At 38.7% G+C, this 62,419-nt stretch overlaps 6 protein-coding genes and 2 pseudogenes across 8 annotated transcripts in view; 2 read left to right on the forward strand and 6 right to left on the reverse strand.

The window, feature by feature from the left end:
- Window positions 1-3,921: 3,921 nt before the first annotated feature.
- On the reverse strand, window positions 3,922-6,336 carry LOC102722573 (annotated as a pseudogene).
- Window positions 6,337-12,610: 6,274 nt separating this feature from the next.
- Window positions 12,611-13,566, reverse strand: LOC121054309 (protein PYRICULARIA ORYZAE RESISTANCE 21-like). Its single transcript, XM_040523758.1, has 3 exons — window positions 13,415-13,566; window positions 12,849-13,305; window positions 12,611-12,791 (listed from the first exon to the last, which is right to left on the reverse strand). The coding sequence occupies exons 1-3, from the start codon at window positions 13,494-13,496 to the stop codon at window positions 12,611-12,613; spliced, it is 720 nt and encodes a 239-aa protein (XP_040379692.1). The 5' UTR covers window positions 13,497-13,566.
- Window positions 13,567-14,837: 1,271 nt separating this feature from the next.
- LOC121054308 lies at window positions 14,838-15,981 on the reverse strand (annotated as a pseudogene).
- Window positions 15,982-21,006: 5,025 nt separating this feature from the next.
- Window positions 21,007-22,518, reverse strand: LOC102699305 (protein PYRICULARIA ORYZAE RESISTANCE 21-like). Of its 2 annotated transcripts, XM_040523713.1 has the most exons (3): window positions 22,481-22,518; window positions 22,012-22,098; window positions 21,007-21,868 (listed from the first exon to the last, which is right to left on the reverse strand). In XM_040523713.1, exons 2-3 carry the CDS (start codon window positions 22,091-22,093, stop codon window positions 21,171-21,173), a joined length of 780 nt encoding a protein of 259 aa, XP_040379647.1. In that variant the 5' UTR covers window positions 22,094-22,098; window positions 22,481-22,518; the 3' UTR covers window positions 21,007-21,170. The 2 variants fall into 2 exon arrangements, with proteins under 2 accessions (XP_040379647.1, XP_015691435.2); XM_015835949.2 differs by lacking the exon at window positions 22,481-22,518 and having other exon boundaries at window positions 22,012-22,182.
- A 5,918-nt stretch (window positions 22,519-28,436) lies between these two features.
- LOC102699584 (protein PYRICULARIA ORYZAE RESISTANCE 21-like) lies at window positions 28,437-30,206 on the reverse strand. Its single transcript, XM_040523341.1, has 3 exons — window positions 30,107-30,206; window positions 29,631-29,712; window positions 28,437-29,534 (listed from the first exon to the last, which is right to left on the reverse strand). Exons 2-3 carry the CDS (start codon window positions 29,710-29,712, stop codon window positions 28,762-28,764), a joined length of 855 nt encoding a protein of 284 aa, XP_040379275.1. The 5' UTR covers window positions 30,107-30,206; the 3' UTR covers window positions 28,437-28,761.
- Window positions 30,207-33,179: 2,973 nt separating this feature from the next.
- Window positions 33,180-35,445, reverse strand: LOC102699861 (protein PYRICULARIA ORYZAE RESISTANCE 21-like). The gene is made up of 3 exons (XM_040523574.1): window positions 35,194-35,445; window positions 34,091-34,172; window positions 33,180-33,983 (listed from the first exon to the last, which is right to left on the reverse strand). Exons 2-3 carry the CDS (start codon window positions 34,170-34,172, stop codon window positions 33,487-33,489), a joined length of 579 nt encoding a protein of 192 aa, XP_040379508.1. The 5' UTR covers window positions 35,194-35,445; the 3' UTR covers window positions 33,180-33,486.
- Window positions 35,446-40,102: 4,657 nt separating this feature from the next.
- Window positions 40,103-41,086, forward strand: LOC102700140 (pentatricopeptide repeat-containing protein At5g61800). The gene has a single exon (XM_015835951.1). The coding sequence runs from the start codon at window positions 40,103-40,105 to the stop codon at window positions 41,084-41,086; it is 984 nt and encodes a 327-aa protein (XP_015691437.1).
- Window positions 41,087-60,142: 19,056 nt separating this feature from the next.
- The window catches only part of LOC102717789 (potassium transporter 1), a 5,274-nt gene continuing 2,997 nt past the window's right edge, over window positions 60,143-62,419 (forward strand). The window contains exons 1-2 of one of the 2 annotated variants that reach the window (XM_040523171.1): window positions 60,143-60,340; window positions 61,973-62,378. In XM_040523171.1, coding sequence (XP_040379105.1) covers window positions 62,021-62,378 — 358 coding nt within the window. In that variant the 5' untranslated portion in view covers window positions 60,143-60,340; window positions 61,973-62,020. Of the gene's footprint in view, window positions 60,341-61,727; window positions 62,379-62,419 lie in introns of those variants that run through there. The other variant, XM_040523172.1, reaches the window with a different exon arrangement.

Here is a 62,419-nt window from a genome sequence, read left to right on the forward strand (position 1 = left end):
TGGTGTTATCTAATAAAATACAATACAAAGGGAGTATATGATTTAGATTGGAAGGGTTGTTGAGGATAAACACAATTACAATTTCGGATGATTGATGTAATAAGTTATCGTCTAATAAAGATAGGACTACAGCATATGAGGCCATAGGTTTCAGCCAATACCAAGGTGTGCACGAGACTATATCGATGAAAATGAGACATGGATTTTTATAATGGGTTAGACCCCCTAATTGATTGGTATTAATCCTACTCTAGTTAACTAAAGTTGGTTTCACTTTTATATGAACTCAGTGAGAAGTACATAGTTACAAGATTAAAAACTATCGAATCAGCTATACTACCTTATAGATGGATGTCAACGCAGACAAAATTGGATTGGGTCGCTACTGGTAAGATTGCTCCTGTAGTATTGATCTCGTGTAGTATGTTTTGTGACTTCATCCCTTCTCTTCTAGGATATTTATACCAAAGAATACCTCCTTCTTCAAGTAGCACTTGACAACCTTTCAAAGGAAGACTAGATAAAAGAAATTGTACCTGGATCGGAATATTTATTCTGCCTTATCCAACTAAAACTCTTTTGAGCATATCTCTTCTAGAGTATGATGATACCCATCCAGTCACTGGGATATGCATATTCTTGAGATACGTTAGCGATGGAGTATAGGGTATACCATATCTATAACTAGCAAAAGTATGCTTTGAAGTGACAATTTAAGGAAAAAGTTAAATCGCAAACCAATACTCTCTTCATCCAAATGTTGATACCTATGTTGAATTTGACTCATCGTACGACTATGAATCTGGATTTTCTCCCTAGATAGCAATATTTTAGGATGAAGTAGCTATTTTAGAAATAGAGGAAGTACACATATCACCAGGTACATATGTATTGTAAACACATACACAGATAACCGTGATGAACCACCTTCATCACCTCAGCATATATATAAGCTAAAATACACTATCAATATCAGTATATAATTGAGCGTACGTGGCATTATTTCTCGTCTACTAGCTACCTCTTGTGTAAAAATTGAATGGAAACACACATCATAATACGTCCGGGCATCGTCAATATAGATCGGATCATCATATCCTTGAGCTCCGCCCTATATAACACACACGCAAAGTACAACTTTGTTAGTCCGGGAGCTATGTTTCTTCATTCTGATCACCTAGTCTGTCACCAATCATTTATCGTTACTGTCTACTCCATCTGTTCTCAGATAACTTTATTTCTTAGTATTTTGTATATATCATACAAATAAAAAAGACTAAAATATTTTGGACTTCATCAATTCTCAAAACAACTGTATATCCTCCACGCCATCTACTTGCAATGTATTTATTTACTATTTTCACAAACCCCCGATTCAATGATTATCTAAAAGTAAACTTATTTACTATTTTCATAAACTTCAAAATGATTACCTTAAAAAATAAACCTATTTTAGAATAAACAACATAGAGAAAAAAAATAATCGGGGGGAAGATTACTCGAGGAGGTTGACTACAAAGAAACGAAATGTTCGAGGAGGATATATTCGTTGCTACAACCTGCAGAGATAAGACAGGCAGAAGTAAACATTCAGGCACAGACAAGAACGTCAGCTGCCACCGTACAAAATTCGACGGCGATCCAATTGCTAGTTAGCTAGCCGGCCGGCAAGGTTGCATCGCCGGAGTGGGTGGTGAGTCCAGATCGGCCGGATTGAAAGTAACCACACTACAATTCAGTGAAACTAGTCAGCAACACGTGCCTATTAATTCGTGGGTCTATTTGTGTCACCTTTTGCTGCAAGGATACAGTAATTTATATTGGCATTTAAAATTTATACTAAAATATAGTAGTGTCTTCGACTACACTAACTTTTCAACCAATTACAATATTGCTTTGTTTATTTTCTTCATCAACTTTCTATCCTTAACCAATCACAAGTTAAGATTCCTATGTTTAATTTCACGTACCTTCTTAGTAACTGTGCCTAAGACACAACTCCCTCTCTCTTTTTTTGCCAGAGGTGGTACTAGCTTTCTACTTTATAACCTATGCATGCATACCTATATGTTATTTTGTAGTACTATATATATATGAACCTAAGTTCCATACGTTGAAAGTCATAAAATAAACTTTTCTAAAAGTACTCAAGAACAAAATGGTTAATTAGTAAAACCAAGTTGTATCTCCATGCCTTTTGCAATCTCCTTCTAATAACTATAATTGGGGCCTACTCAAGGAAAAACAAATGATTTGGATTACTAACGATTAATTTCTATGAAAGCCAATGGTTTACATGAATGAAGTATAGGAAAAACAAAGAAAAAGTTTCTTTCCCGCAAGCTATAGAGAGAAAAGGTAGAAAATTTTCCATCCACTCAAACCTCTTGAATTTTTTTAATAAAACAATGTGTACTTGCATTTCTATTCCTACTCATTCTTTTTCTATGATTTCAAATTCTTCGGAACCAAATAAACCCTTATAAGGTGGCGAACAATGTGGGTCCGGTGCATGCATTGGAATTTATACAATATCATGTACACAACCATATAATAATCAGCATACATTTCTCTTTTCTCTAGTTAATTTGGTAATTCCCAGGGCTCTAAAGTGAATACGATGGCTTCTTATTTTTATCTTCTCTTAATTATACAGTACATAGATAGACATTCATGACTTTGGTTGTAAACATATATGATGTGGTAAAGCTGATTTTTTTTCAACAGAGTCAAGAGCCTGAATGGCCATTGATACGTACACTGTGTTATTTTTGTTAATAAAAGATAAAAAATCATCTGATTTTTATGGTTATTTAATAAGTACAAACGATGAGATTAACTATTATAAATTAAAAATATACTTAGAAAGGTAAGATATTAAGCTTCTATATAAATTTTATTTTTACAAAATATATCATTAGCAGTTTAGAAAGCTTGTGTACAAAGACTGAGGAAAAACAGAGAATAATATGGCCAAAATAATGCGTCGACACATTCTTTTAAGATAATAGTGATTAATTTCATTCAGTAAATGAACAACACTTTCTGCAAAAGAGTGAATACAGCCAAAGCACAGCAACACGTGCCAAAAGAAAGTAGTAATCCATGTAATAGGTGCAATATTTCTCGGTTCAAGCAAAAAAAAAAAAAATTACACGCACAAACTACCATCGATCGTAATGCAACATCATTATTCTTTGTAACTGGGATCAGAGTAAAAAACAAATTAGGCCAACAGTTGAACTGGGAAAAACTGGAGCCGACGACCTTGGCAGCTTGATTCTGCTCAAAGAATATCAATGCAATCAAATATGTGAATCGGCCTTTTCTTATGAACCGGCTAAATTTTTGAAATCTCACCGGTCTTTAATTTGTCCTGTGACAATATTGCATTATAAATTTATTAGGTAACAGTACTACTCCCCTGTCCCCAAATAAGTTTATTTTTTAGATTTTGATACAATCTTTGACTCTTTGTCTTATTTGAAAATTTTTTTACGATTAATGTTTTTATTTTTATTAGATGATAAAACATTAATAATACTTTACGAGTGACTATTTTTAAATTTTTTAATAAAAATTTTAGATAAGAGGAATGGTCAAACGCTAGACATAGAAGTCAGAAAATAAAGTTTTCCTAGAAGGAAGGTAGTACAATTTATTAAGTAATAATATATATATATCGGTTTATCTTTATATATTTTACCAACTCTTCGTATATTAAAAATAATACAAATCAAATATAATATGAAAAAGAACCAACAGTTTGACCAAACGGCTATAGTCGATCAACATTTGGTTCAGGATTTGGGACTACTGAATTTTACAACCACATTACGAGGTACGTACGGCGACTTCCGAGGCACGTACGGCGGGCGAGAAAGCACACCGTCGTCGACGTCAAAAGCAACGGCTTTTGTATCACACGATGGCGCACGCGTCGGAGTAGTTGTCCTCGCAGACGAACTTGTAGCCCCCACACGGCGGCGGGTAGAAGCTAGGCTGCGGCGGCCAGAACCCCGGCGGTGGCCACGTCGTCGCCGGCGGCGGCGGCAGCAGACTGGCGGCTTGCAGACGCCGCATGCGCCGCCGCCGTCGACGCAGCTCGAACAGGCGCCGCCGCACGGCGGGACGACGACTGCAGGTTTGCAGCCGCCGTGGCATTTGCTGCACTCGCACGTCGTCTTCGGCGGCGGCGGCGGCTTGGGGCAGCAGTAGCACTGCCACTGATGGGTAGTCGGGCAGCTCCACGCCGGCGAGCCCTGGCTGCTGCGCGCCGGCGCCGGCGATGGGTACGGCACCAGCTTGCATTTGCATGCCGGTTTGGGCTTCTCGTCTTGCTTCTTCGTCTCCGGCTTCTTCGGCGGCCAGGCGTCGACGATCTTGATCTCCTTGACGACCTTGCCGCCCTTGCACCACACCTTGCTGAGAGCTTGCCGGCGTCGAAGTCGCCGCGCACGATCACCTTGTCCTCCTTGTCATCGAACTCCGTCTTCTCGATGCCCTCCACTGCATTACACACATGGATTAATTTTGAGAGAATTCAGACAACAAAAGCGCCAATTTCAAAACTTCATTTATTCAGATAACGGTTCATTACATATGCTCGATGAAAAACAAGCAAATGAAAAGGTCTAAGTTCAGTGATTGTTTGGTCAAGGCGGGCGTCACACTTTACTGCTCCCTCCATATTTTTTTTATATGACGCCGTTGACTTTTGAATCTATGTTTGATTATTCGTCTAATTCAAAATTTATATCTAAATATGCAAAATTATAAAGCATACTTAAAGTTCCTATAATAATAAATTATTAAAACAAAGTAATTAGTAATTATATATTTTTTTGAATAAGACGAAAAGTCAAACGTGGATCCAGAAGTCAGCGACGTCATATATATAAAAATATGAAGGGAGTACAATTTTAAGTGAGTATCTCATAAAAGTACAACAATAGCAAAATGGCTTCTATAAAAGAGTAAAGTGCATGACCTATCGCTAAAATTGTTTAACTGTATCATTATCCGTGTACTCTTAAAATGCATACATGTGTCTCACAACTTGTTAAAGTGTGTTATTCTAATCCCAAACTATCATGAGCCCTATAGAATCCCACATGGCATGCCACCTCGACCTCACATACCATTGACGTGGCGCTAGCAAGCATTCTTATAGAAGAATAGAAAAGGAAAACAAAATAGAAAGAAATAAAGCTAAAACGACAGAAGGAGAAGTGAAAAAAAGAAAAGAAAAATTCCATAGTAGGTCCCAATTGTCAACTATTGTACAGCAAGTGACGATGCCACTTCAGGTCTGTTTGGCATGCTACACCAGTGCTAGGGTGGGTAAAAAAGATCAAATAGTGAGATCAAACAAAAATACCGAGACCGAGACTGAGAAATTCCATATTAATTTGGTCCTAGCAGTGAAAGACCGAATTTTATTCAATCGATTCAGTTAGTCTCATTGGTTAACCAAAAGATTGAAAAAAAGTTAAGTTAAGAAAAAAAATGTTCAACTGCACCCTACTATCCATTAAGTTCAATAGGATTAAACTCTAAGCTTTACTTCCCTACTCCTTATAGGCATGTAACCCAATAAGTGTCTTTATTCGGATATGCTTGCTAATGATTTTTGTATTGTAAATTTATATGATTTTTTACATATATGAAGCAGTTGTTGAATTTCGGTTTTGATCAAGACCGAGACCAAATCGTTCGGCCCTCTTTTTTTTCTTCTCAAGATCGATAGGTCCTGAGTTTCTAGTGAACGAAGTTTAGTTGAAGAACGAAGACCGAGACTAAAATAACCGAACGCACGCCCACCCTTAATCGGTGCCACGGGGTATTATAAAGAGCTCGTGGCAGTTTGAGACCAAAATAACACATTTTAACAAGATATAGGATTTAGATATGTATTTTAAGAGTGTGAAGATCTAGATTACATATATAAACAAGTTTAGCGATTGGTCATGCACTTTACTCTTTATCAAATAACTGCAATGTTATACCTCGTTATGTGTATGACCTACGGGTCCAAAACTTATAACAATATGAGTATGACAATAGGGCATGAATTTGTTGATAAATAAGTTGCATGCGCAACTTTGAGAAAAATGATACATTAATATCGCAGTTATTTGAAATACCCAAGTAAAATTGTAGTAACGTGATGGATCTAACAAAATAGTCGCTGTCTTATGGAATTTACTCAACGAAAACTTATGCTGGTTCATGCAGAAACTTTATACCTTTGAGGCAGTGATGGACCTTGATGATCTTCGCTTTGCAGCGGCAGCATTTCAGGTCTACCGTGATGACCAGTATAGACGCCCCCATCTGCAAACACACATCGCATGTACAACATTCAGAATTCAATTTTTAAATATACTTCCTCTCCATTATATAAAAAAAGTTCATCTTTCTAGTTTAAATTTAATCTTGAAATATACATTTTTCTAGGATCGATGGAGGGAGTAGACAACATGCAACAAAGTTGACAAATATTTCCTGGTTTTGCAGGAATTAACTTTACAACAAGAAAGACCATGTCTTTTTCACAAAATCCAAGAAATTAATGGATCATGTATTCATGCTAAGATCGATAGAAATTTATATATATGTGCCGATCATGCATGGAATTCTAAACTTAAATATTGTAGATATGTTGATCAGGTGAACAAAAGGATTACTTATGTATTTCCTCCATTTCAGGTTATAAGACTTTCTATCTTTACCTAAATTCATTCATGTCTTAATATATATTTTTCTGTATCTATATTCATTAGCACACATATGAATTTAGGCAAGAACAGAAAATCTTATAACCTGAAACGGAGGGAATACCAAGTACTATGACAACTATTAATAAGTTATAAACGAAAACTCTGGGACTTGCGTTAATATCACCTTTCAATATTATGCTGAAACGGCAGGAAGATGAATGGGGTCGAAAGGGGATTCAAGGGAGAGAAAATGGAGGATGAAGCAGAAGAGCTGTAAGCTTGGCACTACTTAGGCTGCGTTCGGCTAGGTGAGGATAAGTTAATTTATCCCTGTTACGAAAAACGTAGTAATAAATTAGTACATGATTAATTAATAATTATTAAAAAATATAAAATAGATTAATATGATTTTTTAAAACAACTTTCCTATAAAAAACTTTTGCAAAAAATACGCCGTTTAACAGTTCGGGAAGTATGCGCGTGAAAAACGAGTGGGCATAAGTTATCTAACCAGGATGACGAACGCGGCTTTATTATGTTTGCAGACACTGAAAACATTTGATGCAGAGTTTCGTTGGACAGCTATAGCTAAGAGGTTGAAAAGGATTGTTTCTGTAGATGATAGCCTTTTGTCTTCCTCGTATCCTCTTGTCATCGGTTGATTGATTTTTGTACTTGATCATCTTAATTATTTTTTTTAGTTTTCTATGTGGATTTCTTTTAAGAAACTCGTATACAATAGGCTTTAACTTAATTTCTCAGTGGAAAAAAAACGTAAAAACGACCTTCCCCAAATGTGTACTGCCTCCATTCCAAAATATAAATAAGCCAAGGTCGTTTAGTAAGGAATAAGGTTGAGTAAATTAAAAAGACTATATACCTCTTAGTAAAATATGAAATGAATGGATGTTCGACGTTAAGTGCAGATATTTTGAGTGGAAAGTGATTAGTGAGACATGTGAATAGTGCTAGAAAAAACTTATATTGTAAAACCAAATTAAAATCTTAGAAATATTTATATTTCGGAACGGATGAAGTACTAAGTTTTTGACTTTTTAGAAACATGTCTTTTGACTTTTTATATTAAATTTTAGTTGCAATCCTTTATTGGTAAATGAAAAATCCAACGAGAAATTCGAAAGACCCTACCAAAAATTCCAGGAAAAGAACACACACAAAAAAAATCACTTCTCGAAGTTGCTAAATTTTTACTTCCGTTAAAAAAAAAAAGAGGCTTCACCTTCTCAATGTGGGCCGGCAGTGAGGCTCCGGGCTGTGGCTCATACTAATACACAGCCCATGTTTACTCAGCCCAAAGCAGGTGCTGAAATGCCATAGATGGCAATGCACTTATGGGCCGAATTGAAATAATAGATTATATTGTGGCAAAATTTACTACGGGGTTGTTTCTGTCTAAAATTTTTGTTAAAATTACGTGGACTTTCTATAGCTAAATTGCTAAAGCATCCTTGTGAGCATTATATAAGTTTAGTCAGATGAGACCCGTTGTCATCTTATATTACCTTGCTCACAATCGACACATTTTGATATAATCACTAGGCCTAATGGGGTAAAATGAGACAAACATAGGCACGACTGACAGTTAGCCCCGTCATATGTGTGGCAAACATCGAAAGATGTTGACCAACAAGTACCCAGCGACTTGCTTAGTTCATCTTATTTGTACTCATATTTGTGAATGATTAGCCCAAGAAATCTGAACCATTCATGTTCATCTTAGCAAATAATATCATAACACCAAGTTGGAGAGCCCTTAGAGCCAGCATACCTACTTGCAATCCTCCTCCTTAGTACTATCTCCGTTTCTGCTTCTCTATCTATCTATCTATCTTGAATTTTTAATTTTATTTATTAAATAATTTATAAATGTAATTTTGCGCTTTAAAAAATCACAAAACTAATTAACATCCTACCGCCCTCTAGGAGGACGGAAAGGTGACGTGGCAAACGGCCACTCGGTCGCAGGAACAGCTGGAAACGGCAGCACGACAAATTTTGCATTTAGGTCCTTGCCGGGGTCTTAAATGCAAAATTTTCCGTGTCGTCTGAAATTTTACGTTTTAACCGTACTTTGATATATATATGTATAATATATGAAATTGTTTAGTCAATAGTTAGCTCAGTGGTGATTGTCCCCTTCTTCTATCTAGACGACCGGAGGTCAAACCCTTGCAAAATCATATTTTCTTCCTATGACGGTGACTACTGAGCTAAGATAGTATTTTTGATTAAATAATTTTACACACACACACACACACATATATATATATATATATATATATATATATATATATATATATATATATATATATATATATATATATATATATATATATATATATATATATATATATATATATATATATATATATATATATATAACCATGGTTCAATCGAAAATTTCTCGCTTCAATCACAAAATTCCTGGGCAGCACGACGAATTTTGCATTTAGGCCCCTTCGCCCTCTGGTGGCAATGGCCTAAATGCAAAAATCGATGTGCTGCCGTTTCCGGCCGTTCCTCGCGATCGAGTGCCGTTTGCCACTTTACATTTCTGCCCTCCTAAAGGCGGTAGAAAGTTAGTTTTGTGATTTTGTTGAAATACAAAATTAAATTTATAAATTATTTAATAAATAAAATTCAAAATTCAAAAAATTCTCTATCTTTCTAAGACAGAGGAGGGCACAATGGTGGGCCGCCGGCCGGCAGGAGGAACGGCGGCGAGTGATCGGTTTCCGTGATGAATCAAGTCGAGTCTCCTCGTTTAAACCGTGCAAACTTACCAGCAACGGTTCGTCGTCTGCGCCCAGTCTAGTGTCGGTTGGGGAACTAACACTGAAGACATTTTCTATAGTACTGAATATGTCTATAGTAGCTTAGAATTTAATTTTCTGGTAATGTTTCGGGTGCACTCGACACACACACATACATACATACATACATACATATACATATATATATATATATATATATATATATATATATATATATATATATATATATATATATATATATATATATATATATATATATATATACCTCCAAGATGATTAATTATGTTAATACATCAACCTAGCTGCTTTTCTAATGCCTGTAACCAGTGTAACACTAACCTGTTGCACGTGGAATAATGCTGTGGACAACTCTTCGGTACATTTTACTGGTAGTATTATACTGTCAGTATTATACTGTCAGTAGAAAAATAATATTTTTTACTTTGTTAATTACTTAATTAGCAAAATTTTGTAATTTCATTTTTTGCAATAAAGATCACAATAAAAAGAACGATATTACCCATTTAAATTTCTACTATACCTAATATTGTTGGCAGTATAATTTTATTATAGTCGTCCAATAAAAATAAATCAATTGTATGAATTAAATTCTACTACCAGTAAAATGTACCCGAGTCAGCCTATAATGCTATTTGTCTGAGATTGTTCACATATGCTGAGCTAATAATAAACCTTAATGTAACATCACCCACTTGATCGAACAACATACGTAGGTATACCTAATCGTCCCTGTCAGCGTTGCACCTTTTAGTTAGAGAAAGACCGGATAACTGATCTCCAAAATGTAATGGTTTTAACGCAAGCATCACACCACAACAGTCATCCTAATCATCTACGAATATTATTAGTGCCCTAGTAGTGTTAGTGCTAGCATGATTGAAGGCATGCAAGCATGTCCTTCTCCAAAGTTTTATTTATGTATTCCCCTCGAAAAGGTGACAACATTCTAATAGTAAGTGTTTGGTTTGATCCCCAGCCAGCCAAGGCAACAGACAAGAGGCAAAAAGGACGATGGTCTCCTACTAGCTACTGACCTAGCTATCCAACTACCTAATCCATCATTGATCACAGATTATTAATTGTTTCTAATTGACTGCAATGACCCATGAGTCATAATTTAGTCTGGATAGGTTTCAACGAAAAGATAACACTGGTTTTGGCTTAACAATTGGCTAGCTATGGTATGTAAACCATTTCTTGTTTCAGGATCGATCGCCTCTTTCTAATTAACGACGCCCCTGGTTTATTCATGTCTATGTGAGGCTATCAGCAGCACTATGCATCCCTTAATTGTTGTTAGGTAAAAATGGATGTAATATATAAGTTGTGGAGATAGTGTACGTGTAGGCTCTATACGGCTATAGCTAAACCTCTTTTAGTTGTAAATAAGAATGGGGAAAAAGTTCATTCATTTAATGGGTTGGATGAGTTTCACTTGCTCTCCTGATACAATTACTCATTATCTTTGAGTTGAAATTTGAGTAAATTTTTTAAAAAATATATTTCAAATTGGATTTGGTTAATTTGACTTTATTTTTCATCATAGTTTTTTTTTATCCATGAAGTATTTTTTTGGTTCCTGCCATTTTATGGCTTATCAGTTGTATACCAAATGAGATCAGGCTATTCCACATGCATGATTTTTAAGAAAAACAAACAAAAGGCCTCAACCTTAATTTTTTTTCTAGTTTCTTATATCTTGATGGAAGCACAGTAACAATTGAGAGTATGCCAGCCCAATTGCAAAAATTTCTACCCTCAAATTCACACAAGATAGTAGAAATGAAGACACTAATACGAAAGAAATAGATAAATTAAATATCATAACTTGAGAATAAATCCTAGATAGAATATGAAAAGAATTGATGGTTGGATATACATCATATTAAACATGAAATAATTTAAGGAAAAGTAACACTTAGATTAGAGGGGAGTGGTTTGAAAAAATAAAAGATATAGATTACACCTTGATTGTAATGCTTTGGAATCATTAATTGTAAACAATGTCCAGCTGTGGAGCAGGAGTGGGAGGTGAGTAGAGGCCTGGTCTCTACACCCTGATTTGAGGATTTTCGTTGTGCTTATTGTAGGATGACTGCATGAGTAAATGAGTATAGTACTTAAGTAAATACATTATTAGCACTGTTGCCGGCACCGTTAATTAGGCCGGCCTGTTTAGATTGGAGTAATTTCAAAGTATTTAGTTCCTAAACGAAAAATCACGGTAGGGCCGTTTGGAGTGAAGGAATTGGAGCCAATGGAGTATACATGAAAGTTTTCCTTTTCCTCCATTCGTTAGTCAAAGAGCAAGAAAACAAAGAGACAACAACATCTCAGGTTTTCTCTTCCTCTGAGCTGAGCAAATGAAGCATGGTTTAATGTAAACGAAGGTTCTTAGAATTCTCTTGTTTCAAACTTTTGCACCTCTATAATTTCGTGTTTTTCTATGCTCTATATATTTCCTATCGTTTTCTTTCCTGCGTTTTATTCCTATTTTTTATTTACATGTGTTAAAATAAGTCATCAGCAAGTATATATTCTGCTCTCTAGTTTCATATTATAACACGTTTCAGATATGACTAGGTTCATCTATTGATCTATGTATATGGTTTGAATATTTATACATATGTCGAGATTTATTAACATACATGTGAATCTGGATAATGTTACGAACTCTTATATGGTGAAATCGAAGGTACGTAAGTAGTTTTCTAGGCTTAGCTTCCAAATTATACCCATACTATGTAATAGTTGCTCGCATATGCATGTACAAATGCAGAGACAAGTTGCATGTATATACATTCATGGCGCCAAATATACATACAAACAACAAATTATTACATGTGTAGTAATACATATAGGCAATTAAATAAATTACATGATTTAAGCACAAATATTCCTGTACGTATATATATACGCAGTTGGCTGTGACAGTACAATTGTGTAACCATCTTTGCAGGCAGCACACCACATGCACACAAGCAAACGCCGGCCGGATTAAACGTGTCGGCGTCGTGGTTAATTATTCCGATTTCCGAGGCGCCGCCGCACACCGGCAGACTGCTCGGTCACTCACATCACCGTGCAGCCGGGGTCTTCCGGCTGACAGACCACGTAGCCGCCGCCGCCGCCCCATGGGCACGGCGGTGGCGGCGGCGGGCACCGCGGCGGCGAGCAGCAGACGGTCGTCTTGCAGCAGGAGCCGCCCCCACCGCATTCCCCGTGGCCCCGGCCCGAGCAGCCGCCGCCGCACCTGCACGGCGGGGGAGGCGGCGGGCCCTTGCAGTCGCGGATGTGGCAGTCGTCGTGCTTGCAGTCGCCGCACTTGCACGGCGGCGGAGGCGGCGGGCCCGTGCAGTCGCGGACGCGGCAGCCGCCGTGGCAGTCGTCGCGCTTGCACTCGCCGCACTGCTTACGGCGGCGCTGGCACGGTACCGGGTAGGGCACCGGGTACGGGTACGGCACCAGCTTGCACTCCGGCTGCTTCTTGCAGTGCTGCTCCTTCTCCTTGCAGATGATAGCTTCGACGGTGGCCCTAGCCGCCGCCTCCGCCGCCGCCTTCGCGGTGGCGGTGACCTCAGTCTTCACATCGACCTTGACCTCCACCGTCTGCGGCGGCGGCGGCCACACCTCGACGATGATGATGTTGACGACGATCTTGCAGCCGGCCTTGCGCCATATGCACTCGCGGAGCTCCTCCGCGCAGAAGCCGCCCCTCACGATCACCTTCTCGCCCTCGTACTCGATCTTCTCGATGCAATACTTGCCTGCATCGATCACACACACAAACTTACTACAAAATTAACCCCGGCCAGTTCTTGCTAGATCTTAGCTGGAAAAGAAATCAAAGTTAGGTTAATTAGATGTGTATGATACATCTCAGGCAGTTGAGGATCTTGTCAATCTTCTCCTTGCAGCGGCAGCATTGCATGTTCACCGTGATGACAAGTATAGCCATGGTTTGTTCGAGGAGGAAGAAGCCGAGGGAGGAAGAAGCCGGATCCGGAGAAATTAATGGAGGAGGCAATGGGAGCAGCGGAGCTACACTCCACTGAGTGTTATTTATGTGCGTGGTTTTCGGGTTAATTACATGCATACACATGAGATGATGAGAATTAACATTTGGTCTGTTCGATCGAGCTAGGCAGCTAGCCCTATACGGTGCCGACAGCAAAAGGACTGCAGTTGGTATATTGGACAGCTTGGTCCTTGTCACCCACCCCCCTTGTCTTCTTTCCATTTCTTTAAATCCTAGTTGGCTAATGACCTTCTTATATATATATTTACGTAGTTTTTTTATTCGGATACGAATTTCTTTTGAGAACTTTGTTTGGTACAAAATCATGCATGCAAGATAACTAGCTTTTCACTGTTGAGAACATGAAATGGACCTTCCCAAATATGTAACTACGTATATCGGCTTGCGTAATCGGTTTACATGATCAGGAATGGAACTCACGGAATATTTAATGATGGGCATGTTATTGGCTATTACGAATTTGCGGATAAAAAAGGGTGTTTCTTTATGACTAGGCAATATCCTTTTATTATTACTAGGAATACTAGCATATTGCCCCTGCATTGCAGCGACATCTTATTGAAAAATATCACTAGCATGTTATTAAGTATAGTTAACAAAAATAGTTTGATATATATGTCTCAGTTATTTTTCTTTCAAAAAATAGGAAGGAGTAGGTGGTGAGGTAGGTGGCAGATTTAACACTGTCCACCAGCACCACTACTCCTATAGGAGTATACATATTTGTTATATGAGATTTGCTCCTGTCTAACAAAAAGTATCTCGATGTATTGTTATCTCACCAAATTGTTTATGATTGTTGGATCTAACAATGCATATTCTATTTAGCTAGATTCAATGATGAGAAACGATTTAATACCGTGGGGGTACCGGTACCTCAGTGGTATTTTTTGTTGGACAAGAGCAAATATCTTGTTATATACATTTTCTTTTCTTAAGCATCAGACATTTTTTGATAGGTTGGATTTATCTAATTGAGTTTCATGTGATTTCATAGACTCTAACCATACCCTAGCCCTCCCACTACTATCGCCGCTGCAGGCCTCCACCTCCAAATATATAATCACCACTGATTCCATCGCACAGTTGCATACCCTGATTTCTCGATTCTATATGGTTTTTTAGCATGGGTAAAATTGAAGTAAACTAGCATATATTGTTGGCCCCTTAGCAAATATAGGTAAATTTTATTGCTTTGTTCAAGCTATCAACATGCAGCGTGGAGTAGTTGTACGTTCTCTTGCCTCTTATTGATGCACGTTGAAACTTATTATTATTCATAATTCATCACATTAATCGGAGAAAATACATGTCAAATTAATATAGACAACAAATTGCATGTATATATAATTAATATACACAAGAAATTACATGATTTAAGCACAAATATTCTTCAACACAGTTTTGGCTGGCGCAGGCACCACCGGAACGTCCAACGAACAAGCTAACCAACGGCGCCGCGTTTATTCCGATTTCCGAGGCACGGCAGCAGTAACAAGCTGACGGCCGGTTCGACTGTTCGAATCGATCTCCATCACATGATGGAGCACGGCCCGACCTCTTGCTCACAGACCATGACGTTGACGTTGCAGCTGCAGCTGCCCCACGGCGACTGGCAGTGCCGCTGCGGGCAGCACGGCGGCGGGCAGGGCGGCCGGGGGCACCGCGGCGGCGAGCACGGCGGCTTCGGGCACCGCGGCGGTGAGCACGGCGGCTTCGGGCACCGCGGCGGCGAGCGGCAGGGCGTCTTGCCGCCGCCGCCGCCGCCGCACTTGCACGGCACTGGATAATGCACCGGGTACGGGCACGGCACCAGCTTGCATCCTCCCGCCGGCTTGCAGCACCTCTCCTTCATGAGAACTTCAATGGCAGCCGTAGCGGCGGCCTCCGCCGCAGCGGTGGCGGAAGCAGTGACGTCGGCCTTAACGTCGACCTTGACATCTACCTTCGGCTTCGGCGGCGGCGGCGGCGGCCACACCTCGACGATGATGATGTTGACGACGATCTTGCAGCCGGCCTTGCGCCATATGCACTTGCGGAGCTCCTCCGCGCAGAAGCCGCCCCTCACGATCACCTTCTCCCCCTCGTACTCGATCTTCTCGATGCAATACTTGCCTGCATCATATCGATCATACACACAAACTTACTACAAAATTAACCCCAGTTCTTGCTAGCTAGATCTTAGTCAGTCTAAAGAGAATCAAAGTTAGGTTAGGAGTGTATGATACATCTCAGGCAGTTGAGGATCTTGTCTATCTTCTCCTTGCAGCGGCAGCACTGCATGTTCACCGTGATGACAAGTATGGCCATCTCTGTCTCTCACTTTTTCTCACTGACAGGGAGCAGGAGCAGGAGATCGAGGAAGAGATAGAAAGGTGGTCAGAATTATGGAGGCGAGAGAGAGAGAGAGAGAGAGATCAGAGAGAGAGAATAGAGCAGCAAGCAGAGCTGAACCCTCCTGCTTTACTTATGCGTTTTTGATCAGGTAGGTAATGGGGCAATATACCTTCTGAAATCACGTTTCGTTTTCGTTCGTCCGATCACCGTGTCGACAGCATACCAGATGGAAAAGGGGATGCATGCAGTTTGGTACATAGGACAGTTTGGTCCTTGTCATCCCTTGTTCTATGTATCTTTATGTTCTTAATTTCCTAGTTGGCTAATGGTTTTCTTATATATAGTTACATGTATTTTATGAAGAATTTGGATTTTGCGTAACTTTGTTTGGTGCAAATCATGCCAGATAACTTGTTGATGTGATGTGATGTGAAAACCGTGGAATTGACCTTCCCAAATATGTAGTTACGTATGTCGGTTTACGTAATGGGTGTACGTAAAGCAGTGGAACTCATGCAACAAGTAGTTGGTGAATTCACTAGCCTAGCTTCAAAAAAAAAAAAGAATTCACCAGCTAGTCGAAAGTTTTTCCTAAGAAAAATTATTTGACTAGGGCAAGTAGTTCTATTATTGTTTGGTAATTTATTTGTTAAATGTTTTATATATATCTCCTTAAACATCATTCACTTTTCCGATAGCTTTGATTGCTCCAATATAATTAGGGTTTTTTTTATTATCCTTAAAAACTACCTTGAGGTACCAGAATTTTGCATGGTACCTCGAGGTACTAAATTTTTGCACTAAAAAAGATGGTACCTTGATGTATTTTTCAATAATGTTAAAAAACTCATATAATTAAGTTCATGTAGCTCTATACACTAGCCCTCCCACTCTTTAGATTTAGAGCAATTTTACCATTCTTAAAAAAATATACTAGAATGTACCATATTTTCTAGTATAAAATTTGATACCCAGTGATACTCTTTTAAAGACGATAAAACTGCCCTTAGATTTAAACCTCTAGCCATCATTGTTTAAACATCACACAACCTTGACCTCATCGGCACTTTGAAGCCCCACTGACTCCTTCCCATCACCTTGGCTCCTCCTTTCTTTTGCCACCATCTTGCCTCTGAGTTTTGGTACTCCCTCCTTCCAGAATAAGACAACTTTTCAGTTTATAGATATAATGTTTGACTCTTCATCTTATTTAAAATTCTTTTACGATTAATATTTTTATTTTTATTAGATGATAAAATATAAATAGTATTTTACGTATGACTAGTTTTTTGAGTTTTTAAATAAAATTTTCAAATGAGACGGATGGTCAAACGCTGGAAAAAAATCCAAAGATTGTTTCTTTTTGGGACAGAGAGTATATCATAACATTTAGGCCGGGCCCTCTTCGGTTTGCAGGATTTTTACAAGAATTTTAAAGGAATTGAACTGTTTCCTCTAAAATTCCTATAAAATTCCTGTATCCGAAGAAGCCTTTAATATGATATCTTCTCTATTGATTACTTTATACTTCTAGGCCACGTTCGGTTGATGGGGTGATAAGTTAACTTATCCAGCACGAAAAACGTACTAATATATTAGTATATGATTAATTAATTATTAATTATTTAAAAATATAAAATAGATTAATATGATTTTTTAAAAAAACTTTCTTATAGAAAATTTTTACAAAAATTACACCGTTTAACAGTTCAGGAAGCGTGCGCGCGGAAAACAAGGAGCTTAAGTTAACTTGTGGGTGCTGCCGAATGTGGCCCTAGAATGAGGGGAACTCGATCGTTGCGTGTTTTAGGACACTATTTGTTACACTAGTGGTAAGTAGGTTTTTGGTGTACTAGAAATGTATAGCAAGCTAGCTAGGTATGCCACCCTACCTAATGGAATCCGACTATAATTGCATAGTAGCGTAAGGAAATATTAATTATTTGATGCTTTATTTTGTGCATGATTAATATTTTCAAAGTAGATGCATAAGTAGTCATTCTTGCAATCATTTAATTTCCTCTTTTCGAAAAGCTCATCTGGGCGTGGCATTTTGAAGGGCTATATAGCATACCTCATACAACTTTCTGCAGCCCATGTGCTCAATAGTTGGGTCAAATATAATAGCCTTCACCAATTAGTTATAGCCGACCGACCAATTCGGTTCATTTGTTGCAGGAAATATGATGTTATTAGGTCACAAATTTCAGCATGCGTGTAGTACCTAATTGGATGTTTGTTACTAGTGCTTCGGGTGCACCCGATCCAAGAGGATATATATATAACTCAAACATGATTTTATTTCTTAAGACATCATCAACATGCTTTGGGAAGCTTTTTAGCCAGACACCAGCCTGTTGCATGTGTCGAAAGTTCTTTGTCGTAGGTTGTTTTATAGATGCTATGCACTAATCTTTCAATGTATACCAAATCATCCACTTCGATAATCCTATATAGATAGTCGCATCCTGGTCACTGTTCCATTTGTACAGTTAGAGAAAGACTGAATTAAGTCTACCAATACTATATATTGTTAATGCAAGCAACATGTACACCACCACACTCTTACTTAATTACCTGCTAATCATACACAGTGATACATAGTGCTTGCATGATTGGAGATCGGTGTTTCAGCAACAACTGAAAGCAGATAGATAGATAGATAGATAGACAGACTGCAAATACCTTCTACACAGATTAATTCCCTCCAACAGATGGCACTATGCAATGTTTAATTTGGTTTGGTCTCCAAGCAAGAGAACAGAGAGGAGGCTATATAGCTAGGATAGCTTGTTAGCTACTGACCTAATGTGGCCACCACTAACCTACAAAATCTAGAAATTATCCGTCCATCCCTAGCATAATTAGAAACCACTAACCTAAACGATCTACACCATCCTAGCACAATTAGATAGTTTTCTAAATGACTCGTGGGAGCATGAAAGGTGGTTTCTAGCTACATCGGGGGATCATCTTTTGGACACATTTGCAAATAGAAAAATAATTTACGAATAAAACTTTTATATACATGTTCATATTGAAAAAACCAAACGACATATTTGCAAATGGAAAATAATTTACGGATAAAAATTTTATATACATGATCACAGTGATATAAAAGCCAAGGCTGAAAAATAAATTATAATAAAAAAATCCTCTCAAAATCAACTCCAATTTTAAGATTGAAAATTTAAATTTTGGTTTATAAGCATAAGCAAAAACCAAAAGATGAGGGTGATCATTTTTTCGCGTCATATCTATACAGCATATAGACCATCCATACAGTAGATCGATCATCTACTTAGTTATCTAAAGTATATTCTAATAATTAATAATTTGATTCTACAGATAACCTATGCAATGGTTACATTGTCTGTTGATCAATCAACAGATGACAATACTCTCTCCTACACACCATCAGAAATCCTATATATGTGTCATCTTCTTCAAGAAACTTACATTACACCATATTGTTCATGTCCGGACTAATGAGTACTCCTAGTCTAGGTTAAACATAAAGTAAGCAGCTTTTCGCAAATAATTAAAGTGGGGATAGCCATTTGGCAGTCCAATTGTAAATCATAGTGCTCTTTCTCTGAATCTACCCACATTTTGTTCTAATCAATGTGAGATGGTGAGGTTGTCAACCACTGTGTGCAGGGGGCATGCATGCCTTCCCTACTGTTAAACAAAGCAGCTATCTGTTAGTGGAGATTGGGTGGAGTTTGGAGACTTTGCAGTGCTGATTTGCTGTACAGGCCAAATTAAATCTCATTAATTTTTTTTAACGAATAATTAAATCTCATTAATTAGTTGTTGATAAGAAGGGGGAGAAAAATCCTTAAGTGGGAACAGTTCAAAACTGTTGCGAATGTATTTATATACTTGAAATGAATCGGTTTTTCTAAGGCAAGTTGGTGTAGGTACGGTTCGTAATTAGCTTTTTGTTCTTAACATTGCTTCTAAATTGTAGATTAAATTATTATAGATCAAAATAAAGAGCATATGAAAGGTAATTAGTAGCCAAGAGAAACACTGATGGTCGGCAAATGTAGAATTTGAGGCTTAAGCTGATGTGAGCTCATGTGTCTAGAAGCTAAGAAAAGAAGTTGACGAAAGAGAAAATTCATATGATGTTTATACAAGGTTTTTTTTTAATTTTCTGAATAGCTAAATGGGTGACTAGCCGAATAACCTTATAATAACTATTCGTTATTACAAATGAATAAACTATTACATATAAGTTAAAAATGGTTTTAACTTATTAGCTTTCCAATAAATTAATATATAGAATGCTTTTACGAAAATCATATTGTTTAATAGGATGGGAAGCATGCCACTGAATAGAATAAAACGATTCCATTCCTTGTAAAGTATCACGTTAATACTTCACTTTATAAAACAAAGAGTGAAGTGCATCAGCGGTCCCTAAACTTGTGTGCATGTGTCATCTAGGTCCCTGAATTCTCAAAATGCATTTTTGGGTCCCCAAACTTGTCCGGGGATGTCATATAGGTCCAAACGGGCTTCAACCCGCTCCATCTGCTGACGTGGCATGCCACGGTGGCGCCTACGAGAAGGGAGAGAAAAGAACAAGGAGAAGAGAGAGATACTGACATATGGGACCCACATGACACCACCAACATGTAGGCGCCACCGTGGCATGCCACGTCAGCGAATGGAGCGGGTCGGAACCTGTTTGGACCTATATGACACCGCAGACAAGTTCGGGGACCCAAAAATACATTTTGAGAGTTCAGGGACCTAGATGATACATGCACACAAGTTTAGGGACCGCTGGTACACTTCACTCTAAAACAAATACAAATATAGACAGGAGATTACATATATATTCGAAATATACACAACAAAACTACATATGTCAACTATGGGCTTTTCTGCTGCTATTCTTGAAAAGTAACTTGAGATACCATAAATTTTAGTACAAAATTATGGTACCTCAAGATACGTATATTATATCTCAAGGTATCAAGATTTTACACTAAAAAATGTGGTATCTTGAGATACATTTTCAAGTACGATGAAAAAACTCGTCAACTATATATATAGACAAGAAATTACATGTGCATATATAATTAAGCTAGGCACAGACATTAATTAATTAGAGTATTCCACAGAGCGACAACAACGGCAACGCCAGATTAACATCAGCGTCGCGTTTATTCCGATTTCCGAGGCACGTATATATAGCACGCCGTAATTAATTAACAGATAGGGTAGTACGTGTTCGATCGATCACATGACGGAGCACGCGTTCTCGTCTTGCTCACAGGCCACCCTGCAGCCGCCCCACGGCGGCGGCCACACGGGCTGCTGAGGGCACGGCGGCGGCGGGCAGTTGATCGGCCTGCGGACGTCGCACCAGCCGCCGCTGTCCCCGTGGCCACCTGAACAGCCGCCGCCGCACCCACAGCTCGGTGGTGGCGGCGTGATGGTCTTGCACCCGCCGTGACAGCCGTCGACACGCGAGCACTCGCACCACGTCGTCGTCGTGTCCGGCTTGGGGCAGCAGTACTGGCACTGGAGCGGGCAGCTTCCCGTCGTCCACGTGGAGGTCTGGCACTGCGTCGGGAAGTAGTACGGCGGCGGCGGGTACGGCCACGGGTACGGCACCGGCTCGCACTCCGGTTTCGGCGGCGTCGTCGTCGTCGTCGTCGTCTTAGTATCCTTACCATCCTTCTTATCATCCTTACCGCCGGCCGCCTTCTTCTCATCCTTATCACCCTTCTTGTCATCCTTCTCATCCGGCTTCTTCTTCGGCGGCGGCGGCGGCGGCGGTGGCGGCCACACGTCGACGATGGCGATGTCCCGGACGAGCTTGCCGCCGGCCTTGCACAGGATCACGCTGCGGAGCTTGTCCGGCGGGAAGTTGCCGCGCACGATCACCCTGTCCTCCTTGTCCTCGTACTCCGTCTTCTCGATGCCATACTTCGCTGGATGGATGCATGCGCAACAAATTAACAAAACAAACACGCCAGCGAGCCAGTCCGATCGACATGCATGGACGATCTTACTCCATAATCCATACGCAGTTGCAGTAGATTCAGAGAAATCAAGCAGGATGCATGCTAGGTACCTCTCAGGCTGCAGAGGATTTTGCTCAGCTTCTCCTTGCAGCGGCAGCATTTCAGGTCCGCGTGGATGACCAGTATAGCCATGGATCCTAAAGGTGATGGAGTAGCAAGAGCCACTGAAGCTTATGTAATGGCGAAGACGAAGAAGAAAAAGGGTTCCCAGTTAATCAATGTGGTAAGGTAGGGAGGGCAGTTGATTTGGTATTTTGGTCCCTGCTTGGTTTGTGGCTAAAAGTTTGCCTTGCCACAACTAAAATTAATCAAGTTGTGTGGTGAGGGCTACAAAAGTGTGGCCAACAAATTGCTAGCCAAAAAGCATTACAAACTTATCTAAAAGGAAAGTATATGAAAAGTGTAGGCCAAACACAAGACTAACGTGTAGGATTGAACAAGATCAAACAAACCTATCAGAGGGGGATGAATGGTAGGGAAAAACAAAACCCAAAAATCTCTCACGGAATAAAGAATTACCTCTGTCGAACAAATTGACAAAGGCTTGCTACCTTGATCGCGTCGCTCCTATGTTGCCGCTACCTTGATCGCGCCGCTCATGTGCCGCCGAACAGATCATCGAATCGCGCCACTCCTATGACATCGTTCGGATCGTCAGAATCCAAAAAAAATCACCAGTAGATGAAAGCCGAAAACGTAGATTGAATGATCTTGACTTTATTGCATCAACTGGTATTTACAAAGTGCACTAACAGCACTCCTATCAAAATCGTCGATCTAGAATCAACAACTAAGTCTCACAAAAGCACACCGGGGGCATACCCCTCGGTCTCTATTTATATCGAAAAGTCTATCACCAAATAGGAGTAGTACTCCTTATACTAATATGACTCATCTCTTAGTTTTCCTAATCAAATCCAACGTGCCAAAATCAGACACAACCGCAGAAGTCTAAACGTGCTACAGTAGCCCGACTGCTACAGTACCCGCCGCGCTACAGTAATCGGGGTCCGACACAGTAATCCGATCCGGTTGCTACAGTGCTGCGCGCTACAGTGATCCGGGTGCTATAGTATCCGACGCTGCTACAGTGTCCGAACCCGTAGCAAATTCCTTTCCTTTTCTCATCCAGTTTTGATCCGATTTACTTCCCGATTTTTCCGGCGCTTACACACACAACATATGAAGCCTGTTACGATTCCATCCCACACGGTGTTGCTCCACCATGTGCCAACTCGTATTCAATATCGTCACCTAACATCCTCGATCGTCCGGACCTCAGCTACTCCCTGAGCCTAGTCACGATCCCACCGCCATTGACCGATATTGACCTCAAGTCACCTGCACAACTAGAGACAAACCAACCGTTTCCGAGCACAGATATCGCAACCTGACTCACATTAGTTACACACACTCGCACCAACACCTTAATTGTTTCCAAACCAAATTTAATTTGTAAACCAAATCGCAAGCCAATTGTTCATCAGAAAATATTAATCATGCTTATGATCTTGCATAACTAACAAATTATGGTAATTAAGTCACAAGTTTGATGTGGCAAAGTATATGACGGTGAACCAAACACTCTTCTACTAGGTAGTTGGGACTTGATTGGGAGGCTGCATTGGCTATCGATCTTTTAGTTTCATTTTATTCAGATGTGATGTGAGTTATTTCTCTTAGGAAGTTTGTTATCTTTTGCTGCGAAAATCATGAAATTAACCGCAAATGAATCTTTGGAATTTCAGACATACACCTTGATTGAGCACCTGCTTGCACACACATTCCTCCACAGATGTTGGGCCGCGGTCTCTTGGGCTAATGGGCTGAGCTATGTTGCATGGGGTTCCGGCCCAAGCCCAAGTCAGGCTCTCTCTCTTCCTAGGCCTGCAAATATATATTTCCACTAAATAAAACCTAAGGAACAAAAGCAGATTAAACCCATGAAAAGTAAATCTCGTGAACGACCAAAGTGCATACCGGGATAAATTTCGGCAGGTTTCGCAGAACGTTAAATTTTGGTATTTTAAAATTCCACGGATTCTAAGGTTTGTTAGTATATAGAAGAGTTCAAAATCGAGGAATAAAATTCCTGAAATTCTGGTGATTTCGAACCCCCCCCCCCCACCCCACAAAATAGAAAAACAATTTGCCAAAAAAATATTTTATTGTGAATTTTGAAAGTTTTATTTACATTTGAGAAAAAATTGTTCAAATATACAAATTATTTCTTAGAACTCATACTCGTCGATGATATTTCTTAGAATTAAGTGTTTGTTAATGGCATTTGTTAGATTTTCAAAATAATTGAATCGAGTATCCTGAAATTTCAGTAGTGTCAGTGCCTTGATATCGATAGATTGAGTCTGGTATATAGTACACCCATGAGTTAATTTACCATTCTCTCCCTTTCATCTCTTATCTCATTCTGTGTTGTTCATGGAGAAGAATGCTTCTACTCAACAAGTAAAATTGGACATGGTAAATGGTAACTTTGCTACTCACACTCCATCTTTATAGCACTTGATGATTCTCTCTATAACGCACATGTAAGCTGAAACATAAAAATAACTTTCTCACGACTATTTATCCAATCTACGATCTGATTAATGATCAATTACACCATGATATTCACTATAATTAATTAGGTTTTTATAATAAAATCTCACATGGTTATATTTTCATATTTTTTGTTTTTGTCTCATAGAAGACAACATTATGTGGATGTTTGAATAAATATCTTCTCATGTTTTACTAGGTCATTTGAAAATTTTCCCCATGGTATTTTTTTAGATGCTTCTATAAGTATTTTGTTGTGTTTCAACATGTACAACTTCGTTGTTTTATGTGTGACATAATAAAATATATTTCAACAATATTAAGCATTTATAATTGTGATGTTTTTTATGTTTCACTCGTTGGGCCTTGATGTTTCATGTAGTGGTTGTCGTTGTTGCAGCTAGTGCTTTTCGAATATTTCATCTCTCTGAAATTAACGTTTTCATAAGAAGAGATGAAACAAATTTAATCAAATGATGAGAATTTTCTGTAAGTGGTGAGACAATGTTCGATTTTTTAACTTATATTTTTCCATCAAAACATAATTGTGTGATATCTTATTATAAAGATTTATTCACAAAGAATGCAATGGAGTAATAGAATCATAGATATTAATACGAGAAAAAAATTATTTTTCATTTACAAATATACCGTACAATTATCGTTCCTTCTTTTCCTAGCCTCTCATAGGCTTGTCTCTCATGTATGCACGAATCATTGATGATCTCCGTCTGTAGAACAAGGAAATTCAGCACGAGTAAGATTGACGTGATATCTAAAAAATTTTCTTTCCATCAACTAAACACCCCCTGGCTATGGCTATGGCTACAGAGAGAAGATCGAGATGGATCATGAGATTCCCGGACAAAGCAGGCAGGCCTATCAAAATAGCTGTCTCTCTGCGTCCATCGGCCGGCCAGCTTCCTTTCATCTCGCTAGATAGATAGAGATTCAGAGAGATAATACAAAACCAGCAGCGATATTTTATTTTCGATTCATCCATCCATGGCCGGAGCAGCAGCTGCAGCACGCACGATCACCATCTCGATCGAGTTTGGTGGCGAGTCGAGGTCGGATTTGGCAAGAGGGGGCTGAAAACGAGGTGACCGGTGGAGGAAAGGAAGGAAGGAAGGAGATCGGAAGCGGTAGCTCTCTCAGCCTCCATCCAGAATACTGTCAACGACGTTGTTGGTCCCGTCCAGCCCCCCCCCCCCCCCCCATCACATGCGTGTACTATGAGCAATATCGAAAATTAATACTAGTTATCTGTAACAGAAATATATATATATATAGCATGTACTAACTCCGTTTCATAATACAAGATGTTTAACTTTTTTATTGTAACATTTGTTCGTTCGTCTTATTCTAAAAATTTAATATAAATATAAAAAATAACAAGTCGTGCTTAAAATTTACTCCCTCTGTTCAAAAAAACCAATTCTCCGGTTTCCGTGTCGAACGTTGGACCATCCGTCTTATTTAAAAATTTTCAGGAAATTAGAAAAAAAATTAGTCACACGAAAAGTACTATTCATGATTTATCATCTAATAAAAACAAAAATATCAATCGCAAAAAAATTTGAATAAGATAAAGAGTCAAAAATTATCGATAAAAAGTGAAAAATTGGTTTATTTTGGGACGGAGGGAGCAAGTCACATACAAAATAAATGATATTTCCATTTTTTTTTGAATAAGACAAATAGTTACAAGCAAAAAAGTCAAACATCTTATTATAAAATGTAGGGAGTAATAAAATTCCCTTTTGGCTTCTAGCTAGATGGAATTCCTTTTTCTATGAAAAAAATGAAAGAGTTTGTAAATTTTGTGCTTCTCTGTGTGACCGGTGGAGTGGGGTCAACAAGATTTTGCTGCTAAGTTTACATTTTTTGTGTATGAGAGAGAGTTACATGTGACGATTTTTTTTTTGATATTTTGAATATTTCATTTCTGATATTAAAAACTAAACCCTCTAACAACGTATTTCTATGTCTGAACTTTTTGGCCAAACATCGTTGTTTAACCACACAAATTAAAACTATTGCAACACGTGCCAGTGAATTACCGTGTTGCCGCATCACGAGGGACTAACGTGACAGTGATGTTTGGCCACGACAATCCCATTTTTGTCAAAAAATGTTTAGAATTGTATTTAAAATTTTAAAAATAAAACTGGTCAAATAGTAAAAAAAAAAGATCACATGTGACGCCCCGGGTATGGTGACTTGTGATGTATACTAAGATTTCAGTTCCAACAGGGATGTGGTAGTGGATTTGCGAAGTTCCTAACCACGAAAGGGAGGCGAAATTAATTGAGATAGGAACTAGATCAGCTCCTGTTGGTTTTGCTCCGAAATTTTCGAGAAGTCCTTCAAACCAATGAGTTTTTAGTTGGAACGTGAAATATATGCAACTCTACCTAGATAATTTTTCCTCTGGTCGTACCGCTTTGTTTCATTAGAAATTTAATTTGTCGATGGACAAGTTGAATCCTTTAAAAATTGAGCATTTTTCCCATAAGAAGGTACCACTGAGATACCAAATTTTATATAGAAAACAATGATACATCATGTTATCTTCTTAATAATGGTAAAATTGCTCTTAAAATTTTCATCATGTTTCGTTTTCGTAAACTCTTAATCTTAATGAAATTGGCCGGTGCTCATTCGCCACCCAAAGAGAAACATTCCTTCAGGTTTTTTCTCTCTCTCGTTAGGTGTTTTCTAGCTTCTAGCTAGCTACCAACTAACGTGTCAGTGCAGTCGCAAGAAAGCAGATATTGATGAACATAGTTCCATGTACGGAAGTTGCAAGCTACCTACTGCAAAGGTATGATTAGTTAGAATGTAGCTGTTCTTAAGCCACTGTGCTTCAGTTATGAGTTGTGACAATTAGATTGTTCATTAGCAATTTCGATTATCCAACCAGAAACTGCACAAGAAGACGATAAAGATGATAGGGCATCGATCAGGAACCTCTTGTAGTATACATGGACTTGTTTCTGCCTCAAACTCTCAGGAGTGTCCAAAAAGAAAATTCCAACAGTACCACTGCCAAACTGACCATACATATATACATATCACCATAGGCTTGATATATATACACATTTGGATTAATGGATGCATATAATGAATGTGTGTGTATGGTTTAGACTGCTCCCTGAATAAGTGCAGGATATTGTCCAAAGGACCACAACGATCTCAAGTCTGAACTTAGCTTGCTCTTCTCCCTCTCCTGCCAACCACTACCATACACAGCCTATCCATCCATCCATATGTATATATCCTTAATAAGTCAATAATTGTGCTCTCATTGATCGTGATCATTTTTCATGAGACATAATCATGAGCCTGGATTTTCTTAAGGATGGATAAGCATTGTTATCACTTGTTTTCTTTAAATATATATCATATTGCTCTTTGAACCTGCCCCTAGTTTGTTAGCAGTACAAAGTTCAGATATCAGAACACTCCATGGTTGTCATACTGTTCAGAGGAAAAAAAAAACAGGGTATCACTGGGGGAGTTTTGAATTTGTTACTTAAAGTTATTTTACTTGTAAACAGGAGGAAGAAGAAGGTCATTTCGTGGGTATGAATAATTGCTTACATTATACCCTTTTCTAAGAAAATATAATTAAATATATAATTTAAATAATTTTCATTGTAAGTTCATCTCACACTAGGTTGTTATGTTATGAAACTTGGGGGGAAAAAAAGAGCTTTGCATGAAACTAAGAAAACACAGTGGTGGGGATTCTTATCAAAAAAACATATCTTGGAGAGTTACCACTTGGATGGAAGAAACTCAATACTGTAAAGTGAAAATATAAACTTCGGTAAAAAAAATCCTCAAAATCAACTTTAAATTTAAAGTTGAAAATTCAAAGTTTGGCTTATAAGCATAAAGTATATGCGAAAGATGAGAATGTTTGAAATATACTTATATTGAAATCGGTGTAGTACATAATTGTACATATCAAACATAAATAAACAAACAAATTTACATGAGGTTAACATAATTATTGTACGTAGATTACACGATAGAAATCAACCACGCTGCACGTACACTACACAAGCAACACTGGATTAACGTTCGCCTCACGTTTAATTTATTCCGACTTCCGAGGCAGGGAAGGTAGCCACCACCAGCAGGTGGCATGAACAGATCGAAGAACATCAAGCCATGGTTTCGATCGAGCAGCAGCAGGAGGAGGACGACGACGACGACGACGAGATGAGTGATCACATGATGGAGCAGGCGTTGGAGTTGTCCTCGGTGAAGCACACCGTCGGCGGCGGGCAGACGACGCCGGGCGGCGGCCACACCTGCGGCGGCCAGGGCCTGAAGCCGCCGCAGGTGCAGTTCCCATGGCCGGCGCCGCCTGGGCACCCGCACGGCGGCGGCAGCACGGGCTTGCAGACGCAGACGAAGTTGTGGGAGCACCCGCAGGGCTTCGGCTTGGGCGGCTCCGGCGGCGGCGGCTTGGGTGGCTCCGGCGGCGGCTTGGGGCAGCAGCTGCACGGCTGCTGCTGCGGCGGGCAGCACCACGGCGCGCCCGGGTACGGGTACGGCACCGGGTAAGGGTACGGCACCAGCTTGCATTCCGGCTTCGGCGGGGGCTTCTCCGGTGGCTTCTCCGGCGGCTTCTCCGGCTTCTTGCAAGGCTTCTCACACGGCTTCTCCTCGCAGTGACACGGCTTCGGCTTCTCGCAGTGGCACGGCTTGGGCTTCTCGCAATGGCACGGCTTGGGTTTCTCGCAGTGGCATGGCTTGGGCTTGTCGCAGTGGCATGGCTTGGGCTTCTCGCAGGTGCAGCAATGGCAGGGCTTGGGCGGCTCAGGGGGCTTCACAGGAGGCTTCGGCGGCGGCCAGACCTCGACGATGATGATCTCCTTGATGATCTTGCCGGCCTTGCAGCAGATCTTCTTGCAGAGCTTCTCGGCGTCGAACTTCCCGCGCACGATCACCTTGTTGATCTTCACATCGTACTCCACCTTCTCGATGCAGTACTCCTCTGCAGCATCAAAAAGAACGCGTCTTTTTAAACAGGAATTCGCCGCCCGGCTGACTGTTCATCAAAATTAGCTGAAGATTCGTGAAGAATTTATACTTTCTAGGCAGTCTAGGACCCTCCTGATCTTGGCGTCGCAGCGGCAGCATTGCAGGTCCACACTGATGACCACTATACTCATCTGCCAAAAAGAAAAAAAAAGTCATAGCAGACAGAAAGAAAAAGTTTGGTCAGTTAACCAGAAAAAAAAAAGACACCTTTTGAGCATCTTGTCTCGTTTTCTTTTCTCATGACAGAGTTAATTAAGACCCTTTGCAACTAACATATAAGCTCTTCAGAGATTTCGCGGCAAACAGTTCAATTCCCGTGGAATTCAACAAAAACACCATGCCTTTATATAAATGGAATAGTAAATCACACAAAATTTGTAGGTTGTATATGACGGCTAAGAAAGCTGGAGTCTTTCTCTGACGGATTAAGCGCTCTACGAAAATAACAAAAAGTACAAAGGTGTTCTCTTTTGAACAGAGCAAGGGATTAGAACACCAGCAAAATGAGAAATTCATTGAGCTAACCTGTTCAATGCTGAATGTAATTCAATTAGCAGGAGGAGAGGGAATCATGGAGAAGCAGGAGGAATAACAATAATAATGTGGGGGATGCATATGGAGCAGAGCTAGCTGAACCTTGTGTTATTTATGTCAGGATATGAATATGATAAGTGCCTTGCCGAAATGCTGCAGCTGCGTTCTCGTCCGTCGGATCGCATCTGGACGGTCCACGTTTCAGCAGGGGTCTTGATACCTACATCACACGAGATGGAAAATGACCAGAGGTGTATAGGACAGTTTGGTCCTTCTCAGGCCTTTGTCCTCTCCCAATTTGCTTTCTGGACTCGTTTGGCTCGGAAAAATTTCTACACATACTTTTTTTTAAAAAAAAATAGAGAAATAGATCGAATGCATGCACCTGAGAAGGGTCAAGTGGAAGAAAAAAGAATTAATTTTTACATTTTTTCTCTCTACAACCGGTATGAAATAATCTTTTTTAGCCTTTTCTATTGAACGGCATCATTACAAACCGAATGATTCTTATAGGAATTAATCGTCAGAAATCCAAATATTTTATTTTTCCTCCAAACTACTTAATTTTTGCACTAAAACAAAAGAAATGGCTACCAGAATTTAGTTTCAGTACACCTTGTGCTTCAATAAAACATATACGGTTGTTATCTTAAGAAAAGTTGTTTTCAAATATCAATTTCACTTGGGACCTTGTACATCATGAAACTCAATTTATCTTTCTCTGTGTGAAATCCTGAAATTAATCTGCCCAAATGTGCAGGTGGAGCATTCATATCTAGCACATTAAGAGGGTGACTAGAAAAGAAAAACGGCATATTTGCGAACCAAAAATAATTTGTAAATTAAAATTTTATATATGTATTCTTACCGTTCTAAAAGCTAAGACTAAAAATAAACTTTGGTAAAAAAAATTTCAAAATCAACTCTAAATTTAAGATTAAAAATTCAAATTTTAACTTATAATTAATCATAGACAGAAGTGAATATACGGCGATTGTTAGTTGTTAGGCAATTCCTCTTTGATGAAAACTGTTTCGATGAGATGATTGTGGACCGTTCCTATCATCCAATCAGACAATTAATCCCCCATATTCCCAGGTGGATGACTTTACAGAGACATTCTACACGGAACATCTGTCAGTATTGGTTTGTCCTCTTCATTAATTTGATGAGCATGAGCTGTTTCACGGCGCTCCGCCTTACCTCTTCGAGTAAGACTTAACAAGTAAATCATAATCATTGATAGGGATAGAGTTTATTTGAATTATGTGATATTATTATTTATAAGAAAGTTTTTACAGCGCTTCGCCGGTTCGCCCTACCTCATTGGGAGTACGTAAGACTTAACAATAAATCATAATCATTGATAGGGTTTGTTTGAATTATATATGTTAGGTGATTTAAAATATATTTATCCTGTTTGAGTAAATTCAGCGGTAGGCAAGGGTGATACCCTATAATATGCTTTCCAATTTTCATTATGCATGCAATAAATTAGAGGTGAACAAAACAACTAATTCTATCACATTAGAATCGACCTATGGGTTACATGTCAATGAATGCAGAAATTAATTTATTTGGTTATTTTAACTCTAGTAGTTCATGAAATATCATAAAAATAAACAAATGGTTGATTTAATTACAGAATTCATAATATGCAAAATATAAATTAAATATTATTATATTTTTTATTTACATAATATATTATTATATTTATTTACTCTTGTGATATTATTTATAAATTAAATTTGAAATTCTCATTCAACATGTTGAAGATTTAAAGTTAGGTTAGATTTGCAGGAGGCAGGCTCATAGTTTAAAATCAAACACGAAATTTGGCAAGGCAGATTATCACATTAATTACTTTTTATAGGCAATAATGTTTTGTATGGTAGGTCCAAGATTTTTTTTTTGATCTATTACCTCCATGGAGCTAAGATGAATGTGATCCATTGGATTTAACTGCATTCGATGGACCGAAAAAATTGGAGCTCTATAAAATATCCTTAATTTCATATATAATTCATGACACTATAATTCATCGCTGTTTGATTAGAGCATCACCAGTGTATAATGCCATCTTTGATCACAAGGTGGGCCTAGCCTTTAGATAAAGAACTTACTGTACTTTTGACACCGTTGACTTTTTCATACACGTTTGACCATTCGTCTTATTCAAAAAGTGTATATAATTATTAATTATTTTTATATCATTTTATTTATCGTTAAATATACTTTTACGCATATATATAGGTTTACCTATTGCACAAAAGAATTTGAATAAGAAGAATGGTCAAACGTATATAAAAAGTCAACGGCGTCAAACATTTAGGGACGGAGGGAGTATATTGGTAATTAAAACACAGTAAGTCAGATCGGGTCCCACCTAATTAAAAAAATCGTATCTCTTCTCGACTGCCTCTTGTTTTTTTCTCTCTAATTAAATCCCCTTCGCTGCTCCCCTTTGATTTCAAGGAAAAAAAACCAAATAAAATATTTGCAAACAAAAATAGTTTATGAATAAAATTTTTATAAATGTGTTTTAGTGATTTAAAAGTTAAGACTGAAAAATAAACTACAGCAAAAAAAAATCAAAATCAATTTTAAAATTAAGGTCAAAAATTTAAATTTGTGTTTATAAGTATAAGAAGAGGTGATAATACGAGGTGTCCATTTTAAGCACGTCACACCTACCAACATAAAACTATTTAAAAAAGGTAACAATGTTCTTTATTTATTTGAACTCTAGTACATTTACCCCTGATTTTTTAAATATTATTGTATTTGTATTCCACCTTACTAAACTCCAATGTATTACGTACTTACTCCAAAGTCCAAACGTGAAGTCTTTGCCCTCCGTGAATTTATAGAATACTAATTTATCAAATCTGACCACACACACCCTCATAATTCCGTGAATTTATTGCCGTATAGCTATGTTTTGTTTTGTTTGATTGTTTCCAATAAGGTAATTAATTGAACTTAAAGATATCAAAGTAATCCCACCTCAAACTTAATCTCGGAACTTTTGTTTATATTTGTGGACAAATATATGGAGTATATATATCCGGAACATGTTCTCTGGATTCCTGATAAGCATGTTTACACACTTAATTTAATTAGCACAATAATACACTCAATTATTTATATTGCCTTCACATAAAGCATCTTCTTATAAAGACATGGAATTATAATTCCATTATCTTAAAAACATAAAGCAGCTTCCACACCAAATTAAAGTCCAAGCTGATGAACCTCCTTCAAAGACCACATTTTTATTTTTGACGTAATTCAAAGACCACATTCATGGAGGGATCAACGGGGAAGAAGATCGATCGATGACTCGATCGCGCGGTCGCGTGCATGGAGAGCTACATGACGGCGCAGGCGCCGTACTGCGGGCTCTCGTCGCAGAGCAGCACGGGCGGGTACGCCATGGCCGGCGGCGGGTACGGCGGCGCGGGGTAGCAGCGCGAGCAGGAGTGGCACGACGGCGACCAATTAGCCGGGCACCCACACGCCGGCTTCGGCGGCTCCGCCGGCGGCGGCGGTGGCGGCGGCGGCGGCGCAGGCTTGCAGTGGCACTCGCAGTGCGGGGTGGCGCAGCCGCACGGCGGACACGACGGCGTCGGCGGGCAGCGCTGCGGCGGCGGGCAGTACGGGTACGAGAGCGGTATGAGCTTGCATGGCTCCGGCTTGGGCTTCTCCTTCTCCTTCTCCTTCTCCGGCGGCTTGATCTTGATGCACTTGATGATCTTGCCGGCCTTGCACCAGAGCACGCAGGAGAGCTTCTCGGCGTCGAAGGGGCCAGACACCACCACCGTGTCCTTCTCGTACACGATCTTCTCGATCTCGAACTCGCATCCTTCTGCCCAAGTAATTTCAGCATGCAGCTGGTACGTGTCAGCCAGCTAGCTATAAGAAATCCGAGCTGATGAGGAAGGAGATGGAGATGAAGGCGAAGATGAACATGACCTTGAATGCAGCAGAGGAGCTTCTGGATCTTGGTGCTGCAGCGGCAGCACTGCAGGTCCACGGTGATGATCAGCGTCGGCATCTGATCAGACACGAAGAGCATGCATGAGAATAAATGACATTATGGAAATCAATAAATTTAAGTTCACCAAAGAAACAAGTATGTATGCATCAAATCTGGCTATCTGTATGTACGTAGTTAGTCTCTGACCTCAGTCAGTGCAAATTAATTTCCATCAATGCATGGTATATTTGATGAATTTCAAATAAATTATGTCTACATCCCTATATTAATTATTCCTTTTGGTGACGGAAAGATAGACTAGCATTTCTAGACTAGCATTTCTCTTCAATATGTGCAATAATTATGTATGCTCCTATTTACTTTATTTTTTTTCCTTGTAAGTTCTAAAGTAGTCACTTATTTCAGAACAAAATTTTGAAAACGATTATCTATTTTAGACCAGCTACAACAAAACTCCACCCTGGCTAAGTCTCATAGGCACAGCCACACGACCCATCGACCATCTAACTAACTAACTAACCCTAAACAACCATCAGTCTCCCATTAACACCGTACATGATTACGAAAAACTAGAAATAACATAAACATAGAAATAAGATGTCATGTCACTGAATTCCTAAAAGAATTGAAAACATATGAACGTTTCAAAACTGGTATGATGTGAATATTGAATATATATATATATGTGTGTGTATATACACTGGTAGTTTCGTTTCCGGAATACCGATATTGTTTTTATTTTTGCCTCTACCATTCCGTTTTCATTTTCGAAAAAAATAGAAACAGAAATGGGGAGAGATAGTTTTCCGACCGTTTTCATCCCTACTGTTAATTATATATTGCGTAATTTTGTCATTGTTGAAAAAAAATACTTCTGTGTACGAAATTATTTATAGTTAAAATTTTGCTACCTTGACAGGACTTGTCAAATTTTACACTATAAAATATAACACCTCCTAATATTTTCTTAAGCATGCTGTTCATATAAATTAGGATGCTTTAGATAACAGATATCAATCCATGAAGGAGGGGGGAGTACATAGAAGAAACTATAACCACCGATCGATCGAGCTCTCACCTCTGCACCAGCTTTCAGCAGCTTAATTTCTGACCGATATATCGGAGTTGGAAGGTAGGCGCAGGAACGCCAAACTGCGACGCCCAAACGAGAAGAGAGAGAAAAAAAAAAGTGGAGGGAGATCCCGGGCGGGCGCGCGGCCGGTGAGGGAGGCAATAGTACTGTGCACGGCGTTTTATACTAATATTTTGAGGGACGGGATATTTGGTGGCGTGATCACGTCTGGACGGTTCGGAGTTCTTCGATGCGCGCATGCCCTCCCTCCCTCCCTCCCTCGGTTGAAAGATGAAGCCGATCGAGCGCCATGAGAGAGAAGCTCTGATATTGATGAGTGCGTCGTCGTCGTCCCTGACATAATTCGGTGCCGGATCACATCCCCACAGCTCAGAAGCCACGGCGTTTTCAATGCTGTTGGGAGAAAACCTACATACGCCGCTCCAAGACTAGCTATCTAGAACGAAGCGAATACACATATATATACACTTTCGATTCATTATTAAAAGAATATATTGTTCGATTGTTCATACAATATTCCTATATTAGAGATAAGCAGGTCCTTTGTCCCAAAATTTAATTATTTTTAGAGCTAAGCACCAGAATTTAGAAAAATACGTGAGAATACTGATAGAAAAATTGTGATTGGCTGAGAAGATAATGTAGATGTGAAAATTAAATGGAGAATGACTGTGATTGATTGAAACTATAAGTTAGGTAAAGATAGCTTATTTTACAGATCCAAAAAAATATTAGAAGGGACTTTATAAAGGAGAACTAAAGACCCATAAATATCGATGTCTCCCTCTAACCCTTTCTTCTCTCTAGTTTTGTTTATGAGAAGAGCTAAGGGAGGCTTCAATGGCGGGGCTAAAGCCCACCTAGCCCCGACGATAAATCCGTAGCTGATTTTAGCTTAAAGGTGGAGGACAGAAATAGCTTCGTTTTTTAACGAAATGGGTAGATAAAAAGCAGCGAGAGGCTACGGCAATGGAGAGGTCGGGTAGCTCCATGACTCCTTAATGTTTAAATCGAGTAGAAAATTAAAGATTATAGGCATCAAAAGGGCTTATCAGACAAGATTAATTATTACTCCAATGTGAAGCAAGATAAACTATTAATGTGTCATTACTTAATATTAACCATTAATTTTTGTAAAATTGATTTGTTTATCTTTTAGAAAACTTCCAAATATTTTTTTAGGAAAAACATATAGTTTAGCAGTTTATTTTTTATTTTTAAAAAATATATCGTTTAATAGTTCGATAAGTATGTGCCTGGAATAGGTACCGGATAGCTCCTAATAGCACATTCAAACACATGTTTGATATTATCTTTTTGGTTATTTCTCTTTTGGGTAGTTCAGTTATAAGATTTAGACTCTCCGCACCTATGTAAATTTTGACCATATATATCCACATGTGGATGAATATGGAGAACAGATCTCTATGCATTATCTTTAAAAGATGAGTAAATTACCATTTGGACCAATTTTTATTATGCAAATTTCACTTTCGGGCATACTTAAACCTATCTTGTTTTTACTTTCATTTACTTTCAACTAGCCTTTTTACATTTTTATGGCCAGGACGATCCAACTCTTTTTTCTAGCAATATCTACTATCTCTTTCGGCAAATATAAGGATCATATATAGACAGTGATTCGCTAACATACTAGAAACAAATACGTTGTTGACATGTATCATAAGTATTTGGGGATCAACCACGATAAAACTTAGCTTACCTAAAGTGAAAATATAGGTTTTAATACGGATCCCAAGTACTCTCTTCGTCCCAAAACAAATTTATTTTCTTGTTTTTAATATAATGTTTGACTATTCGTCTTATTTGAAATATTTTGGTGATTAATATTTTATTATTGTTAGATGATAAAACATGAATAATACTTTATACATGACTATTTTTAAATTTTTCATAATTCTTTTAAATAAGACGAATAATAAAAAGTTGGACACAGATGTAACTCATATAATTTACTTAACAAAATATATCACATGATGGATGGAATGGTCGAGTCAAGCGCAGTGACACGTCGTCGTCCGTAGTCCGTCCTGTACGTATGATACATCTCTCTCTTCTACGGCAAGACAAGTCTGGTGCTGGAGAGTTGTGTTCTCACCTGTGACTGTGAGAGGGTTTAATCCTGCTAGCTACAGGATGTGTACAGATGCATCTTAATTTGATAATCGACAGGACGTACACATTTGCACGAATTGATGTAATGCGAATTTTTTTAAAAAAAAACCTGCCGGTTAATTTGGTTCGGGGATTGGTTGCTTGCGTCAAAGTTGTTGGACCATCCGTGTATGTTGTTGAACGTTTGATAGATCTTGGTCGTACGATTGTCATTAAGGGTTGCCACTTGGATAGGGCACCTGTAAAGCGGAAATGAGAAGGGGTTTCAAGGCTCAAGATCCTTTTTTTTTTATTTATGCTTATACTTATAAGTCAAAATTTAAATTTTTGGGATATTTTTACCATAATTTATTTTCTAGCATTTACTTTTATATCGCTAAGTATATATATATAATTCATAAATAATTTACTTAGCAAATATGTCATTTGACTTTTTCCATAAAAAGACCAAACAAACACCCATCTACTAGTCTAAAGTGATTTAAACTTTGAACTCCAAGAATAATTTAGGTAGTTTTTTCAATTTGCTTTCTAAATTATCCACCATCAAAAGAGGTCAGAGAAAAAAATGATAAAGAATATTTATAAGATTGTATAAAATCCAGGATCAGCTTTGAGTTTTAATGTAATTGCATGAGTGCTAAAAATACACGTTGTACTGAAGAGAGCAAGATCAGGAGTTAGTAAGCAGCTGCTCGTAAGAAGAACAACGCAGCTGTATATAGCCATTAGCTACTGATTAACCCAACTAATATTGCAACAGTGATCAGTGTGCAGCTGCCTACTGAAGCCAACAAAACAGAGCATGGACCGATACATACACACAACACGGTGGATCAGTGCTGATGTACTGTGAGCTGTTAAAGAAGCTGAGACTGAGCTGCTCGTCCAGACCTGGCGTCCCGTGGTTGACACGACGATGTGGGCACAGGGGCCGCAGGCGCAGGGTGAGGGGAGCACGGGGGTGCACTGTTGAGTTATGATCCAAGTCTTTTGGTACGAGAGACCGACTTCAACGGAGTGAAGCGGCGGCCTGTCGACGGAGCGAAGCGAAACATATTTTATGGTTTTAGGGTTTCATTTTATATATACCTATTGTAAGTTACCATCGGCGTTATAACTTTATTTTGAAATAGTGAAAATATTTTAATGGCTGGCGTTCGTGATTTTTTCTCTTTTGCTTTGAAAGAGTTTTTCACGTTAAATTTCATATTTTCTATGATTAATCTACCGTATTCATCGTTTATTATCGTTTATTTGCATGTTGTTTTTCTAACATGCACACGCACGGGTTGATGGACGCACGGGGCGGTGGGCGACTGAGCAAGGGCAAGGCGTCGAGGCGGCGCCGCGACCGGCTGAGAGCGAGCGCGGAGAGACGGGAGTCCGGTCCGGAGGCGGAGAGGCGTGCGCCATGCACGACGCTCCTCCACATCTTAACTACTAACCCCTACCTCTCGCTGTTGCTGGGCTAGGCCGGCCGCCCGGGGGTCGAGGAAGTGCCGCTCTCCGGGCAGTCACGGGTCCACCAGCTACATCACTGGTGAGAATAGTTTATTTTCATCTTTTCGCTCGCGTTTACTATTATAAACCAAAATTTAAATTTTTATTTTAGATTTAGGGTTGATTTTTGGTTTTTTAATCGTAAATTATTTTGTACCTTTGTCTTTTAGTTTACAATGAACATGTATATAAAATTTTTATTTACAAATTATTTTTTCTTATATAAATATGCCTTTGGGTTTTTTTTTGAAAAAATGCCAAATAATCATCCCGGTAAAACGTGATCATACAAAGGGAGTATTTCGTTAGACTATATAACATTTTGCAGAACTAATGTAGAGTGATTTTTTTAGGCCTTGTTTAGTTTGCAAAATTTTTTTAAAAAACATCACATCAAAACTTTAAACACATATTTGAAGTATTAACATAATCTAATTACAAAACAGATTCCGCCTGAAAACTGCGAGACGAATCTTTTAAGTCTAATTAATCTATCATTAGCACATACTGGTTACCGTAGCACTTATGGCTAATTACGTCCTAATTAGACTTAAAAGATTCGTTTCATTATTTTCTCTATAACTGTGTAATTAGTTTTAATGTTAATATATATTTAATGCTTCATTTAGATATTTAAAAATTTGATGTGATGTTTTTGGAAAAAGTTTTTGAAACTAAACAGCCCCCTGAATTATCACTTTATCTAGCACTGATATCCGAACTATATTCAAATGATTCTTCGTTACCCAGTTTGTGCGCCAACCATATTCAAATCCTGATCCGCTCTTCCCTCCAAAACAAGGAAATGGCGCCACCTCGCAACCAACCCCTCTCACTGCCTCCGTCGCCGCACTCCCTCCGTCGCCTCCTCCACGCCCGCCTCCCGCCCCTCCTCCTCCTCGCCGCGCACGCGCTCGCCGCCGTCGCCGGCCACCTCTCCGGCCCCGACCCACGCCACCCGCACACGCTCCTCCTCCTCGCTTACTCCCGCCACGCGTCCTCGTGGCCCCGCGCGCGCCTCCACCTCCTCCTCCTCTTCCGATCCTCCCTCCGCGTCCCCGTGTGCCCCACCCGCCACACCCTCCCGCTCGCCGTGTCCGCCGCCGCGTCGGCGCACCACTTCCGGCTCGCGCTCTCCCTCCACGCCCTCGCCGTCATCCGCAACCTCGTCCCGTTCGCGCACGTCTCCAACGCGCTCGTCTCCCTCTACGCCAGGAACGCGCTCCCGGACGCCGCGCGCAGGGTGTTCGACGGAATGCCCGCCCCGGACGTCGTCTCGTACAACGCCCTGATGGATGGGTACGTCAAGGCTGGGCGGCTGGGGCTCGCCATGAGGGAGTTCGAGGGGATGCCGGAGCGGGACGCCATGTCATGGGGCACGGTAGTCGCAGGGTGTGCCAAGGCTGGGCGGTTGGAGGAGGCAGTGCGGCTGTTTGACAGGATGAGGAAGGAAGGATTCAGGCCGGACGACGTCGCGTTGGCCGCGGTGCTGTCGTGCTGCGCGCAGCTCGGCGCGCTGGAGAAGGGGCGGGAGGTGCATGACTATGTGAGGCAGAACATTCCCCGGCCAAACGTGTTCTTGTGTACAGGGATTGTTGATCTCTATGCAAAGTGTGGGTGCGTCGAGGTTGCCAGGGAGGTATTTGAAGCATGTCCTGAGAAGAACGTGTTCACGTGGAATGCGCTCATTGTCGGTCTGGCAATGCATGGCCATGGCAGGGTGGCACTGGAATATTTCGACCGCATGCTGGTTGAGGGCTTTCGACCAGACGGGACCACTTTCCTCGGTGTGTTGATTGGTTGCAGCCATGCTGGCCTTGTGGACACGTCAAGGAGGATATTCTGTGAGATGGAGGGCAAGCATGGCGTTCATCGAGAGTTGAAACATTATGGATGTATGGCTGATCTGCTTGGCCGAGCTGGGTTTATTGAGGAAGCAATGGAGATGGTCAAGAAGATGCCAATGGAGGGGGACTCATATGTCTGGGGAGGCATACTGGCTGGCTGCAGAATGCATGGGAATGTAGACTATGCTGAAGTAGCTGCCCAGCATTTACTGGAGCTGAACCCTGAAGACGGTGGGGTATACTCTGTCATGGCCGGAATCTATGCAGATGCCAGTAGATGGGAGGATGTTGCGAGGATAAGGAAATTGATGGATGAAAGGATCGGTAAGAGGAATGCTGGTTGCAGTTTGATCACGATGGAGTGCAAAGATGGTATCAAGATAATGAGCTGATTGTGGGCATCGTGCAATCTGAGTGGAGTCTCCCTGGAGGGTTAAAAATTCCAAGGTAGAAAGTTGCACAGCAGGAGGATCAACAGGATTGCAATGACAAGGCTGCTAAGGTGTCAACCAGCCTCTCCATTTGATAATGTCGATCCATCAAAGTTGCTGCCCCTGACCATATAGTGTGATCTTATTGAGAATGGTAATGGCAAAGTCTCACACATTGTTCTTCTGGGCACAATAGTTGCAATTTTGCATGCTGAAAGCATGGAAAGTGTGCATAGGAGCAGCAAGGCAGCACTGGGAGTCATTGCAGTTCAGGCGAAATCTGATGACTGTTTTTCCTTAGCTACAATCTGACAATTTTATTCTTCATAGTTACATTTTCCTTACAATAAGATATTGATGGACTTCGTGGCAACTATGTAGCAAATTTATGGATGATTAATTACTTGCATTTGATTAGTGGTTACTGAACGTGTATCTAGAAAACAACTGGGAGATGCTGACATAATTGGATTTACTACGTATCTTTGCCTGAGTAGAAACCAGGATACTTTGCCATGTCATTTTTTTAGTTATTTTGCTGATAGTAATGAAGAGGTCCATAAGAATGTAATTTTTTAAAGAGCTTTGAAACCAGTGATTCTGTGCATGAGCCTTGGTTCTGATGATGGCTAATTTTGATGCAAATAATAAGATGTTGCACATCAATAGCTATAGGTTGTCAGTAAAAGAGTTCCCTTTCAACTTCTTAGCTTGTGTTTATATCCTTAATTATCCATTTATGCTTTGACCACGGTCTCAACTATTTATTCTATTTTATGTGCTACTGAATATTTTCTCCTTATTTTTACCCATTCAACTATTTTTTTATTATTTGCAGGAATTAGAGAAGGACGAGACTACATCAGGATTGCTCAAGATGGTTGTACAACCAGACTGCCGATGATGTCCTCTGCATTCTCTTGTTTGATTCCTCTGCTTTCATAACAGAAGGTAAAATTTCAAAGAGTGAAGTGCACCAGCGGTCTCTAAACTTGTGTGCATGTGTCATCTAGGTCTCTGAACTCTCAAAATGTATTTTCGGGTCTCCGAACTTATCCGGGGGTGTCATATAGGTCTAAACGGGTTTTGACCCGCTCCATCCGATGACGTGGCATACCACGGTGACGTCTACGAGAAGAGAGAGAAAAGAATAAGGAGAGAGATACTGATATCTGGGTTCCATATGGCCCCACCAACACGTAGGCGTCACCGTGGCATGCCATGTCAGTGGATAGAGCAGTCCGGAGCTCGATTAGACCTATATGACACCCCCGGACAAGTTCGGGTACCTGAAAATACATTTTGAGAGTTTAGGGACCTAGATGACACATGCACACAAGTTTAAGGACCGTTGGTGCACTTCACTCATTTTCAAAAGATTCAGAAGCTTTGCAATCTCATGTTCACCTAATGGTCGAAGGAAGAAAATGCAGCAATAGCTCACATGGCTTGCAACAAATTTTCTTAGGTTGGCTGTTGTACGTTACTGAGTTGAACTCACTCCATCACCCAGGGATATGCCTTCCTCATCACAGTTTACAGCAACTGCATGCTATACTCAGGGAAGACGGAGCTGAGTTGCAGTGGGCAGAGCTTCTCGTTAGCTTCCCTATGCAAACTCGCCAAGTGCAGGTAGCACTTTGAACATGTAAATCAATCATAACTGTTCATGCTTCAGAGGAATGAACACGTTCAGAATTGTTCATAATAATTCAGAGAGAACATATCTGTTCAGAACTTAGATGTGATCACTGATCAGAGTCAAATATGACCTACCCATGGAGAAATATTGCATTGCATAGAAGAAACAAAGGCACATGCCCGTAGGCTCAAAATCCATTTCCAGTAACATGAATGTTTGAGCAAGACATCTGAGGAAGAACATCAGTGCACAGTGTTTTGTTTCTGCAATGAGATTCAACTCCTGTTTACTAGCATGATGTTGACTTTTCTCTGCTTTATAAATATATATTGAATATCCTAGATAGATTATTTCAACTGTGTAGTGTGTATTAAATCTCCTTAAAAGGTCATTTTACTTGAAACTGCATTTCACATAGATCTGCCATTAAATTTTATGATGATTTTGTCCAGAAGTGATGGAAATAATGCATTACATGTACCCTATGCAGCTGAGAGTATGAAACAATCTAACACCTTTTACACTGTATGGTACTAAGTTATCTTATATAAAACATCTCTTAATCCCCTGGAAAAAAAAGATAATTGCTTCTTTGTTTTCTCAGTGGCCAGATTGTAGGATTGGCTGAGGTAGGCACATGGACTATCTATTCTAGCACATGGACTCTCGCAGACGATCAACAACAAATTTGTAAATGAAAAATATGTTATAAATAAAACTTTTATATACGTATACTTAGCAATCTAAAAGTAAAGACCGAAAAATAAACTTCGGTGAAAAAAATCTCTAAAATCAACTCCAACTTTAAGATTAAAAATTAAATTTTGTCTTATAAGTATAAGCGAAAAGACGGGGTGTCATCTTTTAACATGATTGCCAAACCTCAGTTCGTGTTCAATTCGATTCCATCAGCTATCACCTCTTTGTGCTATTATATTGCTCTCCTTCACCAATCGGTTTTTAACCGGGTCAATTCCCTGTTTGATTCAATATCTATCCTTAAACAACCGTTAATACCAACTTTTGCCGTTAACATCTGCATGAACAGATTTGTATAAAAGAAATTTTATACATATATTTTTTTTATAATTTGTGTTTGTAGGTATAAAGTTTCGTATTTATACTAGAAATTTTATGTACAGTAAATTTATATAAAGGAACAAATCTGTAGAATATAAAGTATGTAGTATGAAAAATATCTACATAGCAAATATCATCTTTAAAAAATATATCTACAAAGAGTATACACTAAAAAGTTGTATATAAAATTCTGTAATAGAAAGGGCATCATCTTTTCACATGTACTTGTAAACCAAAATTTTAATTTTTAATCTTATTGATTTTGGGGTTTATTAGTTGTAGCGTATTTTCAGCCTTTGTTTTTATATGGCTAAAAACAGATATATAAACTTTTTATTAGTAAATATACAGTTTGTATTTTTCAAAGAAAATGTCAAAAGATGATCCTAAAAGTTTATATATGCAAAGTTCGTAGATACGAAGTATTCACTTAGGTTAACAGGCACAGGAGGTTTCCCCGTTAGACTTTTCGCCATCTGTGGTCGATGCGGTGCGATCTTTGAGGTGGTCATAATTTGAACAGGAGGAAATACAAATGGCTCAGTTTGGTTAGAGCCCACTCTTATGAAATTTGGTGCTCCTCGTAGATCAGGCACTCCATTCGTAAGTTTGCAATAAAAAGAGTCGTTTCGACAGGGCATCAATCAAACCCAACCAAACCAAAGGACAGCAGCAGCAAGATTTGGCCCAGGCTAATCTGGCATACCGCTAGTACATGACGGGCGGCGTGAAGAGTCGCGCCCAGCCACCATGCAACCGTACTGTTGCACTGTTTATCCACGGTTCTCGGTATTGTTCATCTGCTTTCTCTTTTTGTCTGGGGTGGTGTTTAGTTGCCACGTATTTTTTGCAACAAAATCATATCGAACGTTTGACCGGACGTCGGAAGTAGTTTTTGGACACGAATGAAAAAATGAATTTCACGGCTAGCCTAAACCGCGAGACAAATCTTTTGAGCCTAATTAATCGGTCATTAGCACATATTGGTTACTGTAGCACTTATGGCTAATCATGTACTAATTAGGCTCAAAAGATTCGTCTCAAGATTTCTTTCATAACTGTGCAAATAGTTTTTTAGTTCATCTATGTTTAATGGTCTATTTAGATGTCCAAAAATTTGATGTGATGTTTTTGAAAAAAATTTGGAAACTAAACAATGCCTGAGTTAATCAACCGTGTGCTGATTATCTGCTTTTACTGTTCATCTGGGTTGATTAAGATGATAAATTAGTGTTTCAAAAAACGTCAATCACAAGTAGTGTTCTTTCTGTATCTATTTTCTGCGACAATGCGCGGGGTGGTCGGCTTGTTTTATTTAGGGTGTGTTTGGTTGGTGGTCAAGGTGGGATGAGATATGTCCATTCATATTTTTAGGGATATGGTGATTCAGTTTTATGTTTGGTTAGATGGATAGAATGATCCAATTTTTTGTTTGGTTGGATGGATGAGGACAGATAGGATGGACATATTGAATTACTAATAAATAATAATATAAATTAATCATCATATTTTTTATCGGAATTAATATAAATTATCAATTAAATATATCTATCATCATTAATCAATACTAATTTAAACTTGGTAATTACTAATTAATGTCAAAACAAGCTAATTATCACTAAATAATCACTAATGATCATGGTTCGCGATAGTGGATGAGCTAATCCGGCCAATTTGACCGGATACACCCATCCAGCATCTTCGTGGAATATTCTCTTTTTGGGCCACCATATCCAGTTTCGTCCACGAACCAAACACATCAAAAATCTGGATGACCATCTCCCATCCAGTTATATCCCACCAACTATACACACTCTTAATTGACGCGAGTCAAGGAAAGCCCGCTCCCCACCCACCGCGCGGTGGGGCGAGCAATCGGGCCTCCACAACCAGCGGAAGACGAGACCCCACCCCGCCTCCCGGTCCGTCTCCTCGGACGGGGTAGTACGCAAACAAACGCACGCAGCCGCGGCCGCGTGCACCGGCGGCGATTTCAACGCGTGCGGGGCGGCGACGGGGACGGACGGACGGACGGACGCACGGGCGCGGCAGGCAATGGGATCGAAGATTCCCGGGCGGCACCACGCGGGCGGCGTCTCTCGCCCATCGGCATCGGCATCTGCATCTGCATACCGGCGCGATCCCCTGCTGCAGCTCTCTCAATTATTGCTGCGGCGACGGTGACGCCCGCTCGTAGTCCGTCTCCGTCCCATCCACGGTAACCGCTCCGCTGACGTCGTTCGTTCATTTGGTACTCCTGCTACCTCCGTCTCGAAATAAGATTGTTTTTTGTTTTTTCGTATCCAACGTTTCACCCTTCGTTTTATTTGAAAATTTATTATAAAAATTTAAAAAAATTAGTCACATATAAAGTACTATTCATGTTTTATCATCTAGCAATATCATCTAATAAGAACAAAAATATTAATCATAAAAATTTTTCTAAATAAGACGAATGGTGAAACATTGGACACGAAAAAACGAAAAATAATTTTATTTCAGGATGGAAGTATTATATAATAGTGTCTGTATATATGGTGTTCAGTGGGTGCACGGCGCGGACACGAACGTGTGCATGCTAACTGGTTGGTTTTGTACCGGTGGATACATGTCCGATCCACTTAGTATAAGCAGGAAATAATAAGGCCCCAGATTGGTCTGGCGAAATTACTGGATATGCCGTTATTTTGGCCAGGGAAATTCCGCGCGTATATTTGTCTACTACGATACTCCCGTGGTTAATTCCTGCTGGAAAATAAATATAGGCCTAATAATTTAAGACTCGCTCTAATAACGCCATAATGGTCATAAATATGTCTTTTAGCTTTATTTTTATAACCCAAAAAATCACCCATGGTACTCATTTGATCCTGAAACTCGTGAGACCGATCCGATCGTAAGCCTCGTTCCCTACTCATTGATCCTGAGAACCTGGTGTCTCCTCGTTCCAGGACCGTCCAACAATCCAATCCTGAAAACTACGCCACCTGAGAGCCAGTTGCAAGACGATATTTATCTGGGCAACCTTTTTTTTTTCCTCTCACTAAGAGAGAGACCAATCTCGGGCACGTACGTACGCGAGCGTGTCGCAGGTGGCGGCCGTAGCCAAAAACCTGACAAGGATCGATCTGGGCCGGTCGGCAGGCATCGATCTGTAATACTTTAGGTGTATGCTTGGGGATATGGATATGCAACCTTTGTATGATACTCCCTCCTATATATATTTAATAATTGACACGGTTAACCTTTTAATAAATTATTTGTCTTATTAAAAAGTACACGATTATCGCTTATTTCACTGTGATTTACTTTATCATGTTACAAATATTTTAGACATTATAAATTTATATTTTTCTGAAAAATTTTAAATAAAACTTATGTTAAAAGAACAGAGGGAATAGAAACAAGACGCTGCCGGCACCGAATATTTTGACCGGCCGGCTGAGTGCCGCGTGCGTGCAGCGTGTGTCGCTTCACCCGGCCATGCATTGCGACGACCAACTGCTGATCCAAGCAGCGCAGCTGATTACTTGTTTCACCAATCGACACGCCATCCGTCCTTGATTTTTTATAAATATTTTATCATTCATTTTATTTAATATTTTCATAAAATATGTAAAGCTATATATATGTATAAAAATATATTTAACAATAAATAAAATAATATAAAAAATAATTAATAGTTATATAAATCTTTTAAATAAGACGAATAGTTAAACATGTATCAAAAGGTCAATGGTGCCAAATATTTAGGGACAGAGGGAGTATATCTCTTCCTTTGTTTTTTCCTAGCACTCCTTTGTCTAAGTCTGTTAATCTCTAAAGTAAGCACCTAATAGCTTCAAATATAAAACATATGTCTAGTAAATATTTAGAGGTAAAATTTCTGCGAAGCAATCTTATTTTCACTGGAGTTTTTTTTTATCATCATTAAAATTGTACCTTAAGATTCTCTATTTTCTAATATAAAAAATTTGGCACCCCTAGGAAATAGGTATCTCAATGTATCAAAATTTATGCTGAATTTTGACATCTCAAGTTACTTTCTTAACGATTATAATTTTTTTCTTAAATGTAAATGGAGCTTAAAATAATTCGGATGGCCTAGGTCTTAAGCTAAGTATACTAACTCCGTCATAAGATTTTTTGACTGTGTATAAATTCATTCATTCATCCATTCATCAGTATATTTGTTAATATACATATCAAAAATCTATTAATGCTAAAAGCCTTATATTTAGATATCAATACATTTCAATGATTATGGTCAGAATTTTAAAGTAGAAGTTTTTACCATCCTTAAAAAGTTTTCTAAAGATACCACATTTTTTACTACTAGGTACTAGGTATTCATAAGAACCAAAATTTTATGGTGAAAATTTTGTACTTAGATATACTTTCTTAATGCTAATAAAATTTCCCTTAAAGTAAACACAACAATAAGATTATTCATAGGAGTAATTTTATTATTCTTGAAAAATACTAAAAGACATAATATTTTCTCATGTAAAATTTGATACATCCATGTATTTTGTCCAATGAGTTACCAAAATTTTAAGCCTAAACTTTGGTATTTAGAGTTCTTTCTTAAAAACGGAAAAATTGCCTTATTCATGGAGCCAGGAGATATTTTAACATTGAAATAGGGTGAAAGTTCAGCTTCTTAGATAATGGAATTTAATGGTCTATGCTTTAATGGAAGTTAAAGCTCTAGTGAATTATTAAAAGATGCAGCACAAACGACTGCGACTAGTAATTTGAAATATGATAAAAAAACAAAAGACTATACAGTGAAAAACATTTAAATAAGAACCCATTCTATTACTGAAGTTCCATTTATGGTTATAAAAAATTACATAAAATTCTGTTTCTTTAATGCCTGGCGTAATTCCATTTGTTCTTGTCTACCTCAACCTCTGTAGTGGTGCTAATGTCATCCTCAATGCAAGTTTCATGGAAACGATTATCTATAGTAATATGTTAGCTAAAAAGTTTGAAATTAGGATAAAACAACCATCTCTCAATGCCTCTCAATGTATAGTTTCATCTCCCTAGGTTATATGCAAGACACAAGTTATCTACCTAACAGTGCATAGAAGGTTTTATCTCCATGAAACTCATTTTATCTCTCTTTATTAATACTTTGCCATATTATCAAAATTGTCTATATGACACCCTATTTATTGCCCATAAAACTTTCATTAAAATTACCCTAAGTACATACCCTGCTATTATAACGCCCTAAAAGGAGGACATGGCAGGGCATCGATGTAGTTATAGACGTGGGTAGACGTGAGAATAATTCATGATCAGTTCTAATTTAAATAAACGAACTATAATATACTTTTTAGATCTTAAAAATAAAACTTATTTTTTTAATTAGAGCTGGCCACGGATCCCATTGGCCGCCTCCTGTCTATCCATAGTCAGGGGCAGAGCTACGTGTTTAATGGGGTTCCAGCACATGGTTTAGAATTTTTTTAGTTAGACTCTATGTATTGTCACCATTTATGTATCCATCTTAATCAAGCTTAAGACACCCATAGCCTCAATTCAAAACATTAAAAGCAAGCAACTGAAGCTCTGAAGTCCTTATTCATAGTGACCACCGATAGAATCATAGTTGCCCGACCGAATAATTGGGCTAGGCTCTCACATGGACATGCAAGTCCATTGATACACATGGATATTATTAGAGGATACTCGGCACTACCCAATAACATACACTTAACATTTTTGTGGCACGCAAAGTTCCAAAAGCGTGAGCACCAACATGGTTTTAAATATTTGGATTGGGTATCCTCTCGAATTTAACTATAATAAAACATGTTTTGTTGGGTTCACTGGTATACTGTAACACAAGTAGTGGTCAATTGTATTCTAGACCATGCCAATATATGGATTAATTAGTACTTAGTATAATTGGAGTATATATAATGGTATTTTCTTCAAAGTCCTCGAGCAAGGATAAAATTAAAATTTGGTGAATTTCATAAAGTAATAAACCACTGGTCTCTAGTAATTTTTAGTGGATAACTACAAGAGCCATCACCCCATTTTTCCGTTTTTTACTTATCCTTATAAGCCAAATTTTAAATTTCTTACCTTAAATTTAGAGTTGATTTCGAGGTTTTCTCATTGAATTTTATTTTCTAGCATTAGCTTTTTGATTGCTAAGAATACGTACATAAGTTTTATTCATAAATTATTTTTTATTTGTAAATATGTCGTTTATCACCCCTCATATGTTTGTTTTTTTTTATTTTGCCATAGTTAAAGTAGAGTTTTATGTGGATGAAACTTGCTATCCACAGTTTACTAGACCATGGAACTAGAGTGAAAACTCTCATTGAGAATAATTCATTTTATCTTCATACATTAATCAACTCATATTAATCACTTGGATACAACATATAAATTCATATGTTAGCATATTGTTGACGCTGAAAATAATAATCAACGGTCATACACGTAGGCCTGGAAATCAATCTTACACCATTCCAGTGCAGGACCTAATTCCTAGAAATACCGGGCGTGTCAAAAATGTGTTCGACGCTGAAAATAACAATCAACGGTCATACACGTAGGCCTGGGAATCAATTTTAGACCATTCCAGTGTAAGACCTAATTCTTAGAAATACCGGACATGTCAGTCAGTTTAATCCTGTAACTGACAAGATATAGCATGGAAAACAGTTAACCCCGAAATCGCTATCGGCTAGATAGCCGATACTGCTCCAGCACCCTAGCCGATAGACTAGACAATCGGCTTTACAGGAATTTCGTGGTAATAGTTATAAATATGCCTAATCGGCTAAGTCATAAGCAGGATAAATACTAGATAAGCCATCCAGCGAATTAATCTTAAAAGATTGGACCTAACCGAGATAGTCTTAAGATTAATCGGCCGATCGGACCGCTCCAACATTTATCATCCGCTAAATTGCTAGCCGATATAAGACTAAACATTGAATTTGTACTGTAAACTGGAATGCTATACTCATTATTCGCATAAAACAATAACACCCAGCGGCATGCGTGCCCAATCCAGACCTAGAAGATCGAACTCAATCGAGACAGTACAGACCTAAACATGACTACGCATAACATCAGATAAATATTATAGTATACGAATAATGAGATAGCAAAACAGCGTAACCACTAACCGATCTACTAAACTCAGCCGATCGGACAGACTTCTATAGATAGATTACACCAAACATACATAGATCAGACCTAACCGAGACAATATGCAGTTCAGCATAATATAACGATAGAAACATGAAGATCGGCAAGTTTAACCAACCAATCGGCAGATTACTTAAGATAATGTTGGCTAAAACTCCAGCAATAAGCCTCTAAAAACCCCGATTCAATTCGACAATATAGATCTAACAAACCAGATTGATCGGACTGAACCAAGACAGAATCAGGCCGACTAGAACAATGCTATCGGACCGAAAGGATGAACTTGTAAAGACTTGAACGAGTACTAATACTACTTTAAATCAACGTAGATCAAAAGCAATAATAGAACTCAGCCCGCCGATCAACCAAGCAGAAGATCGGATTTAACCGAGGCAGTTTTGTCTTAGTTGATCGATAGGTTTTGACGAACTAGAACTTACATTGCGAAGTTGACAAACTCCGCGCCGAAAGCTCAAGCAAGTCAAAGGTTTGAGGCGATGCGCCAACTAAGATTGATCAGAAGGTATCTTACAAGGACCCCAGGCACTCCTATTTATAGCCCCGGAAAATAACTAACCGGATAAGAATCCGCTACCAATTAACTTTACATTACTCGGACTCTAATTAAGTAACAAAACCCTTAACAAACTTCAAGATAACTCCTAATTAATTTACATGGACTCACGGTTAAACACCGAACCTATCTCCATCTTTTGGGCTCAATCAGACTCCCATACTTATCCGACTTGGACCCTATCGGCTGCAATCCCTTTGCGTACAGCCTCCTATCTTCAGCCGATTCGAGCCTCCTTTTTCGATTCGATCTTTAACCGTGTGTCAATCAATAACGCCCATTTGCCAAAATCTGACGTTAACACATATAAAAACATGAAATGAAATTTTACATTGAGATCATTTGTTTCATACATCCACTCAATAATATGTTATCATGATATAACACTATTAAAACAATAGCCTACGAACCGAGCAATTAAGGGCATGCAAGTGATTAATTGTCCGTGGCATAACTTTAGGCGTACAATAAAGTGTTCCGTCTCGAACTATGTATCCAAGTAAAGATTTACTCCGGTTCAATAAAAAGCACATCGAGGTACTAGTACCTAACGATTCTAAATCGTTTTTATCGTTGGATCTAACTATATACATCCTACTCAACAATATTTAATGATAAAAAACGATTTGTTAATATGAGATACCGGTATCTTAAAGTACTTTTAAAGTAAATCTGGTCATACTAACTGATTTGCCGTACGTCCATTGGACGTACTTTAGGTGTACGATAAATTATTGTTCCGTCTCCAACTATCATATCCTCCAACATGGAGAACCCATTTATTAGCATTTGACTCGACGCAATAATACTGTTATGATTTTGCAGCCAAGTCCCAACCTGTTACAATAACTCAATAATGGATACTTCTTTATTTACTTGTGTTCTGCCGACCAAGAGGGCATTTTGGTATATGTAGATATGAACACACATCGATGCATGACATCGATGAAGGAAATGGCAAAGATACGTTGAAAACAATCGGCATATGTTTTTGCTTCGGTCGTGCTTATAAGCTAAATCTAAATCTTTAATCTTAATTTTTAAGTTAATTTTTATTTATTTCTCATCGTAATTTGTTTTTTTTCTAGATTTGTCCTTTCAGCCTGCTAAGAATATATATATATATATATATATATATAAGTTTTTATTTATAAATCTTTTTAGTTTGCAAATTAATAACCCCCCAATTATCGATCGCATGCTAAGCTGGGTCATCAGTGCTGCAGGAGTGACGTGAACTTAATTAGCTGTGGTATGAGAGCGACTGATGCTACTTTTGACTCGAGACGTGGAAGCCACTTGTGCTGTTCTATAGTACAGTAGTCTGCTCTCTAGCGGCTGTAACACTTCACCAATTATTGCAGTAAACAACGTTAAAAACGACAGCATCTAGAGCATCTTATCAGTGTCGTGTCTAGGATTCTACGTTCGAATAGTCCGACTTATATAAATTTATTTAAATACCATAAATATACCATACCAAATATAGAATACATGTTTAAAATTAGGACTAACTCTCCGGTATATTTTACTGGTAGTATTATACTATCATTAGAAAAAATATATTTTTATACTTTGTTAATTACTGTAGTTGATTAGCAGTATTTTATAATTTTATTGTTTTGCAATAAAGATCACAAAAAGACGATATTACTCCTTCAAATTTCTACTACACCTAATATTGTTGGTAGTATAATTCAATCATAGCCGTCCGATAAAAATAGATGAACGATATGAATTAAATTCTACAACCAGTAAAATACACCGGAGTCGGCCCCAGAAAATTAATCGAAAATTCGCTATCACTTACTATTATTGAGGAAGTATTTTTTTTCTTTATAGAAGTTATTTTTTTACATAAAAATATATATCATATTAGAAATATTTTAGGTGATCCGGGGGCTCCCTAGATCCGCCCATATGTTAATTATGCGCATCTAATTAAATGAGGAACAGGGTATCACCAATGGTCAAATCTTTAGCTGGGGCTCTCATGATATCAGACAATGTAGGCACATTGCAAGTTGGCTAGTTGTCATGTAATTGATTCTTCCATGGCTACGTTTTGTCGCTGATTAATTAACACGAGAATTTGTTTAATTTCGGGGGCAAATTTCTTTTGGACTACTTGTGTTCGAACCTCTATAGTCAAATGCAATTAATGATGCAGTACATCTTGATTTATCAATCATATCAAAAATAAATTTCCTAGGTTGGTCTTCTTTTGTCCTTGACACGGACGGCGTATCTTATATTGACTTTACCTATAGAATCCCATAAGAGGATTCCGGCGCGGATCCAGGGGTGTGTCCGGTATCACCAAAAAAAATCTAATATAATGTTATATATATAAATAATATAACTCCTATAAAGAGAAAAGAAATACTCTCGGTTTTTATTAATTTTAAACTTATATGTTTGGTATGGTATTTTTATAATATTATCCGGCGAGAGATCGAAAACCGTGTGTGACCTCGTGGATCATCGTTTCCCGTCGCGCTCAATGGGGCTTCTTAATTTGCAACAAGAAATTAGAGCTAGCGAGGCGATGTGATGAGAGGGAGGACCAACCGGCAGGCATGGAGGAAGAGAGAGAGAGAGAGGGGTGGCGTCCGTGCGTGCAACTGGTACTGTTCATCAGTTGTGGTAGAGTTGACAAATCCATTTTATAACATCATGCTGAACAAACCATTCCACTTGGGAAAGCTAGCTGTGCACATGGCCATAACCTCTTCACCTTTTTTTTTTTTTGTGGAACCTGTTGCGCTGCATGGGCAGGATAATACAGAGATGAACATTCCGCATGCAGAAAGACGTGTGTGATCTCCTGTCTCACTGCCATCTGATATATACTACTTATTTTACCTCCTCTCATGAATTTTACACATAAATCGAGGGCTCTTTTACCTTCCTTAAAAAAACTTGAGTATTTTTATGTACGATGTACCTTAGGGTATTATAATTTTATATTAAATTTTTGGTAACTCAAGTCAGTTTTCAAGGATGGTAAAAAATTCCCTATAAAATGAGGTAATTGTTTGTTTTCTTTTTTTAAAAAAAGTTAAACTCCATATTTATAAACGAATAATAATTTATGAATAATTTTTTTATATATGAATTCTTAGCCATCTAAAAGGTAAAGCTGAAAAATAAACTTTGGTAAAATGACTCTAAAATAAACTCCAAATTTAAGCTTAAAAAGCTTAAGATGGGGGTGAGAATCTTCACCGGTGATCCATTTTCACTGTTGCGCTGAAGTCTGAAATCCTGACGATAAAGAGGTGATCTGCACGGACTAGGATGGCAGAGAGTACCTAAAATTCAGGCAGAGGCTATACATGGATCGGATCATAAGGTAGAGTGGGACAGAGTGACAGGCAATGGAATCTGTGGATACACATATAAAAGAGAAAAATGGAGGTTATGGTAGCTGTGCCTCATGTGCTGATGCTACCATCAATCAGATCATATTCCCAGCAAGCAGAATCTCTCCCTACCAACTATGAAGCTCATGACACCTGTTGCTGATGGAATTAAATTAAAAACTAGAAATGCTGAGCTTGTCACTTGCTCTAGAACAGAACAGCTGAAAGAAACAAGCCACTTCAAACAGTACACAGGGAAAACATTAGCTGTGTGTATGCTTGAGGGGTGGAGCTGAGCACTGAAAAGCTGAAGTACTGTTAGCAAAACAAGACAAGCAAGAAACAAACATTAGACCAACTTACTCTCGCAGAAGAACATGGGACCTTCTTGTCGTTATCATCTTGTTTTTCTTTTCTGAATTTTTTTCCTCACTAGTCAGCTTTGGCATGCTAGATAGCTAATTTTCAAAACTTGCCTTTCACAGAGTCGTGCATGAGTTTTTATTGACACAAAGCATACAAAACATACATGCATGCATTTTACATGGATACCTCAAATGTTGATTTCACTCTGAGGGTGGAGCTTCAATTGCAATCTTGAAAGTTGAACGGAAGTTAACTTCAGTTCCAAACAAAGTAGACAGACTACTGCAAGTTGTGCAGAAGAAAATACAGTACTCAGACTATGTGTTATACTTGTGACAATAACGTTACAGATTACAGTGCTATAATTAACTTGGCCACGGTCCAAAGAGTCCCATATAATAGTTCTGACCATCTTTAATTCCGTCTTTGAATTCGGAACAAATCATTTTCTGTGGAAACTAAAATCCCAATCATTTCATCTGATCTTGAATTTAAAAAAGGATGATAAGTATGGATATGGTTTTCTTGTCACTCTATGATAAAATAGCATCAATAATTGAGTTTACTTCTTCTGACAAGATGCATCTTAGTTAAGATATCAAGGTCAGAGCTACGCTCAAAAAGAAGTTCCAATGTCAACTCTTAGTAGCACCATTAGTATTTTCTTTTTCTTTTTAACCCATGGCTTTCTCAGATATAGCTGAGGAGATCAAATTACAGATGACAGGTTACATGTGTAAAATGTATGTCACTAAACAATGGGTTTCTCAGATATAGCTGAGGAGAGCAAAGCGTGGGCTTCTTTCTATTGCCTAAGATTAGGACTGGGTTGAAAACAAACTTATTAAAAAAAAAGAGTAAAGTACATGGCCGGTTCTTAAACTTATGGCGCGGTACTATTTAGGTTCATAAACTTAGAAAATACACGTTTAGGTCCATAAACTTGTTTTAATGTACCATCCAGGTCCATCAACTTATTTTAAATGTACCATCTAGGTCCATGAACTCGTTTTAATATACCATCTAGGTCCATGATTTTAGACAACTAAACGAGTTCATGGACCTAAACGTGCACTTTCTAAGTTTATGGACCTATGTGGTAGCACGTCACAAGTTTAAGAACCGACCATATAATTTACTCGAAAAAGAAAACAATAATGCTTTCTAGGCCATGTTCGGCAGTGATGAAAGCTAATCGGCGTGAAAAGCGTAGTAATAGATTAGTATATGATTAATTAATTATTAGGTATAAAAAATTTTAAAAATAGATTAATATAATTTTTTAAAGCCACTTTCCTATAAAAAATTTCGTAAAAACACATGTCTTTTAGCAGTTTGGGAAGCGCGCGCGTAAAAAAGCATGTAATTTGGCTTACTAGCTAGAGGGAACGAACGCGGCCCTAGTTTTGTTCTTTGCTATTTTTTTGGTTGTGTGCATTAGAGTGTTCCCAGTTTGATTGTATCACTTTGATATAATTACTGAGATCAATAAAGCTTCATTTATCTTAAAAATATAAAATTGAACTTATTAAGATTCACAGTCCATGCATTTTGCAGAGATATATTATATTCTATAATCTGAATAAAAAAAGTAGCAGGGATTGCTATGTTCTTCTGCACATTTATATGCATATTCCAGTGGAATTAGTTAAGCTGAAAAAAAAAACTCTAAATGCATTGCATGAATTTCATGCGTAAATCTGTCATTTTCATCTAAATGATCTCATCATAATTTCTAAGAGTTCTGAAGTCAATTGTAAAATTGCATTCCTAAATTTTATTAGTATCTCACTTTCAGACGTAGGGGGAGTGGATCTAACAGCCTAGGTAAGCAATATTCAGAAGTCAATGCTCAAATTTACCACGAGGGAAAAAAACTGAAAATGTGACAAAACTGATTTCATAATTTGCATGCCATATTGTGAAAAAAATTGCGAACACGCCAAAACTTTGCACGTCAGTATATTAATATCACTTGTATCAGCATTATGAGCTTGAATAAACTGTGGACTGCCGGATCATAAATGATGAATGTATAAACACAAATATGACATTGCTCAAACATATTCTTCTGAAAATCCGATGGAAGTCTAATACCTGAGGAGGGTAAATGCAGCTAAAAAGGTTGCTAACTGCCTCAAACAGGCACTGCACCTGTTATCATATTTACTCATGAGCACGAATGATCAGTTTTCATAACATGGTTAGTGAAGCAAGCATGAGCTGGGCCTGCTGGGGTAGTTAATTAACTAGAATTATATGTAAGATTTATGTCTAACCTTTCAGGAAGCCAAGAGACAATACGAAGATTTCTATCATCGAGAGAATATACTAGACCACCCGTAAAAGAACGATATATAAAAACAACAGTTCCAATTCTATTCGAACCCTGAAAGGAAATGTACGTTTATTGAACACGTCAAGCACTTCGGAAATGAGTATCTTTGTGCTCCTGATCTACCAATAATTGGCTGGATTCATCAAACTTAATACAACATGTTGGATATGATGCACTAAATTGCAAAGATCATATCATAAATAATCGATCAGTAACCAAATCAATAAGACACTGAGAGGAACATGTAGAGTTGGTTACGTACTACTCCCTCCGGTCATTTATGTATGACGTTTCAGACATACAAAATAGCTTTGTTTTAACTATAATATTTCGTCCTAACAATAAATATTAATGACCGGAGGCAGTAGTAAGCATCAACAAGGAGCGGCACACGATCGAGGCCAAATCATCAAAATAAGCAACCAAGCAATTATTGGCTTGCTGGTATCTTCACAACTTTTAACTCATCAACAGCCATTTTGTTATCATTTGTATCAAGACTACTCACGCGAATATGAGATGTGTACTCCCTCTGGTCATTGTTACATAGGAACTTGACAACTCTGGTCATTTGTTACTTTGGAACTTGACCGTCTCCGATACACATATTCGATTATTTCATAAAGCCTATTAAATATATATACTCATTTAAAAAGACTCAACTAACTGTGGCGAATGGTTAATACGCCCATGGTTGTATTCTTTTTCTGACGAAAGATGAAAGGTTATTTGATTTTGACTAATACAAAATTAAAATCTACTCCGTAAAGCTAAGACATATTGAAACTTTTTACAAAAATATAACATTCAGTAATTCGAAAAACTTATGTGCAAAAACTAAGGAATAATCTGGCTAAAAGATCATATGCCTATAAGTACCACCACTATATATCTGCTGGCATGTGGGACCATCAAAGTGTGATATGATCCACTACATTATATTAAAATATAAAAGACAATTCTATATATTCAAAGCATTTAAGGGGGAAGATATCAAATTCCAATAGTAGTACAAATCCTGGATTAATATTTGAAATATTGTTGATTTTTAATTCCACTGCAGCACACGGCCATTTAGCTAGTAACTGAAAAAACCTAATAATGTCATTTTCACATATCAAAATTAATACTGTTGGTACATGTAAATATATTTGCGATGAATCATAATACAAGGAAACTAATATTTTATTCCTTGGATCATCTACACATTGTTCTACTTGTACATGAACTGAGCTAGCATTTTTAGATTTGATCGTATGAATTCTAAAATAGCATATTGTCTTTCCTTTTTAATGTTCTATTATCTCCAATGAGGTAAGACTAATACTATCCATTGGATTGATATGTAATGAAGAGTCTAAACAATTTTGGAGCATTGTAAAAAAATATCTTATTTTACCACCTCCGAGATACAACCTCTACATGTAGAAAAATATCAACAATTGTGTGAAATTATTCCCGAACATAAAGAATGGTTAATTTATCACCTCTCAACGGCGGTGGTAATGGGTCAATAACTATCAGTCCTTTCACAACACAACTTAGTACTTACTATATAATTTTAGCTAAAAAATGTTTAACCCTTTTAAAACCAAACAGTTAAATTCTATAGGCTAGGGGTGATAATGGACCCTTTGTTTGAACCTACAAAATTTAAGAATGAAACCTAAAATAGTGTGGGTTAAGATTTTATAAATTTTTAAACTTAAAAAATTTTAATTTTAAGAATTAAACAGAGTCACGGAAGAAGAAAGGATCTTGGCTCGTTACCGCTGTGTCATTGCCTCGGAGACACAGTACCTACATTGAATTATTGTGAGGATGAGTACGGAGAAAGCGAAACCAAAAATCAAGTCCTTAGGGAACCCTTCCATTTTCCATATCTTCTCCACCTCATGACACCGAGGCTAGTCTCTCAAAATCCTCAGTGACACAGTGACACATTAACACACTGAAAATAAACGATAATAGATTTGCTAATCTTAAAAATGGACGATAACAGACTTGTCACTCTTAAAAATGAGATTCGTCACTCGTTTTCTATGACACGTGAACCCTTATGTGTCTATGACATATATGTTCAGTAACAAATGTATTTACGACCAAACATAAGAGTGACAAAAAATTAATTATTCTGAATAACCTTTCTAATTACACAGTTATGGGGAAAATCGGGAGAATAATCTTTTAAGCCTAATTAGTACATGATTAGACATAAGTGCTACAGTAACCAATATATGCTAATGATGGATTAATTAGACTCAAAAAATTCGTCTCGCCGTTTCTAAATAAAATCTAAAATTTATTTTATAATTAGACTACGTTTAATACTTCAAATATATAACCGTCGCGTCGAACCGTATGTTTGCTTCCACCGGAGCCCCCCTCCTGGGCCGCAGGCCTGCAGCTGCACTGCACGTTCGATCTATTTAAAGAAGCCCCCCCCTTCTCTTCTCTTCTCCGGCCGGCGACAGAGCTTAGTCGTCGTCGTCGTCTTCTTCCTCCTCCCCTCTGCGTTGCTGCCCGGTGATTCATCTCCTTTGGCTTCCTCCTGGGGTGCTGCCGGCTTGCTTGCTACCTGTCGCCGGCTTCGCTCAACTTCTCCGCCGCCGCCGCCGCCGCCGGCCGTCGCAGCGTTGCCACCCGTCGTCTCGCCGAATACGTAAGTACTCACCCTTCTCTCTTCGTTCGTCTCGTTTCATTTTACCCGCTACATGGGATCTTCTCTTATTAGAGCTGTAGTTTTTTTTAAAAAAAATATCTGCACTAACGTACGAAAAAGATGAAAATAAAATCAAATCCAAGATGTTTCCTCTGATCTTTTATCTTCATATTACAACAGCACATGTATCCAGCTAGAAATGAATGCTGGTAACAGCCCAGTATTATTAGGAAATGGTGTCTTGGATTTTTGGTCCAGGCTCCAGAGAAGTTGGTTTTGGAATCCCCTTGTTTAGCCCTTAGACACATATATCTCTAGATTATTATTATCTCCTTTGGAACTGAGTGAGGCAGGTCCACATGACCCAAGGGGATCTGAGGAGTGATTGTCGTGAGTCTGCAAGTGCAATTAAACTAAACATTTTGTCCTTCAGGAGCAAGCTCAGGGTTGGTGTATGTGTCTTGAAGGTCAAATACAGAGTGGAATATTGTACTGTTAGAACAGAGTATCTCTCTGCTCCTCTGTGTATGTGTGTGTTTTTTTTTCTTTAAGAAAACAGCTCATGTCTTTTTAAGTAGTACATCTGATGGACCATTTAGACTTTTTTTTTTTTGGTTGAGGAGAGTGGTTTTACTGTATTTTTTTAGTCCATTATTGTAGATAAAAAAATATTTTTGACTAGAATCATCTGAGCTTATGCGTTACCGGTGGCAGTTGAGAGTTCCCCTTAAAATATATTGTTTGCATACATGCACATCACAAACTACTGCTACCTAGCGTATTTGGTTTCGAGGAATTTTAACCCATAATTTTTAAAAAAGAATATGCATGTCCACATCAGTTAATATAGTTTTTTCAGAGAGATTGAGTCCATGCAAAGTTTCAGATGTTTCTCTTTATAACTTTTAGAAAAGAAAATTCTCCTTTACTTTTTCTATACTCTATTCTGTAAACAGGAATACACTCGTTGCTAGTTAATCCTCCAAATCTTCTGTCTTTCCTTCGTACAGAAGAAGCCCCCATAGTAGTACAGTGAGAGCCACGCTAATAATATAACCAGCAAATATAAGGTTTTTTTAGTCTTTTCTTAATCCACCTATATAGTATTTAGCTATTTATTAATACATGATCCACTTGTCTCTTTCACAGAGTTTTTGGTTCTTATGCCTTAGTTGTCTATAAGCTTACATCTCGCTTCTCCTCTCTCTCCTCACGTTTCTTCTTCACCTCAGCATTTAGTCGGCTTATAACCTGTTATTATACTTGCTCTGAGCTGTACTCTCCTGTCAGTTCTATGTCATTCCCCTTGTGAACCAAACATGATGAGGAAATGACAAGGCCATATTAATCAGCAAATGCATGCAAGCATGCAAGAGCAAGAAACCAAGAATGCTGTGCATCGATAGCATTTATGCTCGCTGATTTATTAGGCGCCGGCTCTGCTACCCAATGAAATCAATCCAAATCCTTTTTTGTTGAGCATTTTAATTCCTCCTTTGCTTGCCAACAAAGGAGTCCATCTTCTTGTAAACGTAAAAAAGAAATACAAGATTTTGGTTGGTTTCCACACCATCACCGCGCTCAAGAAATTGCAAAAATCTTAGAGAGTGGAGCCATTGACCGTGGCTGCAGGTAGGTAGCTAGCAATCATCCGAGCAAAGCATTCCAAGGTTCCCGGAGATGTCGTCGTCGCTGGAGGTGGAGGGCTCGCAGGGCGGCGCAGCAGAGCCGACGGCGACGAGCCGGCTGAAGCGGCACGACTCGCTGTTCGGCGACGCCGAGAAGGTGTCCGGCGGCAAGCACCACGGGGCCGACGTGAGCTGGGTGCGGACGCTGCACCTGGCGTTCCAGAGCGTGGGCGTCATCTACGGCGACATCGGCACGTCGCCGCTGTACGTCTACTCCAGCACCTTCCCCCAGGGCATCAGGGACAACGACGACCTCCTCGGCGTCCTCTCCCTCATCATCTACACCCTCATCATCATCCCCATGCTCAAGTACGTCTTCATCGTCCTCTACGCCAACGACAATGGCGACGGTAAGTTCTAAAGCAATGGCTGGCATCTGGTGGTCATTTCA

Source organism: Oryza brachyantha, chromosome 4 (assembly GCF_000231095.2).
Source record: "Oryza brachyantha chromosome 4, ObraRS2, whole genome shotgun sequence".
Taxonomy (NCBI): Eukaryota; Viridiplantae; Streptophyta; class Magnoliopsida; order Poales; family Poaceae; genus Oryza; species Oryza brachyantha.

Coding starts and splice junctions, on each gene's coding strand:
- LOC121054309 (XM_040523758.1), bottom strand. CDS start 13,496: ATGGCTATACTTGTCATCACGGTGAACATGCAATGCTGCCGCTGCAAG. Junction 13,306..13,414: donor GATCCTCAACTGCCTGAGAT/GTATCATACACA, acceptor TGATCGATGCAG/GCAAGTATTGCATCGAGAAG. Junction 12,792..12,848: donor TGCAAGTGCGGCGACTGCAA/GCACGACGACTG, acceptor CCCGCCGTGCAG/GTGCGGCGGCGGCTGCTCGG.
- LOC102699305 (XM_040523713.1), bottom strand. CDS start 22,093: ATGGCTATACTGGTCATCCACGCGGACCTGAAATGCTGCCGCTGCAAG. Junction 21,869..22,011: donor AATCCTCTGCAGCCTGAGAG/GTACCTAGCATG, acceptor GCATCCATCCAG/CGAAGTATGGCATCGAGAAG.
- LOC102699584 (XM_040523341.1), bottom strand. CDS start 29,712: ATGAGTATAGTGGTCATCAGTGTGGACCTGCAATGCTGCCGCTGCGAC. Junction 29,535..29,630: donor GGTCCTAGACTGCCTAGAAA/GTATAAATTCTT, acceptor TTGATGCTGCAG/AGGAGTACTGCATCGAGAAG.
- LOC102699861 (XM_040523574.1), bottom strand. CDS start 34,172: ATGCCGACGCTGATCATCACCGTGGACCTGCAGTGCTGCCGCTGCAGC. Junction 33,984..34,090: donor GCTCCTCTGCTGCATTCAAG/GTCATGTTCATC, acceptor TTACTTGGGCAG/AAGGATGCGAGTTCGAGATC.
- LOC102700140 (XM_015835951.1), top strand. CDS start 40,103: ATGCCCGCCCCGGACGTCGTCTCGTACAACGCCCTGATGGATGGGTAC.